This window comes from Lissotriton vulgaris, chromosome 1_1, assembly GCF_964263255.1.
Source record: "Lissotriton vulgaris chromosome 1_1, aLisVul1.2, whole genome shotgun sequence".
Taxonomy (NCBI): Eukaryota; Metazoa; Chordata; class Amphibia; order Caudata; family Salamandridae; genus Lissotriton; species Lissotriton vulgaris.
In genome coordinates, this window is record NC_141685.1 from 56,125,310 (window position 1) to 56,196,992 (window position 71,683).

Consider the following 71,683-nt stretch of genomic DNA (forward strand, 5'->3'; position numbering starts at 1 on the left):
TTCCCTAGGGATAGGGAATGGAGGCAGGGATGGAGCTGGACCAGCAGACCCCAAGTGTGGGGGTCTGCTAAGTCATACATTTTTATTTATTTTTTATTTATTTATTTATTTAAGCTTGTATCGCGCACAGCTACCCACAATGGGTTTCCCGGCGCAAGGGATAGACTAGAGAAGAAAGGAGGCAGCTTCACCTGAAATGAGTCAAACAGACTATATGACACGTTGTGAAAAAAGTAATGTCATCTTAGGAATTCGGCAGGGAGATACGGTGGGTCATTGAAGCACAGGCGTCGGGCACAGGGCCCTCTTTCTCCTCGGAGTTGTACCAGAGAGGAGAGATGCTGTTACTGCATCCTGTGAGGAGAGGAGGGGGTGGGGAGGGCTGCAGGAGCCCTGGGGCTTGGGTGGGACTGGGATGAAGTGCCGGGGGACAGGGTGAAAGGGTGACAGAGACGTGGACGGCTTGCAGGGGGTGCTGTGGAAAATTGCAGAAAAAAGCGCCTGCCACAAACTACTTTCATATCACGAAAATGACGTTTGGTTGTCAATCTTGAGGACTAAACTTTATCTATGTTTGTATAATTAACAATTGAACTTTGTGAGGACATCTTCCTGTGGGAATTAAGTCGCCGCTTGCCCAAAAATCAGGACAAGAAGCACAGTAATTTTAATTTCCTCCAAGATCTTGAGGTATTGTCAAATAAAAGCATTATTGGGAAATAATAACTGTGTAACATGGTTGTCACATGAAGACTGCAATTGGGAGCATAGCCTTGCAAGCAGGGGCTGTTGTCATGAAGTGAACAATGGCCAAGCTCAGTGTTAGACGGACCGGGAGGGTCGGCCGAGTTTACGGGGAGAGGTCTCCAGGGAGAGCCGTCTCCAACGACTGTACAGATGAGTAACTTCCCCCCCACAGACGGACACCACACAAGATTGAAGGTTAACGAGACTTTATATGCAATTCTCAGGTTACGTTGATATAATACAAGGAGGTCTGGACTCAGAGGTCCCCTCGGTTCTGATCTCTGGTTGAGGAAAAGGGTAGCGGGACAGTCTTAGTTACCAATGAGTTCAATAGCTCTCAATCCTCGAGCTCGGCGTGTTTGCTGATCGGGCCGTGGAGGAGCCAAGCAGGTCCCGAGATGGATGGAAGATGGTCGACGGGCCGTGGAGAAGCCAAGCAGGTCCCGATATGGATGAAGGATGGTCGACGGGCCGTGGAGAAGCCAAGCAGGTCCCGATGCAGATGACGGTTACAACGGTCCGCGGCCTCGCCAGCAGATCCGGACGACGGTGAAGGATGAAGGTTACGACGGCTGTGGCAGCGCCAACAGGCAGGAGGATGGTGCACAGGACAGAGCTACGGCAGCGCCAGTAGTCCGTCCAGGATGAGTTCTTCTTTCGTCTCTCGACTCCAAGATACAACTGCCTTCCTGTTCTGGAGCTGCCCCAGTTATAGGGCTGGCGTGCTTTGATGTCCGGACCCTCGCACTTGGAGGCGGGAGGTCCGGGATGAGGGAGTCCAGACACCCAGCAGGGGGGTGGAGCCAGCGCCCGGGGAGGCGATGGGCGAGCGGCACTGGCCGGGGGAGAACCATCGACACCTCTTTCTCCCATTGACTGGCCAAGTAGCTCGCTCACCTCCTGGGTGGAGGGTGGTGCCGGAATGTCTGAGGCCGGGCTAGGCCCAGGGTTGAGGTCGATCGGGGGCCAGGCGGCCTCGTGGCGAAGTGTCCAAGATGGCGGCCCTGGCTGGGCGCATGGGTCGGCAGTGGATCGGACCCACGAGGTTATCATGCTCGAGGGCAGGTGTCCCTGAGGGGACGTAGGACGTGCAATGGTGGTGTGTGGTGCTTGTGTGACTGGCTCGGGCTTGGTCGAGCCGGGGGAGAGCGGCCCGTCATGTGGCCTGTCCAACATGCGTCCCCCCCAGCTGAAGGCGGGGAGAGTTACCCATCCTCTTGGGGACTCTCTTCGTCGAGGCGGAAAAACCGGGACAGGCCATCCGCGTTGGCGTGGTCGGACCCAGGCCGGTGTTCAACGGTAAAGTCCATACCTTGCAAGGAGATGGACCAGCGTAGCAGTTTTGGGTTTTCCCCCCGCATATGCATCAACCACTGCAGGGGTCGGTGGTCAGTCTGCACCCGAAAGTGGGTGCCAAAAAGGTAGGGTCGGAGCTTCTTGAGGGCCCATACCACAGCGAAGGCTTCCCTCTCTATGGTGCCCCAGCGTTGTTCCCGTGGTAGGAGTCTCCGGCTGATGAAGGCCACCGGTTGATCAAGGCCTTCGGTGTTCACCTGGGACAGGACCGCCCCAATGCCCTGGTCGGAGGCGTCCGTCTGGACGACGAACTCCCGGCTGTAGTCTGGGGCCTGGAGCACAGGAGCGGAACACATGGCGGCCTTTAGCTGTTCGAAGGCCGCTTGACACTCTGGGGTCCAGTTCACCTTCTTGGGCTGATTTTTTGACGTGAGTTCGGTGAGAGGCCCCACGATGGTACCATAGTCTTTCACGAACCTTCGGTAGTAGCCCGTGAGGCCCAGGAAGGCTCGCACCTCAGTTTGAGTGATAGGGGGTTGCCAGTTCTGGATGGCGGCAATTTTCAGTTGTAGAGGGGCCACTAGACCGCTTCCCACCTGGTGTCCGAGGTAGGTCACTGACCCTTGTCCAATTTGACATTTGCTGGCCTTGATCGTGAGGCCAGCTCGCTGAAGGGCTTGCAACACTGCTTGGAGGTGGTGGAGGTGCTCGGTCCAGTGGTGGCTGTACACAGCGATGTCGTCCAGGTAGGCGGCGCTGAACTCTTCGAGCCCCGCCAGGACCTGATTGACGAGCCGTTGGAAAGTCGCTGGGGCATTTTTCATGCCGAATGGCATGACCGTGAAATGATAGTGGCCATCGGGGGTGGAGAAGGCAGAACGTTCTTGTGCTCGGGGTGTGAGGCCGATCTGCCAATAGCCTGCCGTTAGATCGAAGATGCTGAGGTAGCGGGCAGCGCCCATTCGGTCGACCAATTCATCTGCCCGGGGGATGGGGTGTGCGTCCGTTCTGGTGACTTCATTCAGGCCCCGGTAGTCGACACAGAACCGGAGTTCGGGTGTGGTTCCGGGGGCGGCTGCTTTGGGGACCAGTACGACCGGGCTGGCCCATGGACTGTCGGAGGGCTCGATGACCCCGAGCGGGAGCATCTTAGTTACTTCCGCCTGGATGCAGGCCCGTACCCGATCAGGTACGCGGTAGGCCCGGTGGCGGATAGGAGGGCTGTCTCCGGTGTCCACATCGTGCACACACCAGGAAGTGACACCTGGGGTGAGGGAGAACAGGCTGGCAAATCGTGATAGGAGGGCTTGGCACTCTTGGCGTTGTTCCTGGGTGAGGGTCTCCGAGAGTCGGACCCCATCCACGGAGCCGTCTTGCTCCTGGGTCCGCAAGAGGTCAGGGAGAGGCTCGGAGTCGTCTTCAACCCCGTTGTCTGTGGCCATCAAGAGGCTGAGTTCTGTTCGTGCAAAGTGGGGTTTCAGTCTGTTGGTGTGGAGGACTCGGAGCGGATTCCGGGCGGACTCCATATCGATCAGATAGGTGGCAGGACCCTTGCGCTCGATTACCTTGAAGGGTCCCGTCCATTTGTCTTGGAGAGCGCACGGTTCTGTGGGGGACATTACCCAGACCTGTTGCCCCGGCTCGAATTCAATAGATGAGGCGTTCTGGTCATACCATTTCTTCATGTCCTCTTGACTGGCCTCTAGGTTGGCTTTTGCTAGGTCTCTGAACCGCTGGGACTGGTTGCGGAGGGTGAGGAGGTACCGGAAGACATCTGGAGGACTCTTGGCCGGAGGCATCTCCCAGCCTTCTTTGATCAGGCTGAGTGGCCCCCGTACTGGGTGCCCATAGAGCAGCTCGAATGGGCTGAAGCCTAGGGACTTCTGTGGGACCTCCCGGTAGGCGAAGAGGAGGCACGGCAGCAGCACGTCCCACTGGCGACGGAGGGGTTCTTCCAATCCCCCGATCATCCCTTTTAGTGTGCGATTGAACCGCTCAACAAGTCCGTTTCCTTGGGGGTGATAGGGGGTCGTGAAGCGGTAGGTGACCCCACACTGTTGCCAGAGGGACTTCATATATTTGGAAATAAAGTTCGTGCCTCTGTCACTGACGACTTCTCGGGGGAACCCCACACGGGAGAAGATCCCCATCAGAGCCCTGCCGACCACTGGGGCTGTGACGGTCCGGAGAGGAATAGCCTCAGGGTAGCGGGTGGCGTGGTCCACTAGTACTAGGATGAAGCGATGGCCTTGTTTTGTACGTGGGTCTAGGGGTCCCACAATGTCTATTCCGACCCTCTCAAATGGGGTCGTGACTACGGGAAAAGGTTGCAGGGGGGCCTTTAATTTGCGGCCGCTCTTCCCACTGGCTTGGCACGTGGGGCAAGATCGGCAATGCTGGTGCACATCGTTTCTCATTTTTGGCCAGAAGAAGTGGGTCACTAGGCGGCTGTAGGTTTTATCTTGTCCCAGGTGCCCTGCCAGGGGGACATCGTGGGCCAGATGTAGCAGGAAGTCTCTAAAGCGGAGTGGCACCACTAGTACTCGGTTGGCCCCCAGCTCGGCGATTCGTTGCTCGCTGTACAATAGGTCATTGTCCCAGTAGACCCAATGAGTTCCGGAGGTATCCCCTGCGCTTTGGGCGAGCGCTTGTTGTCGGAGTCCCTCAAGGGAGGGACAGGTCTTCTGCTCCTGACGAAATTGTTCTTGTGTGGGCCCCCCTTCTTGAGCCCACTGGTCAAGATTAGCAAGGTCGGAAGGTTGAGCAGGTTCGAGGGGGATGCCCTGGTCGGGGGTCTCGGCGGGGGCGACCGGAGGCGGAGGCGCCGGCCATTCTGGTTCTTCCGGGGGATGGTTGGCACGGGCGGCCATGGACCGGGTGGTGACGCACGCCCAGTCTGGGACGCCCAACATCCCCAAGTGTTCTTTTCGCTCCACGGCTGCCCACGGGGAGCTTTCCAGGTCATTTCCGAGGAGGCAGTCCACGGGGGCATCGTCTCGGACCGTTACTTTCAACATGCCGGAGACCCCTCCCCATTCAAAGGGGACGCAGGCCATCCGACACAGACTCTCCGAGTTGTCGGCTGATCGCACAGGGCAGAGAATGTTCGGTAGATATTGTTCTGGGGTCACCAGATGACAGCGGACGGCTGTCACACTGGCCCCGGTGTCTCGAAGGGCTTCGGCCCGTTGTCCATTGATGCTCACCCATTGGCTGTACTTCTGGGTGTTAGCGGGTAGGGGGACCCGCGGGACCATGTCTCTTCCCCCTAAGCACGCGAGAGTCATGGCGGCTGGCTCCCACTCTTGATACTCTTGCTCGTCTGTTTCTTGTTCCTCGGATATCTGTTCTTCCCCGAGTGCCGCGGCGGCCACCTGGCGGGGTCTTGGACTCTGATACTGCGGGCAGCTTGGGTCGTTTGCATAGTGGCCGACTCGTTGGCATCGGTGACATGTAACATTGGCTCTGTATCCCGGTCGCGCCGGGGTGCTGCCCCGGTTGGCCGGGGGGGTGGTGCTGGTAGTGGGGGCGGCCGGAGTGTTGTCTCTTCCTCGTCCTTGGCCCCCTCCTCCTCCTCTGGGTCGGGGGTGACCATTGTTGTTCCTGTTCTGCTCGTAGGACCCATTCCGGCCCACTCGGGTGATCTCCCACCGGTCAGCTTCAGCTGCGAGCTGCCGGGGATCGGTTAACTTGCTGTCGAGGAGGTGTTGGCGTAGTTCAATGAAGCAATTGTTGGACAGATGCTCCCATACCATCAGATTGAACAACTGCTCGTAGGTCGTGACGTTGTTCCCTCTGATCCAGCCTTCGAAGGCTCGGCTAAAGTACGTTACATAGTCCACCCAAGTTGTACCTGGAATGCGTGTGCAGTCTCGGAACCTCTGACGGTACATCTCGGGCGTGAGGCCATAGCGAGTGAGGAGGGCCGCTTTCATATGGTCGTAGGAGGTCATCTGGTGGTCTGGGAGCTGTAACAGAGTATCGCGGCCCTCATTGAGGAATTTGCCCCATAGGCCGGCTCCCCAGTCGGCTCTATCGATCCGGTGCGCAGTCATCGCGATTTCATATGCCTTAAACCATTGCTGGATGTCGTCTTCTCGAAAATATTCTCGGACCACATCTTTGGGGATGTGCACTTTTTTGTCCGTGGTCCCTGGGGTGGACGGTCTGTCGGGCACCCCTAACTCTTTATTCTGTTTGCGCAGGTTGATCTCGGCTAGGTTCCGCTCGTGCTCGTACGTTAGTCTTTTTTCCTCGAGCTCCCTTTGCCTCTGTTTCTCCTCTCTTTCTTCTCGGAGGCGAAGGTGCTCTAAGTTTATTTTTTGCTCGGCCAATTTGAGTTCTATGTCCATCTTGAGTCGGGCCATTTCAAGTTCGTGTAGTCGGGCTTTTTCTCTTTCTTGGATCTCGTCTTGCGAGAGACCCGTTCTTTGCTCTTCAGGGGCCGTGTTGGTCTTTTTCGCGGTGCTTTGCTCAGGGGCTTCGACATCCCCGGTCTCTGCCCACGATTCTAGGGCATGCTTAAAATCGTCCTTGGTACTTAGTCCGGTGGTAGCGATACCTAGTTCGATGCAGAACTGCTTTAGTTCACGATGGCTGTATTCCTCTAGTTTTTCCATTTGGAACTTCTCAGTTGATCCGCTCTCTTTAGTCGACATTGTTGTTCGTTGTGGGGTGAGCTACTCTCTGTACGTTATGCGGTGATTCGGATCGCGCCGCTGGCCACCAATGTTAGACGGACCGGGAGGGTCGGCCGAGTTTACGGGGAGAGGTCTCCAGGGAGAGCCGTCTCCAACGACTGTACAGATGAGTAACTTCCCCCCCACAGACGGACACCACACAAGATTGAAGGTTAACGAGACTTTATATGCAATTCTCAGGTTACGTTGATATAATACAAGGAGGTCTGGACTCAGGGGTCCCCTCGGTTCTGATCTCTGGTTGAGGAAAAGGGTAGCGGGACAGTCTTAGTTACCAATGAGTTCAATAGCTCTCAATCCTCGAGCTCGGCGTGTTTGCTGATCGGGCCGTGGAGGAGCCAAGCAGGTCCCGAGATGGATGGAAGATGGTCGACGGGCCGTGGAGAAGCCAAGCAGGTCCCGATATGGATGAAGGATGGTCGACGGGCCGTGGAGAAGCCAAGCAGGTCCCGATGCAGATGACGGTTACAACGGTCCGCGGCCTCGCCAGCAGATCCGGACGACGGTGAAGGATGAAGGTTACGACGGCTGTGGCAGCGCCAACAGGCAGGAGGATGGTGCACAGGACAGAGCTACGGCAGCGCCAGTAGTCCGTCCAGGATGAGTTCTTCTTTCGTCTCTCGACTCCAAGATACAACTGCCTTCCTGTTCTGGAGCTGCCCCAGTTATAGGGCTGGCGTGCTTTGATGTCCGGACCCTCGCACTTGGAGGTCGGGAGGTCCGGGATGAGGGAGTCCAGACACCCAGCAGGGGGGTGGAGCCAGCGCCCGGGGAGGCGATGGGCGAGCGGCACTGGCCGGGGGAGAACCATCGACACCTCTTTCTCCCATTGACTGGCCAAGTAGCTCGCTCACCTCCTGGGTGGAGGGTGGTGCCGGAATGTCTGAGGCCGGGCTAGGCCCAGGGTTGAGGTCGATCGGGGGCCAGGCGGCCTCGTGGCGAAGTGTCCAAGATGGCGGCCCTGGCTGGGCGCATGGGTCGGCAGTGGATCGGACCCACGAGGTTATCATGCTCGAGGGCAGGTGTCCCTGAGGGGACGTAGGACGTGCAATGGTGGTGTGTGGTGCTTGTGTGACTGGCTCGGGCTTGGTCGAGCCGGGGGAGAGCGGCCCGTCATGTGGCCTGTCCAACACTCAGCAGAGGTGAACTGCAGCTCAGCAGAGGTGACCGCAGCTCAGCAGAGGTGACCCGCAGCTCAGCAGAGGTGACCCGTAGCTCAGCAGAGGTGACCCGCAGCTCAGCAGAGGTGACCCGCAGCTCAGCAGAGGTGACCGCAGCTCAGCAAAGGTGACCCGCAGCTCAGCAGAGGTGATCGCAGCTCAGCAGAGGTGACCCGCAGCTCAGCAGAGGTGACCCGCAGCTCAGCAGAGGTGACCGCAGCTCAGCAGAGGTGACCCTCAGCTCAGCAGAGGTGACCCGTAGCTCAGCAGAGGTGACCACAGCTCAGCAGAGGTAACCCGCAGCTCAGCAGAGGTGACCCGCAGCTCAGCAGAGGTGACCCGCAGTTCAGCAGAGGTGACCGCAGCTCAGCAGAGGTGACCCTCAGCTCAGCAGAGGTGACCCGTAGCTCAGCAGAGGTGACCGCAGCTCAGCAGAGGTAACCCGCAGCTCAGCAGAGGTAACCCGCAGCTCAGCAGAGGTGACCCGCAGCTCAGCAGAGGTGACCCGCAGTTCAGCAGAGGTGACCGCAGCTCAGCAGAGGTGACCGCAGCTCAGCAGAGGTGACCCTCAGCTCAGCAGAGGTGACCCGCAGCTCAGCAGAGGTGACCCGCAGCTCAGCAGAGGTGACCGCAGCTCAGCAGAGGTGACCCTCAGCTCAGCAGAGGTGACCCGTAGCTCAGCAGAGGTGACCGCAGCTCAGCAGAGGTAACCCGCAGCTCAGCAGAGGTGACCCGCAGCTCAGCAGAGGTGACCCGTAGCTCAGCAGAGGTGACCCGCAGCTCAGCAGAGGTGACCTACAGCTCAGCAGAGGTGACCTGCAGCTCAGCAGAGGTGACCGCAGCTCAGCAGAGGTGACCCGCAGCTCAGCAGAGGTGACTCGCAGCTCAGCAGGGGTGACCGCAGCTCAGCAGAGGTGACCCTCAGCTCAGCAGAGGTGACCCGTAGCTCAGCAGAGGTGACCGCAGATCAGCAAAGGTAATCTGCAGCTCAGCAGAGGTGACCCGCAGCTCAGCAGAGGTGACCCGCAGTTCAGCAGAGGTGACCGCAGCTCAGCAGAGGTGACCGCAGCTCAGCAGAGGTGACCGCAGCTCAGCAGAGGTGACCCGTAGCTCAGCAGAGGTGACCCGCAGCTCAGTAGAGGTGACCCGCAGCTCAGCAGAGGTGACCCGCAGCTCAGCAGAGGTGACCGCAGCTCAGCAGAGGTGACCCGCAGCTCAGCATAGGTGACCGCAGCTCAGCAGAGGTGACCCTCAGCTCAGCAGAGGTGACCCGTAGCTCAGCAGAGGTGACCGCAGCTCAGCAGAGGTAACCCGCAGCTCAGCAGAGGTGACCCGCAGCTCAGCAGAGGTGACCCGCAGTTCAGCAGAGGTGACCGCAGCTCAGCAGAGGCGACCGCAGCTCAGCAGAGGTGACCCGTAGCTCAGCAGAGGTGACCGCAGCTCAGCAGAGGTAACCCGCAGCTCAGCAGAGGTAACCCACAGCTCAGCAGAGGTGACCCGCAGCTCAGCAGAGGTGACCCGTAGCTCAGCAGAGGTGACCCGCAGCTCAGCAGAGGTGACCCGCAGCTCAGCAGAGGTGACCCGCAGCTCAGCAGAGGTGACCCGCAGCTCAGCAGAGGTGACCGCAGCTCAGCAGAGGTGACCCGCAGCTCAGCAGAGGTGACCCGCAGCTCACCTCTGCTGACCGCAGCTCAGCAGAGGTGACACTCAGCTCAGCAGAGGTGACCCGTAGCTCAGCAGAGGTGACCGCAGCTCAGCAGAGGTAACCCGCAGCTCAGCAGAGGTGACCCGCAGCTCAGCAGAGGTGACCCGCAGTTCAGCAGAGGTGACCGCAGCTCAGCAGAGGTGACCGCAGCTCAGCAGAGGTGACCCTCAGCTCAGCAGAGGTGACCCGCAGCTCAGCAGAGGTGACCGCAGCTCAGCAGAGGTGACCCGCAGCTCAGCAGAGGTGACCCGCAGCTCAGCAGAGGTGACCGCAGCTCAGCAGAGGTGACCCGTAGCTCAGCAGAGGTGACCGCAGCTCAGCAGGGGTAACCCGCAGCTCAGCAGAGGTGACCCGCAGCTCAGCAGAGGTGACCCGCAGTTCAGCAGAGGTGACCGCAGCTCAGCAGAGGTGACCGCAGCTCAGCAGAGGTGACCCGCAGCTCAGCAGAGGTGACTCGCAGCTCAGCAGAGGTGACCCGCAGCTCAGCAGAGGTGACCCGCAGCTCAGCAGAGGTGACCGCAGCTCAGCAGAGGTGACCGCAGCTCAGCAGAGGTGACCCGCAGTTCGAGTGCAAAGCAAGTAACATAAAGAGATGGCTGAAGGTGGCACCTACGAGGCTGCTCTCTTGTTTCAATAAACCAGGATGTCTATTACTATGGGGGGGGGGGAGCTGGAGGACTCTTTCCTGCATTGCCCTTTTACATTTATGGTCATGACAGGATTCAGCGGAAGCGTCTGATCCTCACATGCGGTCGGTCTAACACTGCTTACACATCGAGTTTGTCCAGAAAAGGGCAGCGTGTGCAGTATTTTTATTTCTACGTCTCGTTGCTATGATGAAGTCTATTTTCGAAGGGGAAAGTGAGCTGCTGTCCACATCAGACAGGACCCCTCCTAAGCCCAGAGGCCGCCGTGCCTTCGATAGTACAGATTCCTAGGTGATGACAGGTCCCAGGATGGGACTTCTTGCAGCCACAGGTGTAGTGACGTTTGGACACCACTCTCTCTTCTCAAATGTCTTATACGTGATAACGCGCCCGAGTCGGGCGGGAGACTCCAGATTTTTACAGCAGGAAATAAGAAACATTTTGTTGATTCACACCTGAAATTGCCTTCACTACAATGGAAGTCAGTGGAAAAAATAAACGCCCCGTATTTTCTACAAAACTTTCCTCTTCTCAAATGTTGGCAGATATGTCAGGTGCACGATTTTCTGGTTGCAGGAGAAATCTAGTGTTTGGTTTGGTGGCGCCTCAGGCAGCTGCCCCTATTGCATAGAAAGGGGCATGTATGTGGCTGCAGGTGAATTTAACTGGTTTTCGCCTAATGTGGGATTATGAAATGCGGAGGGTGGTCGACATAGGGGTTAAACCCTCTGCAGACATCTGTGTGCTACTTGGAGGTCACCGGCTCCACATATCTGGTGGTCCTCAGTCTGAGGTGATCGCGTGCCACTGGGGGTGTAAAGGCAACACCTGTTATTTACAGCATTACAAAAACGCAGCATCCATGATGACAAGCATCTTATGCCGAATCAAACATTTAGTTATTCGTCACAGGAGGTCATGTTGAGTTTTTTAGTGTAGGAGTATGTAAGAATATTCAGAATCTGTAACTACTACTTGAGGTACACTGGCTATTTTACTCAGCTGAACATACTCTTAACCCCATTGCGTCCAAAAGGTGGACCCCATTTTATTCTGAAATTGATACAGCTAACATTTAACAAGCATTGGAAATGCAATAGGTCTCGGATTTATTTGAGTTAGAGCTAATGGCATTGTAAATGGCAATGTCTTTTCGCCATGTGTTATGGAGTGTATGCATGTGGTGTGTAGTGGAATTATGTGAGTTGGATTGGAATTGTAGCAATGGTGGCATGCTGCGCTTTAGATGAATATGTTTAAAAGTAAAGTGCCCCACACTGCGATTGCTACAATAGTTAATTGTGGATGCGTTAACAATTGATGTGTGCAATGATGGCTGGTGCTGTGTGCCTGTAGAAATTGTGCACTGACGGCTTGTGGTGTGTGTGCCTGGTGGAAGCGTGCACTGACAGCTGGTGGTGTGTGTGTGTGGTTGTGTGTGTGGTGGTGAGTGTGAGGTGGTGAGAATGTGGTGTCCGAGTGTGTGTGTGGTGGTGTCTGTGTGTGTGGTGTATGTGGTCTTATGTGTGTGGCCTTATGTGTGTGTGGTGGACTTAGTTCCAGTTTTTGTACCCTGCACACTCACACACTGCCCCTACACACTCACACACTGCTCACCCTACACACTCCAACAATGTTCACCCTGCACGCTCACACAATGTTAACCCTGCATACTCACACACTGCTCACCCTGCACACTCACACACTGCTCACCCTGCACACTCACACACTGCTCACCCTACACACTCACACAGTGCTCACCCTACATAATCCGAAAAGACCTAGCTCTGCCCTTTGGCCTGTGTTGTAATCGTACAGTACGTTGTGAGTAGTTGGACTTTATAAGTTGGGGCATTCCCTCCTTGCTGCTCCCCTCACAGAGGGCCGGCTGCTTTTATGAAGCTCCCAAGACACGTGTTCCCCTGTTCTTTGTTTTAGCTCCTGTGTGTCAGTGCAACGTGTAAGCGCACGCGCATACCCTGCTCTCTCTGGAACACTCACTCTGCAGAGTCACTCTCACTCTGCAGTCACTTTCCCTCTGCAGTCACTTTCACTCTGCAGTCACTCTCACTCTGCCGTCACTCTCACTCTGCTGTCACTCTCACTCTGCTGTCACTCTCACGTCACTCTCACTCTGCAGTCACTCTCACTCTGCAGTCACTCTCACTCACACACAGCTGGTGGTGTGTGTGCCTGGTGAAAGCGTGCAATGAAGGCCGATGTTGTATGTGCTTGGTGAAAGCATGCACTGACGGCTGGTGGTGTGTGTGTGTTCCTGGTGAAAGCGTGCAGTGACGGCTGATGTTGTGTCTGCCTGTTGAAAGTGTACACCGATGGCTGGTGGTGTGTGTGTGCCTGGTGAGTGTGTGGTGGTGAGTGTGTGGTAATGAGTGTGTGTGTGGTGTTGTGTGTGTATGATGTTTGTGTGTGTGTGGTGTTGTGTTGCGTGTGTGGTGTGTGTGTGGTGTGTGTCTGTGTGGTGTTGTGTGATCCTCTGTGAGACACCGGGGTCTGTCGTCTGGAATGGAAGCTTTGGTCAGATGGGGGAGCATGGAAATGTTGCGCTCCTGTGAAAGAGCTGGCAGGTGATTGGGGTCCCCCTTAGAAGGCAAAGACTCTGAAAGCAGTGCCCCTGTCTTTAACACCACCACACCAGTGTGCCTCAAGTAACATGTGCCAGGTCTTCTACAACGCAGGGGCAGAGAGGAGAGGAGAGGCAGGACAACGCAGGGGCAGAGAGAAGAGGCAGGACAACGCAGGGGCAGAGAGGAGAGGCAGGACACAACACAGCGGCTGAGAGGAGAGGCAGGACACAACGCAGGGGCAGAGAGGAGAGGCAGGTGACAACGCAGGGGCAGAGAGGAGAGGCAGGACACAATTCAGGGGCAGAGAGGAGAGGCAGGACACAACGCAGGGGCAGAGAGGAGATGCAGGTGCAGAGAGGAGATGCAGGTGCATAGAGGAGAGGCAGGACAACGCAGGGGCAGAGAGGAGAGGCAGGACAACGCAGGGGCAGAGAGGAGAGGCAAGACACAATGCAGAGGCAGAGTGGAGAGGCAGGACAACGCAGGCGCAGAGAGGAGAGGCAGGACACAACGCAGGGGCAGAGAGGAGAGGCAAGAAACAACGCAGGGGCAGAGAGGAGAGGCAAGACACAACACAGGGGCAGACAGGAGAGGCAAGACAATGCAGGGGCAGAGAGGAAAGGCATCTGGAGGGGAGAGTTAACTAGGGGAAAGGGCAGGGACACAAGCGGCTTTGAAATGGGGCTGGGGCCAATGGGGACATTAGCAACATAAAAGGGAATTAAGAAGGTAGAAAAAAAATGAAGTGAAATTAGAGAAAAGGTGGTGAAAGGAAACATACCAGAAAGATAGAGGTGTGCTATTGGAATGAGAGGGGGTGCTTGAGGCGTGGAAAGGGAACGAAGAACATGGAAACTGGAAAACGAGAAGAAGAGCATTGGCAGGTGGAGAGGCAGTGACTCAGAAAGGTGGGTGCCTTTTACAGAGCAGGAGAGGGCAAGGAAAACTAGAAGGGAGAGCGGCACGCGGGGAAAGAACCCGATAGAGCTGAAATTGTGCATTCAGGAGAGCAGAGAAGGCCAAATAGGGAAGTGAGGGGCGGGGACAGGGAGGAACAGGACGGGACTGGTCAGAGCAGGCCTATAATAGGGAGAAAAACATGCGCAGAAATATAAAAGGGCGGGGGAGAGACAGACAGGAAGAATAAAAAAGAAAAGGTGGTGCGAGGCGGAAAATGTGCAATAGGGTAGATGGCCTCATGTATCCTGGAGAAGATAGGGGAAGAAAAAGTGGAATAAGATACGGCTTATGGTGAAGAGCAGGGCAGGCGGGAGACAGGGACGTGGAACTGGTGAGAGGAAAGGGGCAGTGTAGATCGCACAGAAGGCGAGGGGAGGGAGGATAAGCGAAATCAGTGGTGAGGGAACGGGTTGCAGAGAAGGTGCTGAAGAGAGATAGAGGGAGAAGGGTGGTGGTGACCGGTGCGGGGGCTGGGGTTGGACAGGCGGTTAGGGAGGGGTAGGATTGAAGCAAGAGAAGCAGAGGGGTGGAAGGGGGCGAGAGGGAAGGAGGGCTGCAGCCCTGGAAGATACAGCTTTTTGTTTTACCCTCAACATGTTCATTTTTAGAAATGTCAAGTATAGAACTCTCAAAAGGTAAACTTGGATTTGAGGTTATACACTAGGGCTTCATGAAAAGAAATACTCACAGGTAGACAAAAACAACACAGATACTTTTGGGTGGCAAGCACTTTTCAAAACGGTATGCTGAGCTCCGTGCACATGCTCTCACTTTCAGAGATGCCCTGCATTTTGCTAAAGGAGCTTTCAGCTGGTGTCAATCAAAAGGTACCCTACAGTAAAAAAAGCTGGTCGCTGTTGAATACCATAGATTGACTAGAAACCATACAACATGCATAGACCTTCGTGTTGAATGCAAATTTTTTAAAAAAATGGTCAGGTCACAGACTGCCAGAAACAGGAGGTGTCGTTTCTCAAAGGAAAAATCAACTCCAAGTCACCCAAAAATATAACTCACATGTAGACAAAAACAACACGGATACTTTGGGTGGCGATTACTTTTCAAAACGGTAGGCTGAGTTCCGTGAACATGCTCGCGCTTTCAGAGATGCTCTGCATTTTGCTAGAGGAGCTTTCAGCTGGTCTCAATCAAAAGGTACCCTACAGGAAAAAATGGAGTATGTATATTCCCAACAGAGACATGTACGTATATGGCTTTCGGGGCCGCCTATCAGCACTTAGAACGTATATCGCCATAGATACTGTGTTTATTTATAACAATGTCCATTATCGGGGGTGTATATTCACACTGGGGAGTGTGCATTATCACGGATAACGCCCATAATTAGGGGAACTGTAGGAGGGTGGATACCTGACTATGGTTACCCCAGATTTTTTGACTTGTGTTTAGCTAGTTTCCTGCTAATCAGGGCCCCAGGCTATCTGCTCTCTATTTAAAATGGACTCCATGTACCCTAGGTGCATAACTAATTGGATATTGGGTCACCTTATCAGCCCCTGTACAGTGCACTATAGGTACCCACGGCATAGGTACATCCAAGGCCTACCAGGGGCGGCAGCAAATCTTATGCCACCCCTGGCTGGCCATCCAAACTGACACAACTGCCTGATCACTCAGCTGGGGCAAGGTCGTGTAATCACCCCTTGATTAGATATAGTATACCTATATCTAAACCTATATCTGGACACATACATACCTATAAGTCACTCCTATGGCAGGCCTTAACAATCCTGGAGTCAGAGTGCTTGGTTTTATGTGAGATGGTGCTCTAGCAGGAGTTGAGCCTGTCTGCAGCTTTCGGAGCACAGTGTTTTGCCGCCCGAGTATATATGTATACGTCTACACACCTGGCCCTCTCCAAGGCATTATGTGGGCATCGTAGCAACAACATAAAAATAAACAAGCATTGGCATAGCCAATAGTTCTCACATTTGGGACCTTATAATCTGGCCTCCGGGGGCCGTGCTTCACCAATGGTGCCCCCAAGGTGGTCCCCAGGCCCAGGACGCTGGCCAGTGTGGTAGCAAAGTACGACTCAGGACCCCACTGCAAACGGGCCCCAATGCGATGCAGCTGTCCACGGTGCCACCCTAGGATCACCTCACCCCGCTCACTTCCTGGTTCCGGCAAAGTCCTGCCGGCCAACGCGGTCGCCGGGGGGAAGGACTGGGGCACCGGTCACCTCTCAGAGTCAGTCTCCTCTGTTCCGACCACCGGGCGCGGGAACAGTAATGGTCGTTGTGAGAAGTTGGCCTGGCATATGCTGTTCACTAGTTATAGTGAACAACTTGCAACAGTCCAATTCGACCCTTATAGTGTTAGGTTAAAGACAACCTTTAAAGAAAGCTATCCTAGTGGTAGCTGTGTAGAGCATCCTTTAGGGTAAGTCTTGATGGAGTGTTAAGCTTATTGTTTTACCATAGATAACCTCTTGAATAGCCAAATGAAAGAGTAGTCCACACAGGTATATATTCAAAATATATGTATTTATTCTAGGAACAACCCTACTAGTCTATTTATGAGACTAGAGGCAAAAGATACATTTTCAAACAAGCATTAATAGTTACAATAAATAGCACTGGAATCACAGGGCCCCAGGGGGGGACCAAACCATATATCAAAAAAGTGGTATAAGTACCACGACAGTTCGACAGACAGTGCCTAGGGCACTTAGGATCGCTGGCCCCTTACGAAACCGCCCAAGGTAGTGAGGAAGGGGACCCACTGGGGACGTGTGCAGTACTTAAACTAGGACAGGTATCCCTGTGAAACCCTATGGGAATGTCGTGGTTGGAAATAACAGGAATCTAGACACTTCAAGCAAGAGTTCGAGTTCAGGCGTTTAAAGTTAAGCTCAAGGTGGACCCACACCCACGATAGTACCTAGATAACTACTGTTACCTGCCCCTGGGAAGCCGGGTGCATAGGTCGTTTTCGGTGTCGGGTCAAAGTCTCGTTTTCAACGGGAAAACAGGAAGAACTGCTGCTGGAAAGGAGAGTCGCTGATGTCGTGCAGGTTGAAGATGAAGATCTTGAAGAAGAGGACCTGAAAGCAGAGGGGACAGAGTCTGGGTCACTAGCCAGTGACCGGGAGCCTCAGGAGGTTACACCTCCCTGTGACAGGATACCTATTGTCCAGCTGCCTGGGCTGGAGTTTCGTCCAGAACCAGGAGGCCAGACTCTTATCTGTGGCTAGTGGACTCCATTTTGTGATACGTGTGCCCTTTTAAAATGGTTACCGGCAGTTGCAGCTTGTGCCATGTCACCCCCTGAGTAGGGTGGAATCATACTCCCCCTCCAGTACTGGAGTGGGGGTATGATTCCAAGATGTTTGACACCAAACACGACATGGTTTGGTGCAGCCATTCTCAAGATAGCATTTGACCGCGAGCTATATAATGCACTTAAGAGTATATGGTATAGCTGCACTATAAACAACCTCAAAATCGATATAACGAAAGTTGCAGAGGGGCTCTGCTCATGCTGAGGGTCCCCCTCACACATAACAATGCACCCTGCCCTGTAGGATTAACAGGGCCCTCCCCCCCCAGGGCGATGCTGGGCTCAGCGCCACCCACTGCTCGGCCCAGCTGCAGTTCCACACCACGCTGCAGACCCTGTGCTGAACCAGGGGCCGCTCCGCCGTCTCATCTCACAACGTCTTCCACCGGGGCAGCGTTCACGGCCGGGCGAGGGATCCGACTCCGAGCACCTCAGCCTTCACACTGCCACTCTGGAGCACTGATACGCTGCACGCCAGGCCATAAAATTATTCATAATCTGTCCGGTGGGTGGCATGGCAGTTTAGTGGTCCTAGGCCAGTTGCATGGCATCCGTTTAGCGGCCGCCAAATTTGAAAACATCCTCCTAGTCTTTTTCAATGTTGCAAAGCACATGGTTTGAACTGAAATCAAGAAAGGTATGTCCAGTTATGACCAATGTGAGTACGGAAACTTGGGAACTTATATCTATGATGTTCGATTGACTTTTGTCACACTTTTTCATTATTTTCAACAGAAATGGATGCCACAAAGTATCAAGAGCTTCTGGATTATGTAAGCCGTAATGTGTATCCTGAAGGTTTCAGTAAAATGAAGAAGAATGGATTACGTAGACTGGCTAAAAAATTCACCATTGACTGTACTCTAATTTTCCAACTATTGTTTTTTTTATTACAATTTAATTATAGACATTTTAAATCGAATTGGGTACTTGCTTGAAATGATCAATATGAATTGTAAATCATGTAGCTGATACATAAAAATCACAACTTTGGTGCTAACAACTATTGCATAGTACATTTAGTTTATTTATATACAATATTATGGGCCTCATTTTGATGTTGGTGCGGCATAGGGACTCCCCATCCTAAAATGTTGTCTGTATGGATTATCATGTTCCCTCCACTCCCTGCCACAAGGGTGGCAGGGAGGAACATTAGTGGCTCTTAGAGGGCCCCCCTTCATCACTGGCCCTTTTGCTTGGGTTGGGCACCTATGGTGCCCCCCCCAACATATCCCTGTACCAAGTGACAGTCACAGCATGGTGCCTGTCATGTAGTACATGGAGATGTTTCGCATCCCTGTTTTCCATTGCGGCGTGTGCATCATGGTAGCTTGTGTTACGGCCGGTTGAGAAAAGGGAGGTTCAGACATGCATAGTTACTTAAAAATCTTTTGCATTGTCCCTTTGGTTTTTACAATAGATGGTAACTTGTTCTACACTGGTAAAGAAAAGAAGTCAAAAGTTGTCATTGGTGGAGAAGCTGCCCAAAATCTTTTTTGTGAATTTCATTCATCTCTCATTGGTGGCCATTCAGGAATCAACAAAACCAAAAAAAGTATTAGCACGCGATTTTATTGGCCAAAGATGACAATTGATATTGATCAATGGGTGAGTTAGAAATGTCCTAGCCTTTGAAAACAATTTGTTGTCAACTAAAAATGTCACTTGTTATTATGTCATATAAGCCATTCTTAATAGCCTATTTATTTTTGTTTTTACTATCTCAAATTTTAAATCTCTCATTCTCTTGCTCATGGGTCTGTTGTCCCATCCATTGGTGTTTATTACATTTACAGTATTTCTTTAACCTATCCATTATGCCATTGTGTGCACCAATATAATGACGCTGTTTTGTAAAGATCTGTTCTTTAAAAATCTATTTATTTTGCAGGTGAACTTTAAATAATGTAATTTACCACAAGGAAGTGTGTCAGGCACTACTTTGGAGGGTATGCTATTTTTATGCACACTGTCTACATTAGAGTTATGAAGTCAAAACGTAAATGTGAATTTATTCTTTTTGTGACTCCATTTAACATTTTTTTGAGAGATCTTTATTTCTTCATTTTCAGATCAAAGAGTGTGATATTTGCCAAAAGGAACAACCTGCACTCCAGATTTGTCTGAATTGAAACCAATCAAAGTATGTTGTATATGTGTTATGTTTTGCTTTATGAAATTACAGCTCGTTTTGGCATGATTTTAAATATTTAATATAAATGTTTGAGACCTGAAATAAATGCAACATTTGTGAAGAATAATTGAATTGGGAAATTTTGAGATTGGATTACATTTATTTTTCATTTGTATATGAACAGGTGGAAGACGTTTGGGAACTTGTAGGAGTGGATTTGATGGGACCTTTACCGACTACTCCTACAGGATACAAATATATTCTGACAGCAACAGACTATTTTTCGAAATGGGTTGAGGCATTTCCACTAAAATCAAAGACTGCAGCCGAGGTTGCTTCCAGACTGTTGCAAATGTACTTACGCCATGGAAGTCCGAAAAGGGTTCTATCAGACCAAGGCCGGGAGTTTGTCAATGAAGTCAGTTTCCAATTTAGGCCTTACATTTCGATAATGCAATTAGGAGAATAACACTTTGGTTTGTTAAATATATATATAGCACAATAAAACATTAAGCAGTAAACTCCGTGGTCCGTACCCGCTTTGTCGCAATCCATTACAGATACTGAGTGGCAACTTGGTGATATATTTTTTTTTTCCCAACCAATTTTATTGAGCAAGTAAGCAATAAAATCGTGGCACCCCACAGGCCGGAGATCACCACAACAATACAGGTACAGTAAATCAAATGAGTAGCAAATGTTCAAGCAGGCATCAAGAATAGGCTCAGTATGAATAAACCCCCAACCCACCCTACCCCCCGACCCCCGTCCCCCCAACACCCAGAAACTGACCTCCACCCTCCCCCCGCACGTGTACATATAGCAGCAGATAAAGGGTGTAGGTGTAGTACGACAGGAGTGTCGCAGATTCGGGCCAACAATGTCCGTACAATCAAATGTCCTCTTCTCGCTCCGCTGGGGGATCAAGTGACAGACCCCGGTAGTCGGCCCACCGCTTCCAAATTTTGTAGTGTTTGCATGGGCAGCCCCTCGCCTCAAAGATCGGCCTCTCAAGGCCCATGAAGTAGTCCAGCCCAGCTTTCCACGCAGACAGGGGAGGGGCCCTCACAGCCTTCCACGCTCGGGCTAGGTCCCGTTTGGCAACAACAAGCCCCAAAAGCAGCAGATGACGCTTATAGATGTTCCCACCAATGCCCTCCATAACGTGCAACAACCCTAGCCGATGGGTGCGGGGAAGGTCCCAGCCTAGGACCTCAGACAGAAAATTCCATACACCTCTCCAAAAACCAGACAGCCGACCACACAACCACACAGTGTGTATCAGGGATCCAGGCACCGTCCCACAGCGCAGACATTCCGAGGATGCAATCAACCCAGCTCTCCACAACCGTTCACGGGTGTAGTAGGCCCGGTGCAGGTATTTAAATTGGATGAGTCGGAGCCGTACAGCAATGGCGGTCCCACGCGGGGATTCTAGCGCCTCCCTCCAATCGTCCTCATCCAGGGGGCCGACGTCCACCTCCCAAGCCGCCCGAAGAGAATGCAGGGTAGAGGAGCAATGGATGACCAGCGTCTGGTATATCCGGGATACCTTCCTATCCCCCAGGTCTCCCATAAAAACCTTTGCCTCGACTGGGCTGAACTCTGGTAGGGAGTCCAGGTTAGCAATGCTCGGGGTGAGGGCATGGCGCAGCTGCAAATAGCGGAAAAACTGGGACTGAGGCATTTGGAATTCCGTGCGGAGTTCCTCGAATGATTTAAGAGTAGTGCCGGACCTGACCTGGCCCAGCAGCGAGATACCTATCGCTTCCCAGCCCTCAAACCCGGCCAGGGCCGCCAGCTCCGGGAGCAGGCCGTTGTGCCAGAGCGGTGTCTCAGCCGTCAACTTGCCCCACCAGCCCATGCGGCGTAGGGCCTGTCTCCACACGGCGAAGACCACTCTGGTGACCGACGGTAGTGCACGACGCAGACGGGCTGAGTATAGAATGGTGTGTAGTGTATTATCGCCCATAAGCGACCGTTCCAATGCATACGCCGGGTCCCCCCTGTCGCTGTACCACTACTCATTAAGAACAAGCAGCTGGGAAGCCTGGTAGTAAGATAGGAGATCAGAGGTGGCTAGGCCCCCGCAATAGGTAGACAGGAAGCATGTTTTCAACGCCACTCTGGCCGTGCCACCAGCCCACAGGAAACGACCCAGTGTCGAGTTGACCTGGCGAAACCACTGCGGGCCAATAGGGTAAGGGAAGTTCTGAAGTTGATATAACAGGTGCGGAAGCGCCACCATTTTGAAGATGGCCGATCTTCCAAATATAGTGAGGGGCATTCTGGACCAAGTCTTGACATCCGCTTGGACCCGTTCCCACACCGGCAGGATGTTACGATCCCAAGCCACGGCGCGCGACTCCGAAAGAAATACGCCAAGGTACTTCAGCCCATCTGTCGCTACTCGCAGTCCTGCAGCCCAGGGGTCAATCACGGCCCGCCACCCAGCACCCATAGGGTCGACTTGTGAAGGTTGAGTCGAAGGCCGGAGATCTCGCCAAACACGCGCATGACCTCCAGAACCCGGGGACCCGAGCGTTGTAGGTCGGTGAGAAAGAAGAGGATATCATCCGCATAGAGTGCGATTCTATCTACCAATTCACCACTCCACTCAAATCCGCGTATCTGGGCATCAGCATGCACCCGAGACGCTAGGGGCTCCATCGCAAGGGCGAACAGGTATGGGGATAGTGGGCAGCCCTGCCGGGTGCCCCGACCAATCCGAAAGCGCCCGGACGTGGCCCCGGCCACCCGGACCGAGGCCGTGACGTTGGTGTACAGTAGTTTTAGATACGATAGGAACACCGGACCAAGGTTAAGGCGGGGCAGGAGTGTAAACAAGTATGCCCAACTCACAGAGTCAAAGGCCTTGTCCATATCCGCTAGTAGGAGTGCCGCCTGCTCATCCCGAGCCCCCATGGCATCAACCGCCGCCTGTGCCCGCCGGATATTGTGGCGAGTTGCCCTACGGGGCATGAACCCGGCCTGGTCAGGGTGGACCAGGTCCGTAATATAGGGCAGCAGGCGGTTCGCCAAGGCCTTTGCCAGGATTTTGGCCTCAATGTTTAAAAGTTGAAATGGGCCGGTACGAGTCGTGCCTGTCCGGCGCCCTGCCTGGCTTCAGAAAAACCACGATCTCGGCGTGGCGCCAATCGGGCGGTAACTCCCCCCGGGCCCGTGCTGCCTCAAGCGCGCGCCTGTACTGAGGCCCCAGCTGGAGGTGGAACCTTTTGTAGAATTCGCACGGGTAGCCCCTCGGACCCGGCGCCTTCCCTGTATTGAGCTGTCCCAGTGCCTCCCCAAGTTCCTCAGCCGTGAGCGGGGCGTCCAGCGCAGTTCTGGTGTCATCAGAGACGGCCTGCGGCAGCAGGTCATCGAGATATGTGGATATCTCCTCCGTCTCCAGGGAGTCCTGGGGGGCATATTGTGCTTCATAGTAATGGGCAAAGCTAGCCGCGAGGCGGGTCGGGCCCGTCACCACCGAACCATCCTCCGCCGTGAGACCTGGCAACGTGAGAGGCTGGAAGGTAGCCTGGCACAATCTATGAAGCATTTTACAGGACTTGTCGCCCCATTGATAAACCCTGCTACGCGTGGCGAGCCACGCCTGTCTGGCCTCATCATGCAGGACCGAGGCATAGGATTGCTGCGCCTGCAAGAGCTGCCGTACCGCGGCCTCGTCACCCCCATCTCGGCCACGCTGTTCCAATATCGCCACACGAGCGGCGGCGGCCGTGATGGCCTCCCGATGCTTCCGCCGTGCGGCTGCACACCAAGCAATGTCAACTCCCCGTATCGTGGGCTTCAGCGCTTCCCATACCATTACTGCGTCCATGTCCCCCACAAGGTTATCGCGCCAATAGTTATCAACCGCTTCACGCAAGTGATGCACATATTCAGGTTGCTGTAGGTGCCACGAAGACATCCGCCAACGGAACGGTTGTCGTTTTGTGGGGAGGTCTATGGTAGCCACAATGGGGGAGTGATCAGACAGACCTCTGGGTAGGATAGCAGCGTCACTCACACGGCTCAAATAGGCACCAGGCATAAAGATATAGTCGAGTCTCGAGAAGGAACCATGCACCGCCGACACATACGTGAACTCACGCGCAGCAGGATGAAAATGGCGCCACACATCGACCCAGCCCAAGCTATCTGCCGTCGCACGCAGTCTAGTATGCGCGGTAGTGGGGGGGGGATCTACAGCCACAGGCAAGCGTCTCTGGCGGTCCGAGCCCACATCCATAACCTCATTCCAATCGCCCCCAACCACCGTCAACACATCTGGAATTTCATCCCACAACGCAAACAGTCTCTCTGACAGGGCCCACTGCATGGGAGGGGGGGGCATAGACACTACCAAAGACCACTGGTTCGGCACCCATCTGTCCCTTAATAAAAACATAGCGGCCCTGAGGGTCGATCCACTGCTTTTCATGAACGTATGCCACTCTGCGATGAACCAAAATAGCCACCCCCCTTGATCCCCTCGCAAAACCGGCATGGTAAACTTGCTGGAAGCCGAATGTCTGGAGACTAAGAACCTTGGAGCCCAGCATATGAGTTTCTTGGAGCAACAGCACATCCACCGCTTCCCTCTTCCCCCAGCGCAATACCGCTCCATGTTTGATTTTATTTAGCATTCCCCTCACATTCCACGTTACAACACGAATGGCCTTATTAGGGAGCATAGCAGTTCGATCAGCCATCATCTAGGCAGTCCCCCCCACCAGGCCCCCCGCACCACCCCAGCGCACCCCACCATCCACTCGATCCAATATCAATATACACGTGCGGTCCCACCCCCCCAACCCCAACCCACCCCACCCCACTCCAGTCCTGAACCCTCCCCAACAACAACAAACCAACTCGCCCTCTGACCCCGCTCCCCCACCCCAATACCTCATAGAACACTGAAGTATCTGTCGCGGCATGGAGAGTCCCGGGTCCAAAACAGAGGACCCAGGGCCTGCCATACCAAGGGATCCCAACACCCCAGTCATCACACACTCACCCCCCCCGACAACACCCACACCTAGTGAGGGTCTAAGGCCCTTAGAAGTCGCCTCCCGAGCCCCACAGCATTCCCACAGGTAGCCTCAAAATGTCTCGAATGTATACAGTCTGGCATTAACGAAGCCCCCATACAACAGCCCCACCAGCCAATCCATCACAAAGTAGGGCAACACATTACCGGACAGAACCAGGGTCCAGGCCCCACCAGAGCTCAACTGCCAGCATCAACTGTGTCGCACTAGCGGAGGCTGACCGTTTGCGTGATCTGGACCTCCAATGTCGTCCTTTTCGGTTTTGGCGGTTCGCCCGCTCCTGCGATGATCCCCGTGACCCGCCCGGGTCTAGCCCCGGCTGGGCATGCGGCCTGATCCTCACTGCCTCGTCAGTCCACCGGAAGACCTCCTCGGGCGAATCAAAGAAATGTGTCTGGGACTGGTATACCACCCGCAGGCGGGCCGGGTACAGAAGAGAATACTGGAGCTTCAGGCCCCGCAACTTGGCTTTGGCGGCCACGAACGACTGTCTCTGCTGCTGCACCAGTTTGGTATAATCAGGGAAGATCATAATGGTGTGATTTTCATAGGATAGCGAGCCCTTGTTCCTCGCCTCTCGCAGAATGACATCGCGGTCGTGGTAATTCAAGAGTCTAGCAATAACAGGCTGAGGACGCTCACCCTCCGGCGGCCGCTGTGTCAAGGCCCTGTGTGCCCGCTCGATCACGAAACTAGTGGACAGTGCCCTCTCCGGGAGCCAGCCCTCCAGCCATCGGGTCAAGAACTGCTCCATATCATCCTTCTCACACCCCTCCGGAAAACCTATAAAGCGTAGGTTGTTCCTCCATGCGCGCCCTTCGGCATCCTCCACCCAGGCAGCGAGAGTCTTTTGGGTGCGCTCCATCTCCGCCATTCTCTGCTTCAGCGCACCAATGTCTGTTTCTGCCACCGAGATTCGGGATTCGGTCTCAGTGATCCGCTCCACCGCATTGCGAAGATCTTGGCGCAGCAGTGTAACGTCCGCTCCCACAGCCCCGATCTTGGCATCGAGCATGTCCCGGGACTTGGTGATGGCAGCCAGGATCGTTGCATTGTCCTGCCCTGTCCCGCCGCTGCCGCTGGGCGCCCCCGATCCGCCACTGGGCCCCGTAAATTTGTCGATAGGGCCTTGCTTAGGTGGGCCTCCTCCACCGCCCCTGGTCATGGCCGCTTGTAGGCTCAGAGGGGCCACTCCTCGGGCAGTCGCCTGTGGCCCCGTCACCGGAGACCCTGAGACCAGGGCGGACACCCTCCGCGACACGCTCAGCAGATCCCCCAGGAGCAGACCCACAGCGGTGGGCGCAGGAAGCCTCAGGCCCCAGGCCGGGACGCCGCCACCGGTGTCTTCAGAATGAGGAGCGACGAGCACCGCTCCCAGGCCAGGCCAGTCCCAGTGTCGCGAAACTCGAGGCCCCGGCCTCACAAGGGCGGTGTAGGCCTCTACCATGCCGTGTCGCCTGTAAATGTTCTCCCAAGGCACAGGACTAGAGCACAGGACACCTCTGCGACCCGTGGGCAACTGGGACTGCAAAGTCGGGCCGGAATCCGCACAGTCGATGCGACCTCCAGCAGCCCGCCAGCAACCGCCACCCGGCGTCCTGAAAATCGAGGTCCCAGGTCCACTGCCAGTCACTAGGCTGCACGTCGCCGTCGGCGCCTCCGGTCCCCGGGAGAGATGGAACCGCTGATCAGCACACCGGAGAAGTCAGAACACTCCCTGGAACTGATGCCACTCACGTAGTACCAACTGCGGGCTCGGGGGCCAGGATAAATGAGCAAATTGTGTCCGGGCCGGCGGGAGCTCTACAAGGCTGCGACCGCCATCTTCGCCCGCCAAGCCACGCCCCGTGATATATTTTTAGATATGAATTTAATACATACATTTTGTAAAAAATTATTCTTTTTTATGGTTTGAAAATGCAAATAAAGCACGGTAAACGTAAATGTAAATTCTGGACATAGTCATAGATATCTATATAGAAATGCCATGATTAATTATGTAATGTAAATGTAAATGTACATGTATTTATATAGCGCAAATCGCCCACATCGCAGGCATCTATGCGCTTGCTTAGGGAACCCGTCCTGGTATTCCCCTGTGAGATATCCCGGCAGGGTATCCACAAGGTGAAAGCCAGGCATCCCGCCGCGAGGGGCCGTTGTGGAGATTAAGCAAGCTATTGCCCAGAGTCGCAGAGTGTGAACCCGTGAGTCGAGTAGGCACCGGAGTGAGAATTATCGCGTCCGTGGAATTATTGAGCCCAAGACCCGCCGAGGCGGGGAATTGAACCCTGGTCCAGGGCCGATCTCAGCTTCCGGGTCTGCCGCCTCTAACCCCTGAGCCACACTTCTCCACACTCCAGGACCAATTAGCCATCTGTCATATTTAATGACAGTGCTAATTGTTAAATTGCTCGGCACCCTTTTTATTCAGTGGATGAATGCACCATTGGGGTTACAATCCTTTGTTACTGTTTTAGAGAGCTGGTCCACACTATTTGGTACTCACTTATTAGTGTTATGCAAATTTCTTCACAAGTGAAGCAAGTCACGTACCATTTTTATAACCCATTCTTTGAAACCGTTTATATTTGACACTTAGGGGCCGATTAGGATGGCGGTGAATCCGCATCCTCCGGCTCGGCGGAAGCCACCACCGGCCTGGAGGATGCAGATTCACCGCTGCGGCCACAGAAAACACCCACCACCAGATTAGGATGGCGGTAGGATTGCGGTGGGACCAGCGGCGGATGGCAGGTCCGTCCGCCGCTGATCCGCGGTGTGTGTACGGCCATTTGGTGACGGTGTCTGCAAGACACCGTCCGCCAAATTAGGATGTGTGGTGTAACATGCTTTTCCACGGCGGCTTTCCCGCTGTCGAAAAGCATGTGGTCTTTGGTGTTTGGGGGCCCGTTGCGGGCCCCCAGGGTGTCAGGGGTGGGGGGTGCACATGGGGGGTACCTACGGTACCCCCCAGCATTTACATGCACAAAGCGGCAGGCACCGCGCGGTGCCTGCCGCTTTGTGCATGTAAATGTAAAACATGCGTTTTTAACCTTGCAGCGGGTGCTGCTTCAAGCAGCACCCGCCGCAAGGTTAAAGATACAGGATTTGACCGCCAGGGTGGCGGTCACATCCTAATTGCACCGGAGGGACCGCCGCTGCCCCTGCAGACGGTCCCTCCACCTCGGGGTGGCGGACGGACGCAGGTCCGTCCGCCATCCTGATAGGCCCCCTAGTTAGGCCGTTTTTTATATTTATCACACAGATTATACTTAAAATTCATTAAAGGCCAAAACGCACGGTTATCTAATACTGTAGGTGTCTGTTTGCTTTTGTCTGGCCCTGTTAGTCAGATATTGCTTTTTAAGGTACTGTTAAACATCTGTGTACTAAATAATTACATTTTGCTTACATTGCAGCAATAACATATAAATATTTATTTTTCAGGTTAATTCTGAGCTATCAAGGCTCTTAGAAATCGAACGTTCTGTAAGTGCAGCATATCATCCACAGACAAATGGTTTAGATGAGCGCACTAATGCTAGCATTAAAAGGTAAAGCTAATTCTGATTCTTTTTTGTATGCACATGTTGATATGCAATTTATTTATAAAATATTTCTCTTCAATATTGATAAATTTTCAAGTAATATACTGCCATTAACTATTATGCCACATGCTAATCTTTTGTTATTTTACAGCACGTTTTCTAAATACATGAATGAGCACCAAAACGACTGGGATTTGTTTTTGGATCATGCATTGTTTGCTCTACGATCAAAGCCACATACCACAACAAAAGTTTCCCCTTTCCAACTTATGTACGGCCGAGAAGCACGATTTCCAAGTGAGATTTCCGAGGATCTGGTATGGAATTTTTATTGTGTTTTTAATGTAAAGAATTTTTACAATGTTGTTTTTTGTTTCTCAGTGATTACTCCAAAGTCTGTTTTAATATGCATATTGTTATTTTGTAATTATGCATACATTCACTTGCTGGATACTTTTTAACTTTAGACAATGTGGCCCTGCTTTTATAAAACTACAACTGTTAGCAGATAGATCACAGACTGTGCAAATTGCGAAATTTCTGAAATTGATGGTCAAAACTAGGAAAACAATGGATGGTTTTTAAATAGCCTGTAATTATTTAAAATTTTATACTGCTAAATTTTATGCTGTCACTTATGTGCTTTTATGGTTAATTGATTTTATACCGAATAAAGCGTATTCTGATCCTGATTCTGACATATGAAATCTAATTTCTCTGTGTGTATAGTTTATTTTCTTTAGCGTAACTTTTATTTACAATAAAGCAAGTTATTTTACTTTGTTTTAATTTTTATATAATAATTCAGTTTTATATAACGAAAATGAGTGATTGCGTTTTATGTTTCCTTTAATAGCTTGAGTGTATACTCCCAACTGAAAGTGAATATGCCGGCATTATCGTTGAAAACAAAATTAAAAAAGCAGAGTTGCAGAGGCAGACAAAACAGAATATTGAGGTTGCCCAGGAAAAGCAAAAAGAAAAATTTAAAAAGAGAGTTTCCCAAAAATATAAGCTGTGCACCTTCAGAGAAGGACAGTTAGTGCTTCTGAAAAATTGCAGGAAAGCTACAAGAAAAGGAGGCATTTTGGAACATAAATTTACTGGACCATACACTATTGCTGAAATGCAAGGAAAGCGTGTTAAATTGCTTAATGATCGCAATATCCTTTTACGTACAACACACAATCTCGACATGTTGAGGCCTTATAAGTCGAGCGTCAAAGGTAAACAATCTAAAGTAATGTTTTTGGTTATGCAATGTGAGATAATTGGATGTGTTTCGGAATAATATACTATCAACATATGTAAATGTCTCCTAAATTTGGTGAAAAGGTATTAGGTTGAGCAGGAGAACGTGACGCTGACTTTCTCCAAAAGATATGTTTTTTAAAGTACAGTATTTTAAACAAGGTATTATTGAATAATAATTTTTCTTTGTGTAGGGTTTTGTGTTTGGATGGTTGAGTAGTCTGTTTTTCCCAACTGAGTTTTTGTCAACCTCAAAACCAATATTTTTCAGGAAGCATGACCAATCATGAATCGCCAGCATCTCTTCCACTTGAAACACTTTCAGAGGAGAATGATGATTTTGCAGAAAACCAAGCTTGCGTGCTGTTGGGGGGTGAGGTTGCTACTTATTTTATTAATACTTCTGTTTTAAAATTGTTTAACAAATATTGACACTGAAGATGTAGGGTGTTCTCACAAGAAGCTTGATTTTACTATCTCTGTTTTGGTAATTATACATCTTAGTACTTTGTGTCCGGCTGGTTTACTATATGGTGCTCACTTCGAAAAAAGTATATTACCTTACACTAATCCAAACAACCCTTTATTGGGGTTTCAGTGGTTTTATACAACATTAGAAAGCTCTCTAAGTGGTAGCTGTTGATAGCAGCCTTCATGCTTAGGGCTCCAATTACGATGCCCTTGGAAATGGCTACGAGCCAATCAATCAATCAATCAATCAATCAATCAGTGACACTTATATAGCGCGCTAACTACCCGTAGGGTCTCAAGGCGCTGGGGGGGGGGGGGGTGTTGGGGGGGGGGGGGGCGCTACTGCTCGAACAGCCAGGTCTTCAGCTTCTTCCTGAAGGCGAGGTGGTCTTGGGTCAGGCGCAGGTCGGTCGGGAGGGAGTTCCAGGTCTTGGCGGCCAGGTAGGAGAAGGACCTTCCTCCCGTAGTCGCTCTTCGGATGCGGGGGACGGCGGCGAGGGCGTGGTTGGCTGATCGGAGGTGGCGATTGGGAGCGTAGAAGTTGATTCGGCTGTTGAGGTAGCTCGGACCCTGGTCGTATAGGGCTTTGTGTGCGTGGGTGAGGAGGCGGAAGGTGATTCTTTTGTTGACGGGGAGCCAGTGGAGGTCTCTCAGATGTCCGGTGATGTGGCTGGTTCGTGGGATGTCGAGGATGAGTCTGGCTGAGGCGTTCTGGATCCGCTGGAGTCTCTTCTGGAGCTTGGCGGTGGTACCGGCGTAGAGGGCGTTGCCGTAGTCCAGTCGGCTGGTGACGAGGGCCTGGGTGACGGTCTTCCTGGTCTCGGAGGGGATCCACCAGAAGATCTTTCGTAGCATGCGTAGGATGTTGAAGCACGCCGAGGAGACGTTGTTGACTTGCCTGGTCATGGAGAGGGAGGAGTCCAGGATGAAGCCCAGGTTGCGTGCATGGTCTGTCGGTTTGGGTGCGGTGCCCAGGGCGGGAGGCCACCAGGAGTCGTCCCAGGCGGAGGGTGAAGAGCCCAGGATGAGGACCTCCGTCTTGTCAGAGTTCAGTTTCAGGCGGCTGGTCGTCATCCACTCGGCTACCTCTTTCATCCCTTCGTGCAGGTTGGCTCTGGCGGAGGCGGGGTCGTTGGTCAGGGAGAGGATCAGCTGGGTGTCGTCGGCGTAGGAGATTATGCTGAGGTTGTGTTTGCGTACGATGGCCGCGAGGGGGCTCATGTAGACGTTGAAGAGGGTGGGGCTCAGAGATGACCCTTGAGGGACGCCGCAGATGACTTCGGAGGCCTCTGACTTGTACGGTGGTAGGCGGACTCTCTGTGTTCTTCCGTCGAGGAAGGAGATGATCCATTCCAGCGCCTTGTCCTGGATTCCGACGTTGCTGAGGCGCTGTACTAGGGTGCGGTGGCAGACAGTGTCGAATGCCGCGGAGAGGTCTAGGAGGATGAGGGCCGCTGTTTCTCCATTGTCCATCAGGGCTCGTATGTCATCGGTGGCGGCCTATGAGGGCGGTCTCGGTGCTGTGATTGGCTCGGAAGCCTGACTGTGAGGGGTCGAGGGATCCGTTCGTCTCGAGGAAGGTGGCCATCTGCTTGTTGACGGTCTTCTCGATGACTTTGGCTGGAAACGGGAGGAGCGAGATGGGGCGGTAGTTCTTGAGTTCAGTGGGGTCCGCTGTTGGTTTCTTGAGGAGAGCGCTGAGTTCGGCGTGTTTCCAGCTCTCAGGGAAGGTGGCGGTGTCGAAGGAGGTGTTGATGATGTCCCGCAGGTGGGGTGCGATGACAGCGTCGGCCTTGTTGAAGACGTGGTGAGGGCAGGGGTCGGTCGGTGATCCGGAGTGGATGGAGTTCATTGTGCGTATGGTGTCTTCGGTGCTGATCGGGGTCCAGGCGTGGAGGGTGGTGGTGGGGGGTGGTTGTTCGGCCATGGTGTGCGTTGGTTGGTTGTTGAAGCTGTTGTGTATGTCCGCGATCTTGTTGTGGAAGTATGAAGCGAGGGAGTTGCAGAGGTCTTGCGATGGGGTGATGTCGTTGTTTCCTGCGCTGGGGTTGGAGAGCTCTTTCACGATGTTGAAGAGCTCCTTGCAGTTGTGTGCGTTGTTGTCCAACCGGTCCTTGAGTGCTGTTTTCTTGGCGGCGCGGATCAGCTGGTGGTGCTTCCGGGTGGCAAGCTTGAGGGAGGTCCTGTTGTCCGGTGTAGGTTCCCTTCTCCAGACTTTCTCGAGGGCTCGGCAGTTCTTCTTGGAGCTCTTGAGTTCGTCGGTGAACCACGGGGCTTTCTTGCTGCCGGGTCTGCTGGGCGGGGTCCTCAGCGGGGCGAGCTCGTCCGCGCAGTTGCTGATCCACTTCGTGAGGTTGTCGGCGGCCTGGCTGGGGTTCGCTGAGCTGGCAGGAGGGTGCTGGCTCAGGGAGGTGGCGAGCTGGTCTGCTGTGATCTTGTTCCAGCTTCTGCGGGCGGCCTGTTGCTGGTGGCGGTGGGTCGTCGTTCTCTTGAAGGTGAAGTGGACGCAGCTGTGGTCCGTCCATTGAAGCTCTGTGGCGTGGCTGAAGTCGATGTCTGGGCTGGAGGAGAAGACTGCGTCCAGTGTGTGTCCGGCGAGGTGGGTGGGGGTGGACACCAGTTGCTTGAGTCCAAGATTGGCGAGGTTGTCGAGCAGAGTGCTGGTGTTGCGGTCGTTGTTGTTCTCCAGATGGAAGTTGAGGTCGCCTAGGAGGATGTAGTCAGCGGAGGGGAGGGCATGCGGGCTGACGAAGTCGGCGATGTCCTCGCTGAATTGTGTGCGTGGTCCCGGGGGTCGGTAGATCAGGGTGCCTCTGAGGGTGGTGTTCGGGCTGGTGTGGATCTGGAAATGCAGGTGTTCGGCGGTGGTCAGGGTGTTGTCGGTGCTGGTCGTGAGACGGATGGTGTTCCTGTGGATGATGGCAATGCCTCCTCCCATCTGGTTGGCGTTGCGGTCCCTCCGGACGATCTTGTAGCCCTCTGGGATAGCGATGGCGATGTCGGGAGCTGAAGAGGCGTTCATCCAGGTCTCCGTGAGGAAGGCGACGTCAGGGGCTGTGGCGTCTAGAAGGTTCCAGAGTTCGATGGCGTGTCTGTGGACGGAGCGGGTGTTGAGCAGGATGCACTTGAGGTGGGTGCTGCTGGCGTTCGACTTGGTGGGTGCTGGTGCGAGGCAGGTCCGGATGCAGGTGAAGGGTCCGTGGGTGCGCCGTGGAGTGGCTTGATGGCATTCTGGGAGTCGGCCGGTGTTGAGTGCGATGAGGGTGGCGGCGGAGTACGTCAGGCGGGTCGGCCGGGGTCTTCGGGGGCCAGGGGTCCTGGCGCTGGTCGCGATCCGGTCGCGGACGGGCGCAGACGGGCTTACCTTTGGCGCGCCTTCGGCGCACAATCGGCGCGCCCGCTGCGCGTGACCGCTGCGCGTTCGCACGGTCGCCATTTAAGGCGAAGTGCGCGGGTGGGCGGAGCAGCTGGGAGGCGGGAGCGGGGAGGGAACAGAAGAGAAAAGGGGCGGGGCCAATGGCGGTGGCGGGAAGCGAGAGCGGGGGGCGGCGATGTAGGCGGTCAATCAGGAAGGAAACTGGACACGGCACAGAGGATACAATGAAATTAACAGGCACAAATTACGGGCAAAACAAAGAAAAGCAGCTAAATACACGAACAGACGGCAAAAACAAACAAGCACAAATTACGGGCAAAACAAAGAAAAACAGCTAAATACACGAACAGACGGCAGAAACAAACAAGCACAAATTTAGGGCAAAACAACTGGAAAACCAGAGGGGAGCGACCACGGCGTCAGCGAGGCCGGCGGCGAGGCAGAAGGCAGGCAGAGGGAAACACACGCAGCAGCTGGTGGCCGTGCGGCGCGGGGGTGTCCCACAAGTGGGTCACACTCACCTGCGTCGCACGGTCGCCATTTAAGGCCAAGTGCGCGGGTGGGCGGAGCAGCTGGGAGGCGGGAGCGGGGAGGGAACAGAAGAGAAAAGGGGCGGGGCCAATGGTGGTGGCGGGAAGCGAGAGCGGGGGGCGGCGATGTGGACGGTCAATCAGGAAGGAAACTGGACACGGCACAGAGGATACAATGAAATTAACAGGCACAAATTACGGGCAAAACAAAGAAAAGCAGCTAAATACACGAACAGACGGCAAAAACAAACAAGCACAAATTACGGGCAAAACAAAGAAAAACAGCTAAATACACGAACAGACGGCAGAAACAAACAAGCACAAATTTAGGGCAAAACAACTGGAAAACCAGAGGGGAGCGACCACGGCGTCAGCGAGGCCGGCGGCGAGGCAGAAGGCAGGCAGAGGGAAACACACGCAGCAGCTGGTGGCCGTGCGGCGCGGGGGTGTCCCACAAGTGGGTCACACTCACCTGCGTCGCACGGTCGCCATTTAAGGACAAGTGCGCGGGTGGGCGGAGCAGCTGGGAGGCGGGAGCGGGGAGGGAACAGAAGAGAAAAGGGGCGGGGCCAATGGCGGTGGAGGGAAGCGAGAGCGGGGGCGGCGATGTAGGCGGTCAATCAGGAAGGAAACTGGACACGGCACAGAGGATACAATGAAATTAACAGGCACAAATTACGGGCAAAACAAAGAAAAGCAGCTAAATACACGAACAGACGGCAAAAACAAACAAGCACAAATTACGTTCGTTCGCCAGGGTTCGTTGGGAAGGAATCCTACCTGTGTTTCGGAAAAGGGCCTGTAATCCCAAATCCGGCTATATCCGCCCGAGGGATTATGATGGCATATTCCCACTGCCTTTCTGTGCCGGCCTTTTCGACACAGAAAGACTGTGGGAATCTGTTTTGGGGGGGCCCCAGCAGGGCCCACATGGGTGCAAGGCCTCCGGATGGCAGTCTAGTAGGCACCTATGGTGCCCCCCGTTGAGCCCTGCACCCCGGCGAAAGTAATTTCTTTGGTGTGACTGTCAGTTTTGAAGTTTATGTAGGTGTCTTTAAAACTTGTTTTAACTTATGTTTCTCACTTATGTATCCACAGACTTAAAAGATTCTGGATCTAAGACCAGGCAAACACTTTTGGATGTGTGGAAGAAACCAGTGACGGGACGCTTGGAAGCAATAGAGTCCGACATAAAACTGTATGATTCTTCCTTTTGTTCACTCAAAATGCACCAATGGATTGTTGATGAGGTTGGTTTCTATAACATCGATAGTCAGTATAGTATGTCTCGCCACCGCCGCGCTCACGCCTGTCTGTTGGTCCTTGCTCCAGCAGATTTGTAATCATGCACTACTTAACTAAGTGTAATTTTTTTTTAGGTAATCGATGCGTACCTTAGCACATTATGTATGTCACGATACAATGTACGTATATTTTCATAAATAACACACACAGACCTACCCCAAGATAACAATTGTTTTACAATGTGTTTAATGATGTCCTTTTATTTTAACCTTAGTGTTTAGCACTTTCTGCAACAGTGTCATCCTCTATATTCCTGGGCAAATACCGGTCGCCTGTTTTCCGGGTACATATTTGAATCTCTTATTTGACTTTTCACAGTCTCAGGTTGTAATGATTTGTTAATGTAACTGATGGATTTAGTGTTGAAGTGTACAAGACACTTACAATAACGTATTGAACAATTGGCAACATTTCACATGTTGGTATACTGTGAATCTGTGTACTTGTCATCCAAGTAAATATTTTAGATTTAGAATTCTGAATAACAATCCATTGATACCTTTGAACGTATGGAGTCAGGATTTTTTATTTTTTTTTAATTTGTTTTTATTGCAGAATTAGAAACCATTGCATACAATAAATCAACCAGCACACTCATGGTGTCCCCCGCATAGTTCGAATAACATAATGTATACACAGCCATTCAGCCCGTATCCCGGGGGCCGGGCGGCATAATCTTCCAGATTGCCAGCAAGACATCACAGTGAGCATCCCTAAGGGACAATGGTCGAAATCTTTTCATGTATCTGCATTTTACCCCACCAACCCTTAACCCAACCCCAACACCGTCCATCATAAGCTAACAGCCCGGTCTCATGGCGATACTGCAATCCCGCCCCCCAGACCCTGTGAGGGCCCTGTCACGACAGTGCCACGTGCCCCTGCCCCTGCTCCGCTATCTGTTCATGCTCTACAAACCGTAAAGGCAGTCACAGGCCCGGTAGTGCCTCGGCTCCCAACCTGGATCCCGGTGTCCAACCCACCCCTCAACAGCCCTAGAACAACACCCGTGCCCTCCCCCCCAGCAACCGCTAATGATGTGTGCCGTGCCCCTGACTCCGGTATGGGTCCCGCTACAGATCTACTTATACCTCCACACTCGTAAGCCTCGCAGTGTCCTCATGCCCCATCCATTCAATCCTCATCGTCCACCAGGGAGTCACGCAGAGCCTGCACTATCAACTCCCACGCCCGCGCTGATTCCAGGCTCATTTCGTTGTCAAGCTTGACTGCTTGTCTCATACGGAGCACACTCTCGCATTCAGACCACCTCAGCAATTCATTCGTCCAGCTTCTCACCGACGGCCCCTCCCTGGACTTCCAGTGCCAGGTGATCTCCCTCTGCGCCAGTATCAGCCCCAGGTCAATAAATTTGCTTGTCACCTTAGTGTTTTTGTGTGTGGGAACCAGAGCAACAAGCACGCCGCCATATCAAACTCCACCTCCCTGTCGGTCACTGCATTGAGGAGTCCCCCAACCTCCTCCCAGTAGTCCTCCAGTTTCGGGCAGCCCCATAACAGATGATCCAGATCCGCCTCCAACGCCATGCACCTCGGACACCGCGCCTCCTGTACCTGAAAGTATCGTTTGATCCTCCCTGGCGTCAAGTAGGCCCTATGCATGACATAAAAGTGCACCTGCTGAAAGCGCGCGTTCCTCGTGCCCTTCCACGTACGCTTAAGGATGTGACCCCACACCGTGTCCGGAATGGGCCTGCCTATGCTCACCTCCCATTTCGCTTTCAGGCCCAGGAGCGGCTCCAACCCCTCATGCAACATCCTATTATGGAGGCAGGTCACCGCTTTAAAGGTGCCGGCGGCCATCACTACATACTGGCAAGCCATAGTCGTGCCCGGTTCAATGAGCCCCTCTCTCCAATGCTTTTGCATGGCCGCCACCACAGCCGCATGGAAGAGGAAGCTCCCCTCCGGCAGCCCAAACTGTTCTTGTAGCGTTTGGAAGGGCACCAACGTTCCATCAATGTACAAGTCTCCCACTACTTGCAGTCCCAGCTCCTCCCACTCCAATAATGGGGACCAGTCGCCCCCATGCGGCAGCGCAGTCAGCATGCCTATCGGTATCTCTGGGGCATACGGCCGGGCCGCCTTCGCCCTCCTCAGACTCCTCTGCCAGCATAACCTGAGCGTCCGCTCCTCCATAGTAAGGCCTCGCAACTCCAGTTTCTGCTGCATAACGATATAGGCCAAGACATGGCGCTGTATCCCCTGCTCTCGGTCGCGTTCCGGCCCTCTAAACACCCTAGCCACATGCTGTGTGAGAACCTGAAGCTGCGCGGCCAAATAATACAACTCAAAGTCCGGGACGGCCATCCCCCCCTCAAGCTTGGGATGGAGCAACGTGTTCAGTGCAACTCTACGGCGGCCGTGCCCCCAAAGGAAGTCAAGGACCATCGTCCGCAGATCCCTGAAGACCCTCTGGGGAATCCAAATGGGCAGCGTGCGAAAATAGTACAAGAGCCGCGGAAGTGCCACCATCTTCAGCAGAGCCACCCTACCCAACACCGACAGGGGGAGGGACGCCCAGGAAGACATGCAACCTCTCAGCGCCCGTACGCACCGCCCAATATTGCCCTCTAATAAGTCCGCGACCTCGTGGTAGATACGGACTCCCAGATAAGTGAAACAAGATGGCTCCCAGACCACCCCTATATCACGGGCAGGGCAGGGCGCGGTCTCTCTAAGCGGGAAGACACACGTCTTCGTCCAGTTAACCCTGAGGCCCGACAACCGACCAAACTCAGACAACATCTCCATCGCCCCTTCCAGAGCCCGTTCCGTATCCTCCATGTACAGTAGCAGATCGTCCGCGTACAATGATATGTAGTGCAACTACCCACCTCTTGCAATCCCTACGTACATGTCTCCCGACCTGGCTCGTACCGCCAGTGGTTCCATCGCCAGTGCAAACAGAAGAGGGGAAAGGGAGCACCCCTGTCTCGTCCCCCTACCAACAGAATAAGCCGCTGACACCAGATTGCCCAGTCGTACTCGCGCCGTCGCCGAGGAATACAACACCTTCGTCCATCTGCAAAACCCTTCACCAATGCCGAACCTCACTAGGACTTCATCCAGATAGACCCATTCCAAACTATCAAAAGCTTTCACAATGTCCACAGACAACACCGCCTGGGTACCGTCCGTATCTGCTGTGCCATCCAGTATCCCTATCAGACGGCGAATATTTAATGCCGTACTCCTCGTGGGGATAAACCCCGCTTGGTCCCTGTGCACCAGGCTGGTCATATGTGGGGCCAACCTGGTGGCCAAGATCCGGCTTAGTATCTTATAGTCCACCGTCAGCATGGACAATGGCCTGTAAGACCTCACATCAGTCGCTTCCCTGCCGGGCTTTAGCAACGGTACTATCAATGCCTCTCTCATTGATCCGGGCAGACCCCCCAACCTATGAGCCTCCTCATATACCACCAGTAGTCTGGGTGCCACGCTATCAGCATACTTCTGGTAAAATTCTATCGGCAGGCCATCCACCCCGGGTGTTTTATTCCTCGCCATATGTTTAATGGCCGCCCTAATCTCGGCCAGCGTGACAGGTCCACCTAAGTCCTTTGCATCGTCGTCATCAAGCACCGGAAGCTGCACTGACTCCAGATATTCCGCTATTTCGCACGCCTCCACTCCTAACTGACTCTCGTACAACTCAGCATAGTAGGCCCTGAAGCACTCCAGTACCGCCGTTTGGGAGTAGACCGTCTCCCCCAGATCATTTTTGATGCTCAAGACCGGGCAGCCTCTGAGTTCAGGATTAGCGAGTCTAGCCAGTAACGTGCCCACCTTATCCCTCTCAGCATGCGCTCTAATGGCATATTATCTGTAGTCATAGCTCCGTAGCCGTTCCGTTTCGGTGGCCACCACCTCCTTAGCTTCCAGCAGCCGGGTCTGTAGATCCGGTCGGTCCGGCCTACGCCGCTCCAAATCCCTCAATTTCTCCTCCGCACTAGCAAGCGCATTCAACACCGACATTCGAGCATTCGAGAACCTCCCCAAGCATACTCCTCTCACCACCACTTTCATCGCGTCCCATTCAGTGGACCTACAAGAAGCTGTCCCCTCATTCTCACCAAAATACTGATCTATGCCCTGTTGGACTGCGTCACTGAACACCGAGTCCTCCAGGGTGTCGGGCCGGAGCCGCCATGTTGGAATCGCGGAGCGCGCTCTCTGCCATTGGACATGCACCAACAGAGGATTATGATCCGATATGGTCCTGGCCAGATACTCCGTATGGGAGACCAATGGGGCTAAGGACCCGCTGCATAGTACCGAGTCAATCCTAACATGCAAGGCGTGGAGGGCTGAAAAAAAGGAATAGTCCCTACCATCCCGGTGCTGTTCCCGCCACACATCCAGCAATCCCCATCTCTCCTGCCAATCCTTCCTGTGTGCGGCTAACTTACGTACAGGGGAATCAACGAGTGGTGGGTGGGATCTATCTAAGGCCACATCTGTGATCGAATTGAAGTCCCCCCCCAGTATCAGAGGCCCCGCTAAGAAAGAGGCCAAGGAGCCGGATAGACCATCAAAGAAGCGGGCCTGATCAACATTTGGAGCGTATATGCAGCTGAAAACCACATCCCGGCCATACAACCTCCCCTCCACCGCCACATATCTGCCCTCAGGATCCACCAATTGATTCAACACCTGGAACGGTATCCCCGCCCGCACCCATATCAGTACCCCTCTAGCAAACGCTGAGTAAGTAGTGCCAAAGACCTGACCCCGCCACCTCTTCTGTAGTGCGATGCATTCCGTTTCGTTAAATGAGTCTCCTGCAGCATGGCAACCTGAACCCCCCGCCGCACCAAATAAGCATGCACTTTGTGGCGTTTGACCATAGTTCGCAGTCCTCGGACATTCCACGTTAGGCATTTCAAGTTAGGTAACGTCCCCATACCAACATTGAGCAATCCAGTTCAGGTATAGCCATTCAATGCCCACATCACAGCGGTTGCCCTCCCCAAAACAAACCATAAGAAAAACTCCCCAAACCCCACTCCCCAGGACAGAGCCTACAAACCCAGTGTGAGCCCCAATCCAAATCTCAAACAACACACACATCCGACTAACCTGTGGTCGCCACCACAAAAGGCCTTATGGGCCCTGAGGGGGTGAGTTACCGCCGACCCCGGGTAGGCGGAGCCCGCACCCCGCGCCTTCCATCCCGCAATGCTGATGCTGCACCCTACCAGGCGACCCACCCAGCGCCAACAGGATACCACCCTACCAGAAACAGTGTCCCAAGTCCCATAGAAGAATCAGCCATGAAAAATCTCATCAGACGTTTGGGGGGTGACCACCGGCCCCTTCAAGCTCTCCGCCTCCGAAAATTCCTCCCCAGTCCTGCCACCGTCTTCTCCAGAGTCCGTAGCTGCCAAGTCACTCTCCTGCTGTGATCTCGTAATGGCCGCCGTCGCCGCCAGCGCCCCTCTTTTGTCCGCAGCCATTTGAGCCTCTCGTTTCTCTCGCTGAAGCTTAGTGCGGGAGCGAATCCTCTGAGATTTCCGGACCTGGGGCGGTTTAGGCTTCGCACGCTGACTTTTGCTATTCCTGTCCATACCAGCTCGGTATGATTCCAGCCACAACCACACTTCATCCGGAGTTTGAAAGAAATGAGTGGTCCCATCCAGGATTATCCGCAGCTTGGCCGGGAAGAGCAAGGAATACTGGATGCCCTCCTCCCGCAGCTCCTTTTTCACCGCTAAGAAGGATGCCCTATTCTTCTGGACCGCCTGAGTATAGTCCGGGAGATCGTGACTCGGCTGTTTTCCACCTCATACGGGCCCGAGGCCCGAGCTTTCTGGATGAGGAGGTCCCGGTCTTTGTAATGAAGGAGCTTCACCACCATCGGTCTGGGGGGGGCGGCCAAGCACTGGTGGGCAAGCCGGCACCCTGTGTGCCCGCTCCAACGTAAAGAAGGGAGTGAGTCCCTCCGGTGCCACCACTGTCCGGAACCAGTCCTCCATGTAGGCCACCGCATCCTCCCCTTCAATTCTTTCCGGCAGGCCTACGACCCGCACGTTGTTCCGCCTATTGCGGCTTTCAGCATCCTCCGCTCGCCGCTCCAGCGAGTCCAGCCGGGCCAGAATGTCCGTTATCTTATGTTCCGCGGTCACCACCGCCGGTTTCAGGTCCAATAACAGCTGCTCATGGTCCTTAACCTTATCCGCCAACTTGGCATGATCCGCTCTTAGGAGCCCCAGCCCCGTAGCGACCTGCGCAATGTCCTGCTGCAATGCCTCCTTGGTCGAGGTGATGGCATCCAGAATAGCATCCAGGCGCCGATTCAGTCTCTGCTCCTGGTCCATCATTGGCGGGGGGCCTCGCCAACCTGGGATAGCGCGGCCCAATCCTCCCGGCTCTGCTCCGTGATGGCCGCTCCACCCTCAGCCGCCATCTTAGGTGTCCCTGTCGCAGCTACACGGGCAGGCCCGGACCACACCAGGTCCCGATAATCTCTACTCAGGGGACGTGCGCCTCAGCAACGAACGTGATAGAGAGCCTCTGCAGTGCCCGTAATGCCAGGGACCAAAAGTTCTAGCGCCGTCCGTCCCACTGTCGCCAGAACCGGGGTGGAGGGGGAGGGGGGGAAGTAGAGACGAGTGCGTGCCCCCAGTACTCCAATCCAATGGTGACCATCAATCTCCCCCGCTCCTCAGGTCCGTGCCAGCAGATCCTGCAACTCCGATCTTGCGCAGGCGGGCCACCCCGCCAGCCGATGCCAATTCCGCTCAGTTTCGGTTCAGAGACCATCGACCCTTGCCGCCGCCATTTTCTTCGCACTCCGGGCAACACCTCGGACGTCGTCTGACTAGGTCTCCGTGGGACTAGCGGACCCCAAAGAGGTCTCCTCCGCTCACCAGTGGTTCCCCAACACTTCGCAGACAAGTTGCGCCGACCAGGGGTCGCCCTAGGCGCAGTTTTCAGGAGAAATAGCGGGACCCTGCGCGGAGCTGCAAGCTCACGCCGCCATCCCGATCGGCGTCCAAACCACGCCCCAACGTATGGAGTCAGGATGACAGTTAAAGTTATTAATGAGCACATTCTATTCTATGCAGGTACCTTATGAAACTGTGGAAACTGTTCTTTGTCCTACAAATATTGGCAATCATTGGATTCTTTTAGTAAGTGCCACTTTTTTATTTTTTATTTATCGTTCAGAGGTTTGAAAGTTATTGATGAAAAATATGAGTGGTTGTAATAGTTGGAGAGGCCTACCTTTTTTTTTGTAATATATACATTGGCTATTACTGAAACTATTTTGTTTTGGAATGTATCAAGAGCGGCCCTCTCTATCAACACATTTTAAAACTCAATACTAAAAATCTCAGTAAGTTTACAATCTGATATAACGAAGTAGCAATGTAAGCTTTATGATTAGAAATCAATAAAATGTGTAAATAAAAAAAAGGTAAAGCAACATCACTTAATAATTGAAGGATGATTCCAAAGGGATTTTCTAAAGCTGTGTAAGGGTAATTGCGTATTATGCTCATTTACTTTGTTTACTAATTTTTAAGTTGGGTATAATCCAAAAGACATTATTTACAAAGAACTATAACAATCGAAAAAGTGGTATTAAAGTACAACAAACCTTACCTTACTCCCTTTCTCTTGCTGATGTTGTTTTTCAAACAGCTTTTATATCATTTCCAAAGATATTGAAACCTTTTACAAAGAAAATTTTAGTCTACGATTCACTGCTGGCAAATCTTCATACCTACAAAGTCTTCTTGAGAAATTGGAGGTGCCCTTTCCCAAATACAGTTTCCATTATCTATTTAGTACTTTTAAGATTGCAAAATAATAAAATTCACAAACTTTACTAATTGATCACTATTTGTGACAACAATGTAATATCTTTATTGTTTTATTCTGATTGACAAACTCTAATATTTTACATAACCTTTCATATGTCTCTAAAGGGATTTCCTACAGGCACTGGAGCATCCTGACTATGAGCTTTGGGAATTAGTGGTTGATTCTAACATAAAGCAACAGGACAACTACAATTGTGGTGTTTTTTGCATGCTGGTAATAATAAATTCCTATTAATACTATAAACTTTAATTTGTTTTTATCAAAGTGATTAATTGATCATATTCTCGAATGAGACATTATTGAAGTTAATTATGGTTTTTGTTATTGGAGTACTTATAAATAGTAAAGAGGGCTTTGACCATAAACAATTACAGGTGAGGGGAAATTCACTAATGAAATAGTTTAAACAGTCTGCCACATGATGCATGGATTTTAGGGGTGCACCACATGCGGCCTATTAGGGATTTCACTTCAGAAATCCGGCCGGATGAGGCCGTAGAGCCTGTCGGAAGCAGAGCAGTATTCCCTCCAGATTATCTCTCTAACCACTAGTATGGTCCTAATGCGGTTGTCCAGAGACCTCTGATGATGGCTTTCCAACCGATATCATATTGAGACCAATTGTTTTTACGTCCATTTCACTTTAACTTGCTCATTTGGATAACATATACATTTTACTCTACTTTTAATTGATGAAAGTAAAACTTTCAACTGTGTTCTCAGTTTGCAGATTTTTACATCAGTCAACAGCCAGTTCCAGAGATTTTAATAAATTCTACATTTATGGAGGATTTTAGATTCAAAATTGCAATGGATCTAATGGAGTCATCAGGTTTGAGTTTAACATTTCATGTCTCAATTTTATAAATGTGTCATGCCTTTGGGTCAACAGAATGTTTTGATGATTTTGGTAGCTATTTTTGTTTCTTCAACGTTTTTAAAAGTACACAGCATAAATTTTGTACATAGTATTACATATAGTACGGTATAGCAATTATGTTTTTGAGTATGTTAAAAGGTCATTTTTCTTGCCAATAGAAAGAGTTTTTAACAGTTGTGACTGTGTCACAGCAATATCAAGTCTTAGGAATAAACTTAGAAACATGTACCAGATGCCCCGAGATAAGTTTATGTTTTTTACTTTTCCTGCTAAGATGTGCTGATCTACCTCCATATTACATTTAGATTCTGTCGAAGATTTCTGCGGTGTCTGCAACGAAATAACTTTCTGGCGGAGGTCAGGAAAACATTATGGTAAATACACACAATTATTTTTAATAGGAACAATTGTAGAGGTCTGGCTAAAGATACTTTCAAATTTTCTTTTATATTTAAATGTATTTATTAGTTTTCCTAAAAACAAAGAACCCCACAGGGGCAATTGTATCATCGTAATACAGTGACTCATACATTGCAAAGACAGCCTCTTAGCAAGGCTAGGCATAGCGGTAACGGAAAGTCCAAAAAGAAGAAAGCACTAGGAGATCCCAAACAGAGTCCATCGTGCTATTTGCTGCCCCTGTTGAGAACCAAAACTCCACAACCCCCTCTCCATCCGGCATCCCCTGAACGGTCTTCATTGAGTACCTTTACAATGGTCCCGGAGCCCTCAACCATTTCCTTAGGCTGTGGGCAGGTCCTTTCATAGGTCCGGCAGACGCAGCATCCTCAGATATTGAGGCAGGGTAATCTCGTGAAATTGAGCTGAGAGAAGGTGTAGGAATGGGCTCCAAATTTTCTGGAAGGCGTCAGTGGAGTTGTTCAAGGTAGCAGTGATGCGCTCCATTCCCAGTATGTACCTGAGCCTATGAAGCCAACCCATGTCTATGGGGGGGAGGGGAGCCTGAATGCGTGAGGACATTTTCTAGTGCCGCACCCATGTCCATGTCGTTCCCCAGGCAGAGATGGCCCTTGCTGCCTCCTACCCCCCACTGCTTTTGGTGCCCCTTGCTCCTCTAAGGTGCTATCACCGCGTCATGGGGTGCCCTTGCCACTCCACTTGTTGCTCTCGTAAGCTCTAGCCAGTCTCTGCTTGCATCGCTGCACCTTTGAATGGCCCAATGCATCCGGGCACGGGATCGGCAGTTACTTGTGGCTGGGCGTCTCTCTCCGCTGTGTTGCTCTGCTGGGCCCTGGGCTCGGCACTGCTCCTTGCAGCTACAGGGCCACCTCTGCGGGTGGCCCCAGCTTCACTGTGCCTAGCCCTTGTCTCCAGCCTGACACCGCGCCTACACCAGACCCCGGCCACCTCAGCCCCTCACTCTCGCAGTACCCAGGACGAGCCTTCTCCGGAGGTCCTCAGGGCCGACAATCTCTTCACTCGCCCCAACGCAAATCAGCACACACCCGTGGTGGCTGCCCTGTGTCCTGGGGGTGATAGGGCCTCTTTGAGCTTGTGTGCTCTGTCCCCCTAACTGTGGCTCTCCGGCTTAGTGCTGTGCCAGGCGACCTTCGAGGGTCTTTCTGAAGGTGTTCAAAGAGGGGGCGTGTCTGAGATCTTGTGGTAGGTTGTTCCATGTCTTGGCTGCGATGTGGGAGAAGGATCTTGCTCCTGCTCTGGCTCTGTGGACGCGCGTGGTTTTGGCTAGTGCGAGGTTGGAGGAACGTAGAGGGATCTGATTTTCTGGTGGAAGTAGGTTCCGAGCTTGTTGCCACTGACTGGGGACTGTGTGAAATGTGGAACAAGTATGCATTTACCATGCTAGGAAAGAGCACTGGCACTGGGGACCTTGTACGCATGAACCAAGTGACTTTATGTGAAAATTGCTTTAGATATCAGTCACAAACTATGGTTGACCATTTCAAATCAGTGCAGTTTACTACAGATTTTTTTCACAAACTCTGAAAACTAATTTCAGTTTACAAATGAAATAAAAACATATTTACCTGTTTACAATGCAAAGTGAATACATATTTTTTTTACTATCTTTCCAACAGGCACTATGTAAACAATGCTTAAGATGGATACATATCGAATGCATTCAAAAAGATGCAACATCCTTGTTACATCAAGATGTTTTCAAATGTAGCAAATGTATTTAATGAACAAGTTACTTACCTTGGGTAAAGATGTGTTCGCATGTGAGCTGTAGATCAAATGCTTTGCATAATTGTGCCATCTAGTTTTGGTTACGGATGTTCAAAAGTAGTTTTTCTTTGAAGAAGTCTTTCCAGTCACGAGGTTAGGTGACTCCTTCTTTTGTTGATAGTGCGCATGGGCATCAATTCCATTGTTAGACTGTTTTCCCGCAAGAGGTTGAGAATGCAGTATATAAGTGTAGTACACAGTTGTCAATGCGTAAGTTACGTAAATAATAACAACTGCAACAACCACAGGTGTCGGGGGAGGTGGGAGGGCACATGTGAATCCACAGCTCTACATTCCAAGAACAGATGCTTACACTGATAATGACCCAGATCTCAACTGTGTTCTCAGTTTGCAGTACTGCAAGAATTTTAAAACTATCCTATTCAAAAATGAAATCTAACTCCATCCCTCAGTATGTCTGCTAATTTACCGGTCAAAAGCGCAGAGATACTCCTGGCGGAGTGATTCTAGCGCTATACAAAACCACAAATAAATAAATAAATAAAGTAAAGAAACCTTCTCAGTGAAGTGAAATGAGTTATTCTGATACATTGAAACTATTTTCACAACTTGTTTACTGTAAAATCGTTTGTGGTGCTCATTTTATTTTTTCTGATACATTGGAAATATTTTAACAACTTCTTTACTGTAATATCGGTGTTTGTGGTGCTCACATTTATTATTTTTTGATACATTCAAACTATTTTTACAACTTGTTTACTGTAATATCAGAGTTTGTGGTGATTATTCTAAATTATATTTTTTGATATCCAGAACACAATATTGTACTTCAGTGAAAATTATTTTGAAAACATTTGAAAAACAAATTATTATAGTGTGATTATGTATTCTGTTTAGTGCTTTATTAAAAATATGCAGGGGCATGGTCACTTTCATTGTCATGCCGGACACCGCCAGCAAACAAACTGCCTGTATAAGCTCCACAGCGGCCCCTCGCCAGGCACACCAGAAGCGGGGAGTGGTCAGATACATACCACGCCAGATAGGAAACCTCCCTAACCTGCCGTGCCAGCTCAGGGGTAATGAGGCAATAACCCAACAGAGTATACGTTTCCGTCACCGAGGTGTAGCAGGAGAAGAGTCTGGATCCCGAGTGTCTTTACCTACATACTCCAGGGTAGAAATGTTGGATCCATTCTCAACAAGGGGAGAAGGAGTGCTTTGGTAAAGGGCACATGGTTACAATAGTTAGAGTTGCAAAAGTCCAAGACAGAAGAAACCAGTCCCCAGGAGAGGAAAGGGGAAAGAGGAAAGAGGGGGGGGGGGACAGGGAGCTGGGAAGCGGGTCAGATCTGGCAGATCAGCAGTGGGAGTGAAAAAACCTTGTGCGGGCCCAAGACGGTAGAGTAAACGGTCTCCAAGCTTAGATGGGGTCTTATAGTCATAAATTGAAGTCTGGGCGCCATTTTAGAGTCAGGCAAGTCCCAGGTACCTAGGCGCAATGAACCCTGGGCCCAATGGCCGCCATCTTAGGGTCAGGCAGCTAGGTTCAGGTCGGCCCGTGCTGAATCCCCCTGAGTCAGGGTATATTCCGAGGCACACACTCTAAATATCAGGGGGGCCTTCAGCATCCGTGGGAGACCCCAACCACCAACATCAGAGGGCTCCTACTGGTGCGCCCTGCAGGGGCTATGTATTGACCGCTACAGGCACGCAGTTGCGCTGATTGTTATCACGCTGCAATAGCCACTGGGTAGATGGGAGTCTTTGTCGCTTTTTTTTTCAGAGTGCTGGGTTGGAGTTAATTGGATGCTGGGTTGGAGATGGATGGATGCTGGGTTGGGGATGGATGGATGCTGGGTTGGGGATGGATGGATACTGGGTTAGAGATGGATAGATGCTGGGTTGGAGATGGATGGATGCTGGGTTGGGGATGGATGGATGCTGGGTTGGGGATGGATGGATGCTGGGTTGGGGATGGATGGATGCTGGGTTAGAGATGGATAGATGCTGGGTTGGAGATGGATGGATTCTGGGTTGGGGATGGATGGATGCTGGGTTGGAGATGGGTGGATGCTGGGTTGTGGATGGATGGTTGCTGGGTTAGGGAGGGATGGATGATGGATTGGGTATGGATTGATGCTTGGTTAGTGATGATAGATGCTGGGTTGGAGATGGATGGATGCTGGGTTGGAGTTGGTTGGATGCTGGTTTGGAGTTGGGTGGATGCTGCGTTGGAGATGAATGGAGTGGGGTGGATGGATGTGTGAGAGGTGGATGAATGGATGCTGGGTTGGGGATGGATGAATGCTGGAGTGGGGATGGATGGATGGATGCAGGGTTGGAGATGGATGGATGTGTGAGGGGTGGATGGATGTGTGATTTGTGGGTGGATGGATGCTGGATTGGAGATGGATAGATGTGTGAGGGGTGGATGGATGAATGCATGGATGGATGGTTGACTGTGGGTGCTTGGAGCATGAATTGATGGATGAATTTGTGGGGAGGCGTGTTTGTGCACTGCTGGATGGGTAACTGAAGAAACTGTGAGGCCAGAGGCCTAACGGCCCCCAAGGCCTGAAGTGCGGCGTATTCGCCATTCACGCTGGCTTGTGGCCTCTGTGTGTTTGCAACAAGGTGACCCATTGCCAGCGAAGGTGCTGTATTTTCTGTATTTGGCATTTAGTCGGTTTATTGCCTCAGAATGTATTTATTGTTGTAGTGAATGCTTACAAATTAAATCCTCGTTTCCCTGTGACTTAGGAATATAAGGTCACCTCCCTGGGCACCATAGAGATGTATGAGTGGAAGTCCCACAGGTGAGGATCAGTCTCTCCCCTGAAAGTGTAGTTATCCTCCTCTCCACCGGATGTGATTTCACGCTATAGATTAGTGATGTCAATGATATTTAACAACCCTGAACGCCAGATCTCTGCAACCCGCCCTTTCACCGCCTGCCTCTCCATTCAGATCCTCCTAGTTATCAAGCCAGATAGACATCCACCCATTCATCCACCACCACTTCACTCATCCTTTCATCCACACAACCACCTTTCCATCCACCACGCATAGAATCACATACATCCACCTATTCAGCTCCCCGCCCACCTGCCCAGGTATCTCATCCCCTACCCAGGCGTCCTTAAACGAGAGAAAAGCTCCAAGTGTCAGACATTTGGTTGTAGAAGTTACTCGTGGGGGGGGGGCTGAAGCACTTTGAGCCCAATGGGCGCTGCACAGCGTGTGGTTGTGTTTAGTGCACGACCAGCACGTGCCGTGTGCACGTGGCTTGTGTTTTGGGAGGTCTGGCTGTGGATGGGGAGGGGGTGGCCCCCGGCTGTTCCTGGGACTTCAACCGCTGCCGTGGGGAGTTTCAAATCAAAAAACATATTATATAGTGCGCATGCGTGCAAGGACACGCATGCGCACTAAAACGGCAGAACACCGGGGAGCTTAAAAATACCTGTATGAAGCCAAAAGTACATTGTGCGGTTGCGTAGGATACTGCGCATGCGCACACACGAGGGGGGAGCGCATACAGACGGGGAGCAGGGAACCACGGAACACCGGCACGTTTGTGAGACAAACGCATGCGTGGCTACTGTCACGTGGATCCCAATAACCGCTTTAGCCTTGTTGTGAAGGACGCAATACTCTAGCCCTTACGTTGTGCAAGAGCAGAGACTACTTTTTTTTTTTTTTAATTTGTTTTTATTGTTGCATCATAATTCCTGGGTACATAGAGAATCAACTGCCGGTGTGGCTTCAACATTCAGCCACGGTCAGCCGTGCGCGCAACTTTTCTGTGTACAAACTTGTGGAATTTGACATTTCTTCCATGAAACAGTACAGATCAGTCATATATGTTCTCAGGCTGGGATCCTATAATCGTGCTCCGTAAGGGAGAAGGGAGGATACTAGTGGGTACATGAATGCCCGCCTTGGTGGCGTAGGATCGGGGTCTGTACAGGTCTTATAACTGTATTACCAATAACTGGGGAAACACAACTGTGGAGGGGAGCACATAGGCGTAGCAGGTGCACGGTAGAAGAAAAGCAGATGTCGGATGTCGGGAGACAAGGGGTTCCCTCAAAGTGCGCCCATATCAAGGTGGCGTAGTCAGAGAGCGGGGGCATTCCATGTTAGTGCTTAGTGAGATGGTCAGTGTGGGGTCAGGGTCTTGACCAGGAGCTATGTGTTCACTCGGGAGAGGGAGGGGGTGGGGGGGGGGCGTAGGTGGGTCTTCTGTGCACAGGGACTGCCGGAAGCTGTGTAGGGGCATGGCCCATTCCATGGAGATGGGATGTTTACGCGCGCCCCTGGCTTCTTCCTCCCTGAGGGCATCCTCCTCCGCCGCCGCCCACTTACAAACTGCTCCCGTCCAGGCTGCTATAGGGGGACCCTCCGGGGATCGCCAATGCATAGCTATGCATCTGTTTGCCAGCAGCAGCGCCAAGGACACGAACCGCCTGTGTACAGGTTCTTGTTTAGGGATATGTAGGATGCATAGTGCGCTGGATTCCCAGGAGGCTAGTGTTGTGAGGCCTGTGAGGTCTGCCAGTGTGTCGTGCACCGTTTTCCATAGGGAGTGGAGGTCGGGGCAGTCCCAAAACATGTGACGGAAATCTGCATCGGGGGATCGACACCTGGGGCATAGGAATTGTGTGGATGGGTAAAACCGTTGTAGGCGCGCCGGTGTGAGGTATGCCCTGTGTGGTATATAGTATTGGATGTTTTTTAATCGAGCATTCCTGGAGACGCGTTTTGGGGCCTCGAGCGCCTTGGTCCACTCTGAGTCGTGTAGTGCGCGACCGATGTCCTCCTCCCATGTGGCCCGTAGGGCCGTCAGGGGGGTGTGCGAGAGTTCCTGGATTGATTTATACAACCAGATGACCAAGTGGCGTCCCACTCCCATGAGTAGGATAGTGTGTATTACTGGGTGCGTGTCTGGTTCCCCTGCCCTGAGATTATGGTAGGGGCGGAATCCCTCGAGTAGCTGTCGATGGCTGAGGAATTGACCTGGGGGAAGGTCATATTCTGCGGCCAGCTGAGTGATTGGTTTCAGCTGTCGTTCCTCGAAGAGCGACTCCATATCCATGATGGCGCAATGTGTTCACTCAGCCAACATTGGCGCCGAGAAATAGGAGTCCTGTCTGGGGCAGCCTGCCAGCGGTAGTAACGGGGAGTATGGGGTCCTACTTGGGGCCATCCGGTGGATCCGCATCATACATTGGCGCGCTATCGTGACTTGGTGGGGGTATGTTCGTCTGGGTTTGGTGCCCGGGAGAAGGAGACGGATGAGCTCCGGGGTCGGAACTCTACCTGTCGGGGTGAAAGTCTCCTGGGTGTAGCGGTCCGCTGTCCAATACAATAGCCATTGAAGCTGTGCCGCCAGGAAGTAGGACTCGTAGAAAGGAGCTCCGAGTCCGCCTTGTGTTGTGGGGAGTTGGAGGGTTTTCAAGGCCACTCTGTGTCGGTTCGCGCCCCAAATAAGGGTACCTAGGAGAGAGTTGAGGTCCCGAAAGAAAGATCTGGGCGGCACCACCGGCAGGTTTGTGAAGGGATAGAGAAGTCGGGGGAGCATCACCATTTTCGCCAGGGCTATCCGTCCTATCGGGGCCAGCGGGAGCTTGTTCCAGAAGGCTACAGTCGGGCGTAGGTTAGCGAGCACCTTCCGGTGATTGCCATCGAAGATGTCCGCCAGAGAGTGGTACAGGCGGACACCGAGGTACCGAGGAGCTTCCGCGGACCACGAGAGTTTGTGGGTTCCCAGCCCGACGTACCGGGGAGGTAAGCGCGGGTGGAAGGGGTAGACTGTGGACTTGTCCCAGTTCACCTGGAGTCCCGAGGCGTCTGCAAACTCTGTCAGCGCCACTCCTATGGGAGTTAGATCCGCCTCTATATCTCGGACATATATTAGGAGGTCATCTGCGTACAGAGAGACGCAATGCGTATCGTCCGCGAGCGGGATGCCCCAATGGATTCCCTCCTGACGCAGTCTGACCGCCAGCGGTTCGACGGCCAGGGCAAATAAAAGGGGTGATAGGGGGCACCCCTGTCTCGTGCCTCAGCGAACCTCGAATGCAGAGGAGATGTGTTTCCCAATCCGCACTCGCGTTGTTAGGTCGGTGTACAGGAGGTGAGTGTATGCCATGAGTGTCGGGCCAACGTTGAGACGACTCAGGATCGCGAATAGGTTCGGCCAGGTGAGGGTGTCAAACGCCTTTTCCAAATCCATAATCAGGCAAGCGGCGCGTGGGAATCTGTCCCGAACCTGATCCTGAACATGGAAGACGCGGCGGATGTTCTGTGAGGTGTTCCTGCCCGGCACAAACCCACATTGGTCAGGGTGGACCAGTGGGCATATGACCTGGGTGTACCTGTCAGCCAAGATCTTCCCGAGGACCTTGCAGTCCGCCGATAGGAGCGTGATAGGATGATACGATCCCAGTTGGAGAGGGTCCCTGTGGGGTTTGGGGAAGGTCACAATCACGGATTCCTGCAGTGACTGGGGAAGCACTCCCAGATGGAGAGCTGCCGCGAACATCCGAGCCAGTCGGGGAGCCAACAGGGCAGAGAACGTCGAGTAGTACTCCAGTGGGAAGCCGTCGAGCCCCGGGGCTTTATTCCGGGACAGGGCGAGTAGTGCCTGAGTGATATCCGAGGGTGTTATTTTAGTGTCAAGCGTGCGCTTGTCGGCGTCCGATATCGTGGGCAGCGTCAGTGAATCGAGGAAGCGATCCACGCATGATGGAGTGTAGCGGGTTGGGGCCTCGTATACCTGTGCGAAGTGGTGTCGGAACGCCAGGAGGATCTCGGCCTGGGATCGCACTAGTATGCCTTCCGGATTGATAATATCCGTAATTGGCTTGGTCTCGGTGTCCTGCCTTGCCATCCAGGCAAGCATTGCCTCCGTTTTGTCCTGTTCTTTGTGTACTCTGGAGGCATAGGCCCGAAAATTATACTTCCGGAGATCGGCGCAGGCAGCTTGGTATACCGACTTCGCCTCGGCCGTGAGCGCGACGTTCTCTTCCGAGTCATCGGTTCGTTTCGTAAGCGTAGCCAGGCGCTGTTCCGACGTGAGGAGTGTCTGTTCTAGTGTGCGGTGAACCCCTGCGATTTGTTGTATGCATTCCCCCCGTGCCACCACTTTGAATGCATCCCATTCCATTAACGTCGATGATGCCAAACCCGCATTGTGTAGAAAGTATTCCTGTATGCTGGTTTTGTGCGTATCTCTGAAGACCTGGTCTGATAAGCAGTCTTTAGGGAGGCGCCAGGTGGGGACTGGCGGGTGTGGGGGGCGCCAGATCAGGCGTAAAATGTGAGCATCGTGATCCGAGAGGATCCGACCCAGGTAGTCCAAGGATGTTACCTTTGGGAGGATAGGTGCAGAGCATAAGAATTTGTCCAGACAGACCCGAAGGTTGTGTGGAATCGAGTGGAACGAGTAGACACGGGCCAGCGGGTGTAAGTGTCGCCACGCATCAGTGAGTGCCCAGTGTGTGGTCCAGGCTCTAAAGAGTTCCGCCTGTCGGGTGGGTTGGGGAGCCTGCGGGGGGGGGGGGGGGTGTGATCTGTCCAAAGCGGGGTTCAGAGTGCAATTGTAATCACCTCCCAAAATCCATGGAATTGTAGTGAATTGGGCCAGGACGACTGTGAGGTGATCCCAGAATTTATCTTGTTCAGTGTTAGGGGCGTAAATGCTGCCCAGGAGGACCCCTTGCCCGTCTAAGATTCCTTCTAATAGTGCGTATCTGCCCTCCCTGTCAACCACCCGTCTAAGTGTTCGAAAAGGGGTGCCTGGCCTAACCCACACTAAGGCGCCACAAGCGAATGCTGAGTAGGTCGAGGCGCAAAAGGTCCCTCGCCATTTGGCCTGTAATCGGCCCAGATCGGCAGCGTTGGTATGTGTCTCTTGTAACAGTGCTACACAAGCTGACATGCGCTTAATGTAGGAGTAGACGGAGTAGCGTTTGCTAGGTGTGTGGAGGCCCCGTACATTCAGCGTGAGGACATTAAGGTCCGACCGTGAAGTCGCCATTGCTGTGATTTCGTGCTTGTGAGTGGGGCACCCTTGTACCTCCCAAGGACCGTGAGGTCCTGTGTTTCGTATGTGCTCCTGCGCGCCCTGCTTCCGTATGTGTGGGGGAGGGTCTAACGGGGGCTACAACAGGTAGAACCAGAGGTGGGGAACAGTCCCAATGCCAGGGATATATCACCGGGGGTGGCATATCCAAACTAGTGTCCCACTAGGAGAGAAATATAACAAAATTCTGTGGGGGTGGCAGCGTGTGTTACTGCCGGGCTTATTCGCGGATCGGGCTGTTGTAGGAGAGATGACATTCGCGTGTGTGCATATACAGCCAACTAACTAAGCCTCTTTGGCGCGCAAACTTCACACAGCGCGATCAACAACCAAAAAGAAAGAGGATACAGCAATCGTCCAATTGTTCATCCTGCAGAGGTGCCAGGTTGGCCTGCTTGGGTAGTGTCCGTTGTATGCACCGCAAGGAGGGGAGATGAGATCGGACCAAATCCTGACATTGTGCCGTCACTGTCCCGGTCTTTCTCAGGGATGAACAGGTGTGGTTGGCTCTCCAGGTCCGAGGCTTGGGGAGAAGTGTGCAGTTCGGTCACCGCCCGTAGGGCGTCCCGCCGCTCCTGCATAATTTGCGTGAGATCGGACGAGCCCGAGGGTGAGGATGCTTGACTCTTGGAGGTGTCTGTCCGGGTGCGATTCATGCCTCGTCTTCTGGATCGTCGTGAGTCGTTGTTTTGTCTCCGCTGGGGACCGGGCTTAGGGATCAACGGACAGTGGAACTCCGCCCAGTCCTGTGCTTCCTCCGCCATGGTGAAGAATATGGATTTCCCGTTATGAAGCACCTTAAGGCGGGCCGGGAACAGTAGGGAGTACTGGAGATTATTTTCGCGGAGACGCCTTTTAACCTTCAGATAGGTCGAGCGTTGCTGTTGTACCTCGCGGGCATAATCCGGGAACACCATGACCTGTTGGTCTTCCACTTGCAAGGGGCCTGCCACCAGGCCGCGCGAAGCACCGCATCACGGTCTCGGAAATGTAGGAACTTAGCCAGCATAGGGTGTGGAGGTAGGCCCGGCTTGGGCTTCCGGGCGGGGACCCTGTGTGCCCTTTCGATTGAGAAGAACGCTGACCGCTCCGACTCGGGGGTAAACCAACTGGTCCATGATTCCATATAGGTCAGCGGGTCCGAGTTTTCAATCCCCTCCGGCAGTCCCAGGACGCAGATGTTGCATCGTCTTGAGCGTCCCTCCAAATCGATTGTGCGCTCCTCGAGGGCCGCCACTCGGCGCATGACTTCCTTCATGTCTGCTTCTTGCATTTTCACTGTGGGCTGAAGCGCTGCCACGTTTCGCTCTCCCTCCTTCACTCTATCCACCAGTTTGCGGTGATCATCACGGATTAGGTTGATGTCCGTTGTCAGGGCACCCAGACGTTCCTCCATAGAGAGCCGGGACATTTCGATAGCCGCCAGTACCTGATCCAGTTTCGCCGATAGCGTGGGATCCGCGTTTGGCGTGTTTGCCTGAGTCCATGTCCTTGTGTGCGGCATTTTCTCGATGGCCGTTTCAGGGACGGCAGTCATCTGCGTGCCCCTTGGTTTCCCCATTGGGCTGTGGGAGAGGGCGCCGTGGCGTCGTGGAGTCCTGAAGCCACGGATAGTTGGGGCAAGGGCCAATCCTGTGGGGGTCAAGTAAGCAGTCTTTGTGGCTGTCGAGGTACCCCTGGGCTCGGTTCGGGGCCCCTCCGGTTCGGTGGTGGGGCCTGCGTTGGTGTCTGCAGGCTCACGGCAGCAGGCTATTGGCGTGGTATGGGGCCAGCTGCACCCCTCTCCCCTCGAGACTGTGAATAGTCTATGGCGGGAGTCGAGGTAGGGTGGGCTGAGTGGAGGGTTCCTGTGGGTCCGTGGTGGTGAGGAGCTGGTCTTATTGTGGTGTGCCTCCGCTGTATCCTGGGGGGGGTTGCCGCCGCCATCGTTATGGGAGGCCCGGACCAGGCCCGGTATCTGAGCCCTTCCGGGCGCCATGTTAAGGTCAGGCAGCCCGATCAGCGGGGCTGTCCGCTGTGCCAGGAATGTCTATGCTGCTTCGTTCCCCCGTCCAGGAAGTGCGGTGTTGGGTGACCGCTGGAGGTCTCAGGGGGGGTCGGAGGCCACTGGGGAGGTAGCGATGAGGGCCCCCAGGGGGGGCGGGGAAGGGGGGAGCTGGCACTCACCACCCATCGAGAGCTTCTCCGTCGCAGGAGGGTCCGAGCGCCACGTTGGTGGTGTGCTCGCTGGCATCCCTCAGTGCACGGTGGTCGGGCCGGCATCCTGCCAGGTAGGAGTGCTGGTGGGGTGAGGCTCCGGTCCGGTGACCGCCATCTTGCGCGCCGATGCGCGCTCGCCGCGGCGAGCCCAGTTCCGAACACACCTCCGGGAGTCAGTTGCGCCGACCTGCCAGGAGCTCCGCAGCCCTGGTCCGTGCGCGTGTTCCCCGGGGTCTCCGGTCCGGCAACGAGGGTGCAGACACCTCGGGTCTAGATGGCCGGGGACGCGGCCGCCATCTTGCGGTCCGGCTCCCCGCTCCGGCAGATGAAATTTCCTCCTCTAATGCCGCACTTCAGCAGCGGCCACAGCTCTCTCGAGTGAAGCCCCTGGTGCTGCCGCTTCCGCCGGTCACTGTTTCGTTGGCTGAGGCTCACGGCGATCCCTGGAAACGGGCAGGATGCAAGCCCGATCGCGGAGCCTCAGCAAAACACCGCCACCATCGTGACTTGCTAAGCCACGCCCCCGAGCAGAGACTACTTTGGCATCCATCTTTGTGAGGGATGCGGCCTGTTATTTCGGTGAGAAGACCAATGTTTCGGCGGCCATCTTTTTGTGTGACGCCTGCCTCCCCAGCCGTCTTAGCGTGGGGAGCGCGGCCGCTCGTCTACCACCCAAGAAGCCATGTTTATGTGGGGCGTGCGACGCTGCGACCGGTTACCGTTAGACAGAAATGAAGGAGGTAGACATCATATTAGATAAATGCGCCGGTTATGGGGGCTCCTGGAAACGCATGCACGTGAGTGTGGACTATCTGTGGATCAGGCTTCACAGGGGTATAAATGGGGGAGGGGGTGATAAAGATAAGAGATGAAAAGTGAATCCCGGTTCTCTTCTCCTATGACTATCTGCTGTTCTCTTCCACCCGCCTACTTCTTTAACTCCCTGTTCTCTTCTCATGTGCTGATCTGCTGCTCTCATCCACCCACCTCCTTCTTTAACTCCCTGTTCTCTTCTCTCGTGCTGATCTGCTGTTCTCTTCCACCCCACCTCCTTCTCTACCTCCCTGTTCTCTTCTCCCGTGCTGTTCTGCTGCTCTCTTCCACCCCACCTTCTTCTTTAACTCCCTGTTCTCTTCTGCTGTGCTAATCTGCTGCTCTCTTCCACCTCACCTCCTTCTCTAACTCCCTGTTCTCTTCTCTTCTCCTGTGCTGATCTGTTGCTCTCTTCCACCCCGCCTCCTTCTTTAACTCCCTGTTAACTTCTGCTGATCTACTGCTCTCTTCGACCCCACCTCCTTCTTTAAATCCATGTTCTCTTCTGCTGTGCTGTTATGCTGCTCTCTTCCACCCACCTACTTCTCCAACTCCCTGTTCACTTCTCTTCTCCAGAGCTGATCTGCTGCTCTCTTCAACCCGCCTCCTTCTCTACCTCCGTTCTCTTCTCCTGTGCTATTCTGCTGCTCTCTTCCACCCCACCTCCTTCTTCAACTCCCTCTTCTCTTCTCATGTGCTGATCTGCTGCTCTCATCCACCCACCTCCTTCTTTAACTACCTGTTCTCTTCTCTCTTGCTGATCTGCTGTTCTCTTCCACCCCACCTCCTTCTCTACCTCCCTGTTCTCTTCTCCCGTGCTGATCTGCTGTTCCTTTCCACCGCCTCCTTCTCTAACTCCCTGTTTTCTTCTCCTGTGTTGATCTGCTGCTCTCTTCCAACCGCCTCCTTCTTTAACTCCCTCTTCTCTTCTGCTGTGCTGATCTGCTGCTCTCTTCCACATCCATCCTTCTCTAACCGCGCACACACACATACAACTACACACACACAACCGCACGAACACACACAACCACACCACACACACAATCGCACACACAACCACACACACAATCACACCCAACCACACACACAACCACACACACACAACCACACATACAACCACACACACATACAACTACATGCACAAACACACAACACACACACACACACAACCACACACATCTATCTATCGCGCTAACTCTATCTGTCGCCCGCACTCTATCTGTCGCACTCACTCTGTCTGTTGCCCTCACTCTATCTGTCGCCCTCACTCTATCTATCTATCGCCCTCACTCTATCTATCTGTCGCCCTCACTCTATCTATCTGTCGCCCTCACTCTATCTATCTATCGCCCTCACTTTATCTATCGCCCTCACTCTATCTATCGCCCTCACTCTCTATCTATCTAACTATCTAACTATCTATCTATCTATCTATCTATCTATCTATCTATCTATCTATCTATCTATCTATCTATCTATCTATCTATCGCCCTCACTCTATCTAGCTATCTAACTATCTATCTATCTATTGCCCTCACTTTATCTATCGATCTATCACCCTCACTCTATCTATCTATCTATCTATCTATCTATCTATCTATCTATCTATCTATCTATCTATCTATCTATCTATCTATCTATCTATCTATCTATCTATCTATCTATCTATCTATCTATCTATCTATCTCTCTATCGCCCTCACTCTATCGCTCTCACTCTATCTATCTATCGCCATCTATCTATCTATCTCCATCTATCTATCTATCTATCTATCTATCTATCTATCTATCTATCTATCTATCTATCTATCTATCTATCTATCTATCTATCTATCTATCTATCTATCTATCTATCGATCTATCCCCTCACTCTATCTATCGCTCTGACTCTATCTATCGCTATCTATCTATCTATCTATCTATCTATCTATCTATCTATCTATCTATCTATCTATCTATCTATCTATCTATCTATCTATCTATCTATCTATCTATCTATCTATCTATCTATCTATCGCCCTCACTCTATCTATCTCATTCTGTACTCCACCACCTGGTCTTCTAAAAGTACAGCCCTGCCACCTTACATGCCTTCTCCAAAGGTGCCAGGATACAGGAATCCTGCAATGATCTATCATCTCCAATGTTGCCTTCAGAGGTTTCTGGGAAAGGGGATCTTTTAAGTGGATGCAATTTGTTTTTATACCTGACCCACTCCACAGTGTCAGAAATGAGGCCAAATTAAATGCAGGGGTGCAGGGTGTCAGCTGGTTGCCATGCCTGCTTCCAGCAGGCAGGTCATAGCTGCTGAGTCCGCCAGTGGTGCCAGTCAGCAGTTATTATAGACTGCATGGCCATGCGATGGGGGTTTCAGGCCAGTGGTGGATTGGATATTTGTATAGCCGTGCTGTCCTTGTGGTCCTGTCTTTTGTTGTGCTCTGCCTGTTTAGCAGAACACAGCACCACTGTCTGTAGATGGAAATTTCTGAGAGTTTTCATTTCTATTACCTACAAACATAGCACCTACATTAGTAGACTGCAAGTACAACCCCTAAAGTTTAGTTGTGCTATTGAATGGTCAAGGATCCTCTGTTCAATGGTACTCATTTTATCGACCTTAGAAGGATGAAAAGCTATGTAAACTCATGTGGAATCAAAGAAGTGAACATGTGAGTATAGGAGAGCAAACACAGATCCTTGGAGTAGGCACATTAGCTCCTTGGGCCACCAATGTAATACATAACTGTTACCATACCACATGTCCCAGTAAGATAGCGGTGTTCGGACAGTGTAGTGACACACACAGTAGAGTGTTTTGCTGCCACTGCCTGTCTTCAGAGCAGCCTGTGACTGAAAAGGGGGCTCTCTGTAAGCTCACTGGCTCCTAGCAGTCACTGCAAGCCATCCTGAGTGCTCGGGTGGCAGCTATATAAGCTATATAAATATTCCATTGAGGTCCTAATGGAAGCAGATCCTTTGAAAGTCAGCAGTATAGTATTATATTGATATAGCTCTCCCTACCAAGTGCACCTCCCTGAACCCGAGGCGCCGGTATATAGTAGTGCAGCTGACTTGCTGTGGCTGCTAATAATAAATACAATGAATGCTTCAATCGTTCTGAGCTGCCTGTGCCTGTGCCTTTAGTTTACTGTGTCGGAGAGCTGTGCAGCCGCTGCCTGGCTCCCTTCTGCTCCGTTTTCAGTTGCCTGCCTTGGCTGGCAGTTATGTGGTTAATGCTGCTCAAGCAGGAGTAGTGTTCGGAACACCGGAAGTGAAGATGGGATCTGCTGATGCTGACTCTGCCGTTGCTGTCCCCTGGGTCCTTCTTCACACAATGTAACTTCACCCAGCGCGGTCAGACACATTCCTCCGCACATGCGCAGACTGCCGAGACCGAGGCTGGACACAGCTCTTCCGCACATGCGCAGACTGCCGACCGAGGCTGGACACTGCTCCTCCGCACATGCGCAGACTGCCGAGACCGAGGCAGTGCCTTGAAACGGCTCCCCCGCACATGCGCACACTGCCGAGACCGAGGCAGTGGGTGGACACCGCTCCTCCGCACATGCGCAGACTGCTGAGACACCGGAAGTGGCTGGACACCGCTCCTCCGCACATGCGCAGACTGCCCTGGTCACCGGACGATAACAGAGTATTTTCACATAAATGAGCCTAAAACACTCAAAAGGTAAATAGACTTTCTCAATTAGGAATGTTGTTATTCTCCAGAAATCCACATCCTGCACTTCACGTGTGAGAGACAGAAACTCAAAACGATGTGGCGCAGCGGCAAGAGCTGCCGTCTTTGGGTCGAGTCCTGACATGGGACTGGGCAAATCACTCCATCGCCCGGGTCTACAAAAACTGAAGGTGACCGTGTATAAAGTGACTGGGCCTCATGTAAAGCGCCCCAATACATTCTGCAACAACCAGAGCGCCCCTCCCCCCCAGGAAACAAGGCAAACTGATCCAAACAGAAGGAAGCAAAGCAAGGAGGAGGAGGAGGAGGGCCCAGAATCAAGGGAGCAGATCACCCCAGAGGAGACCAGGGCCCTGCCCACTGCACTAAGACTTACTCACTCCCTGCACTGACACTCACTCCCTGCACTGACTGCACTGACACTCACTCCCTGCACTGACATTCACTCCCTGCACTGACACTCACTCCCTGCAGTGTCACTCACTCCCTGCATAGTAATGTGCTTACTTCTGGGCTTCACTCCATCTGCAGCAATAACGCTCTGAAAGGAGAAATTACTGCTGTGAGTCTCAGAGTCTTCGGTATTACTGGTCTCAGTCCCGAAGACTGCGGTGTCAGTAGATAACGTTCTCTTATTTGGCTTTATAGTTCCACCAGTCACGCCATCGCTTTTAGCAGACACGCTATTGTCAGCAGCATCATAACTTCAGGCAGGCCAGCAATAAGGAATCCACACTCACACGGGGCAAATACTTAACAAGTACGGTCTCGGCTTACCAAGTAAAACAAAATAATCTGGTCTCATAACCATACCCAGAGCCACAGCTAGCTCTGCCGCCACTCAGCACACCCAAACACCTCAGCACTTAAGCACCAGTCCCAGGAGAGACCATCTGTGAAGTCCTTGTTAACTTGCACCACTCCTGGGTCTGCAGAAGCAACATCATGGACAGCGTCTAACACCGCTACCACAAACATTCATGAACATCCAAATCCTCATCACCCAAACTACCCAAAAGTGGCTTTCTAGATAAGCAGCCATCCATTCGCAGATTATTTTTTCTCTTACCAACTCAAAGCCTTCATCCCCCTCTGCGCTGAAATTAGGCCTTCACGAAGTCTTCAGCTGGATGTCAATGAACCAGCTGAAGCTCAATGGGGAGAAGACGGAGATCCTTCTCCTAGGTAAAAAGAGAGATCTGTGGCAGGATACCCATTGGCTGCCATCCTTGGGTGTTTTTCCCAGCCTGGCTACCCAGGTCAGAAACCTAGGGGTATGCATCGATGATTCTTTATCAATGAAACAGCAGGTCAATAAAGTGGCTGGTACGTGCTTCACTATCCTCAAATGGCTGCGGAAGATCATCTGGATGCTGCCTGTGGATACCCAGAAGACCGTAGTCAATGCACTGATTACATCTAGGCTTGACTACGGTAACATCTTATATCTGGGTTCCAATTTAGCTGTGATTAGGCGGCTTCAACTTGTCCAGAACTCCGCAGCCAGGCTGCTGTGTAAGATCCCTAGGACAGCAAGGATCTCGAAGCACCTTAAGGACCTGCACTGGCTCAGAGTTGGGAACCGGGTCCGGTTCAAAGCATTGACCTACATGTTTAAGATCAAGGCAGGGACCACACCAAAGTACCTGCAAAAACTGGTTAGGCCCTACGTTCCTGCACACAACCTCCGTTCTTTAAATGGAGCAAACTTTGTGGTTCCTAGATTTAAACTGGCCCGAGTGGGGGGAAAGTCCTTTTCCCATCTGGGACCAGTCCTTTGGAACTCCCTTCCCTTAGCCTTACGTAAGGAGGAAAACCTCGCCAGTTTTAAGAAAAACGTTAAAACTTGGCTCTTTAATAAATAATTGTGGTCTTTGACCGGGTTGCTTTCTGTGTTTTCGGCCTCTCAGTCCTGGCGCCGGGAAACCCTTTGTGGGTATCTGCGCGCATTATAAGTGCAAAATAAATAAATAAATAAATAAAATAAATACCCCCAATAAGTCCAGACACACATGTCTGATAGGACAAAAGCAGGTGCCTTTTGAGGTTTCAAGGTTGGGGGGGGGGGGTCATGGGGTTGGCTGAACAGCTCCAATCCCCATTTTCAACAATTTTGGCCGCTCGGATTGGGTTTCCAGAGGCCTCTGATGGTTTGGAGGGTCGACAGGGCTTATAGTAAATAAATGCGACACAGCCTCCATTTGTTTTTAAAAAACCTTTTATTAAACAAAAGCTCAGAACAAATCTTGCACACATAGGACAATGATTATACATATTCCAATACTGAAATCTCTTACTTCTCAGGTAGATTTCCTTCTCATACATCCCGGAGATCCCAGAGCTGCCGGGATCCAATGCTACTCATAATCCACTAACCTACCCCGCCTTCCCACACCCCTTTCAGTAACACCTATATGTCTTCCAGCAACCCCAGATTTTGTGTGGACATCCTCTGGCATTATATTTCACATTCTCGGCCCCAGAGCACCAGTCAAAGTTATTTTCTCATTCCAATAAATCCGGTGTTTGTCTCACTCCCCACTTCCTGGCTATTTTCCGTTTTGCCACCATCGCAGCTACTTTCAACCGTATAGCTGCATATTTGGGCCATGTTTCCGCCCCAGTAACACATAATAGCAACCATCTTGACTCAGTTGGAATTTCAATCCCAGTGACGTCAGACATAACTCTCGTCACCGCCCTCCAAAAGTCATTGATGCATTTACATTTCCAAAAGATATGAAAGAAGGAGCCAATTTCACCACATTCCCTAGCACAATATTTGGACATACCCTGCCCCAGTCGATGCAGTAGTGTTCTAGAGGCATATGACCTGTGGAATATACGTAGTTGAATCAAACTGAATCTGGCCATTATGGCTACCTCCCGTGGGCTCTGTACAGCCTCTTCCCAGTCATCTCTAATAGGCCTACTTCTCCTTCAGAGGCCGACCTCAAGGGGTCTACCGGGTTAGGAGAGTTGTACATTATTTTCTTGTATGTCAATGATGTGGTCTTTACCACAATTGGGTCCATCAATAGTCTATCTCCCGGGGGCGAGTAATCAGGTAGGGTTCACCCCCTCTCTAAGATATTGGCGTAGAGCGTGACTTAGTTGCATATGTTTATATCTTTTAGTGACCACTATTTCATATTCACTTTTTAGCTCTTCGAAAGTAAGCGGTTTCTGTCCTCTCCATATGTCTTCCAACCGTCCGATTCCCAGCAATTCCCATTTTTTGAAGGTCCCTCTCAGGTCCCTCACCTCTGCCAACTGATCGACATCCCACAGTGGAGATCTTCCTGTCAATTTCCTTTCCCAACCAGTGTGTTTTGACACTTCCCTCAAAACTCGAACCACCGTCTGTATATGTGGGGGAAGCTGTTTCCCAACTTCTGCAGTACAGCGCCGCTAGATATCCCCTTTCCCCCACAGCCCAGTTGTCTGCCCTGAAGGCCAGGTCTGCACGATCAGTAAATGCCCAGTCATTCACCACCGTCAACTGTGAGGCCCAGTAGTATTTGCACATATCTGGAACAGCAAGCCCTCCTTCATAAACTCTCCTTTGGAGCTTAAAGAGAGCTATTCTAGAACTGCCTCCATCCCAGAGGAGTTTTTGTAGCTCACTATTTATATCTTGCAACAACTTCTTGGGTATCTTGTATGGGGTATTCTGTAAAACATATAGTAACCTGGGCAGTGACATCATTTTGAAAATGACCGCCCTACCCTTCAGGAACACCTGTAGTTTCCTCCAGTGTTCCACGTCATTGCCCAGCCGCTGTATCTGGGGATATAAATTGTCTGATAGGAAATCTTCCTCTGTGGATATCTGAATACCCAAGTATGTGAAGCTTGTTTCAACTATTAGTGGGGTGGTGTCTAGCAATATTTGAGGGACCGTACCCGCCAATTTAAAGATGAGTGACTTAGTCCAATTTATTGTGAATCCCGAATAACTACAGAATAATTGGAATATATGGAGCACCCTAAGCACTGACCTATATGGGTGGACCAGGTAGAGGAGTACGTCATCAGCGTATAAGGATATTCTGTCCTCCCAGTCTCCCCCTCCTGGAACTCCTTGTATTATTGGGTCATTACGGACCCATGTGGCTAAGGGCTCCAATGCCAGGGCAAAGATCATCGGCGAGGGCAGTAATCCCTGACGCGTACCCTTGCTAAGCAGGAAGGAGCGAGACACCTCTCCGTTAACCCTCACCCTTGCCTGGGGGTCTTGTTAAAGGAGTTTCACAGAAGTTGGGTCCAAAGCCTAGCCTTTCAAGGGTGGCAAATATGAATTGCCAATCAATACTATTGAATGCCATTTGGGCATCCAATGAAAGGAGTACCGCCTCCTCATCTTGTGTCTTTTTGGTCCAGTATAGCCTTCGAAGGTTGAGCCGTGTGTCCCTATGAGGCATAAACCCTGACTGATCCAGATGGACCACTGTGGAATTGACTGCCCGTAGTCTGGTTGCTAGTATCTTCACCAGCACCTATGCCTCTGTGTTTAGCAAGGATATCGGCCTATACGACCCACACTTGACCGGCGATTTACCTTTTTTGGGGATCGCCACTATCGTGGCTGTGCGTTGGTCCAGGGGGAGTTTACGTTTTTCCCTTAACTCAAGGTACATATTTAAAAGATGGGGAGCAACCTTACTTGCTAGACTCTTGTACAGTTCAAGTTTTTCAGCTTCTCTATTTTGTTCTTTTCTATGACTGCCTATTTGTACCTGAGTGTATCCTCTGATCACTGCCTTGTAAGCCTCCCACAAAGTGGAGGCCAATTCCACCGAGTCCTCGTTGTCTTGAAAGTATTGTGTAGTATGTATTTGTACCTTTTGCACGAACTGCTTGTTTCTGACGTGCCATGGCAGTGTAGTGTTTCTCGTTGGTCTCTTTAATTGCACTGTGACTGTGGGAGTGGTCGGATATAGCAAGCGCTTTGTGTGTGGTCTCCCAAAACTGTCCCACCTGTGATTTGAATGTGAAGATGTAGTCTAGTCTGGAGTGGCTTTTATGTGCCGTGGAGGTATGTGTGTACTTCGACTCGATGGATTATGAGCCCGCCACAGGTCAATCATGCCCATCGCTGCTATCAATCCCTGTAGTGGTTCTCTTCCGAGTGTCCCCATTGCCTCTGTCAGTCTATCTAACTGCGGGTCCATGACTGCATACATATCACCCTCAAGAATGGGCATGCCTAGGGGCAACTCAAGTATGGTGTTTCCCAGCAGTGTAAGGATATCACTATGCAGACTCGGAGGAATGTATACAGAGTAAAGGTTCAGAGTTTTCCCTTCCCAAGTGCTGGTGATTGCTACATACTGTCCTAGCTTGTCGAGCCAACACCTATTCACTATCAGTGAAACGGATGCCTTAATTAGAATCCCCGCTCCCCTTGAGTCTGAGGTATACCCTGCGTGCATGTGCAACTTGTACCCATATCTATCCATTGCATTTCAGGGATTGCCTCTTAGGTGGGTCTCCTGGAGCAGCACCATGCCAGGACCATGCCCACGAAGGTAGTCGAGCACCAGAATTCGCTTCACCTTCCCACCCAAACCATTGACATTCCACGTCAAAATTGTAAGTGCCATCATGGAGAGTTGGTCATGTTATGGTGGGTGAAAACTCTCAACCCCTCGCGCCCCCAGCTGATTTAAAAAAATAGTAATTACATTTTATTGAGGAACAGAAACATGAGACACAAAACTCAATGCAGAATCACAATACACAGCAGTAAGGTACAGTCCAAAACAGGCAAAGAATTATAATGAGGTACTTTACAGCAGCTTGAGGATCCAGAAGTGGTACGGGCAATTTATGAGAAAAAAACCATTAACATCACACATTCCTTCTCTGCTGCTTTTATTCTCAGTCCACTTTACTTTCTCTCCTTTCATGACTCTCATGCAAGTTGTCCCTCTTCTATCTTTTTCAGCCTCTCATTCCCTCACTCTAGTGGTCCTTCATGGTCTTAATGTATCTCTTACTTTCTCTTTCTAGCTTCTCAGTTTCTTTCTCCCCTATTATCTCACTATTTTCTTTTAGCTCTCTTCTTCTTTTTCAACAGCCTTTTTTTTCTTTCAATCTTGTTTTTTTTCTCACTCTTTTTAATCTTGCTTTTACTTTTTATGTCTCACTGTCTGTTGTATTTTCGCTCTCTTGATCTTTTCTCTTCTGCTAGCTCTGCTGCTCTTTTTATCCCTCTGTTCTTCTCTCATCCTCATCTTTGTCTCTTTTTATCTCTCTCTTTATTTTTGCCTTATTTGCTCTTCTTCTCATCCATTGTCAGCATCACGCTCTTTCTTTCCTCTTTTTCACTCTGTTCTGATACCTTTGGGTTTCCTCTTGCTCTCCATTCTCATCTTTCTCTCTCCACCCTACTTGCAGAGTGTGCACCTTTAAGCACTCTGAATAAGGGGGACATCATATCTGACAATCTCTGGCTGATATCCATCATCTCACAAATTCTAAATGCTAACCTTTGACCTTTTCACTCTATTCTATAATTCCCTTGATTTTGAGGTCACTTTCATGTTAATTTGTTTATCTTTTGCTCTGGTTCTTACCCTATTTCATTCTCTCATGCTATTTCTCACTTAGTTTTCAGATTCTCTTAGTCTATCTTTCTATCTCTTTTGCTATTTTGGTCACACATAAGACTACCAGAATTTGAAAACAACAAAAAAACTGTACATTTCAAAAACTAGAAGAAGGACGACTATCTTACATCAACTGAGGGGTTTGGGATGACAGTGCTTATCAACATCGAAACGCCAAGGAAAAAAATAAAATGCCATTTTAAACACCGTTTATACCTGCTAATTAAATTGCTTTCTGATAACAGAAAGTAGGCAGCCCTTCTTAGTAATACATAAAAATGTGCCTCTTTCAGTTAGCCCTCTATGAAAACAGGGACACAAGACACATGTCTTGAAATTTGAAAAACCGGGGTTGTCCTGGTAAATCCGGGGCACCTGGTCACCCTAATCACACACGCACTTCATAACCTTTGTTTCTCCTTTGCTGTTTCTCATTTTGTTTTTCTACAACATTCACTCTTTTTATATCCCCATCTTCTCTCTTGCTTTGGTTTCTTATATCTATTCTCTGCATATCAGGTTTCAGAGAGGCCCTTCCGGATCGCAGAGTTGAAAGGGTCTTATCTAATGTATGGTTCATGAGGGGTGCAGTCCAGCAGATGGAGTCACATCAGGGCACATAAATGTAAACAGCCCAGTGCAACCAACTCCCAGGGCACCGAATGTTAGGGGTCAAAGTGCAAAATGCTCCTAGGACAGAGCACATGGGCACATCTATTGTTAGTGTAGCAGGCACAGTAGCACCAGGGCTTAAGATGGGGTAAGAGCTCACTGAAGCCTACCCTACGCCCACACAGGAGCAGCAATCATTAGTGAAGCAGGTGCAGGGAAGCTCACCAAGGTGCTATTTCCGTAATCCGATGTAGGATAGATATATAGGCAATCACCGTTGCATGCAAGGCCGTCTGTCTATCAGATCCGATAGTCAGCCTTGCATACCCCGACGAGGCTACACGCTAGCACAAAGGCAATAATCCTTTCAAGATTTTATCTGACTGGATGCGATGGTGATTACCAGCTTTTTGATATTGCATCTCTTAATAAGAATAAGCGACTTGGTGTTCTTCAATAAGACTATTTCAATAGGGATCGAAGGCATTAAATCAATCATGAATGTACCAAACTGATGCTACGTTGATTGCCAATATATCAATACTACATCTGATTACATGCTTAGGCGAAAGAACGTGGACAGTGGCCCTCTACTTCAGAGGCACTCATCAGTTCTATGCCCCTTTGAGCTCAGTTGGATACCTCTATCTACACTCTCCTGAGACACTGAACTGACCCACGGGAAACTCTTCTCCTCATCTGTGCAGCACCTAACCGTAACTTGTTCACAGATACACCCCAGTTGGCAGACAGTACCATCATGGCAAACAAAAGTGATCTGGCTCAGTACACCCTTTGGATCAAACTTTTGTCCCCAACCCAAGAAAAACTCTTTCAATTAAGACAGTAACCAACGGAGGCCCCTGACAGCTGTCAGCTGACAAAAACATCAAAGACAAACGGGTACGTGCCAATACACAGGTGAATAGACCAAAGGTTTCCATACAGACCATGCTAGCACTACCTGCCATGAAAACCGATGTGGAAATTGCATCTCACGCTCGAGTGCCAGTGAAGGAGATACATTTGAATACAGAGGCAAAAGTATCATCCATGAAGAATTCACCAATTGCAATAGTACCAACGTAATATATTGCGTAATATGCCCATGCCAGCTTGCATACGTAGGTAAAACAACTCAGGCAGTAAAAAAGAGGATCCCTCAACACAGATCAAGAATTAAATGCAAAGTCCAGAATGCACCCATGGTACAACATTACGAAGAAAAAAAGACATGGGGCACAAGACATAAAATGGACAGTCCTAAAACACGTAAAAGGATGTTGCACTGATTACTATCACGCTTCGAAGCAAGAACGATTCTACGTCTGGGCACAACCGACAATGGACTCAACGAGAAGAGCGAAATAATGCATTGCTTATGAGGATCCAACTACATAACACACAGCACAATATGCATATAACAATGGAACTGATAGTTTTTCACTAGGTCCTGATGAATCGCCACTGATCCTCCAGACTATGAGGCATCAAACATGTCGACCCCTCAAGAGTAGAGTACTGTTATCCTGAACCATTAATTCAGATAGTCGCCACTCTTCCTTTTAACCAGGTGGGGAGCCAACCTGAATCAAAGTCATTCTTTGGACTACCCAACCTGTTTTAATCACTTTCCATTACACCACATCTACACTTTTTAGGTCCCTTCCCTCCACTGCACCAAACGGCAAGGAACAAAAGATCTCTGCCAAAGAGCCCCGCTTTGGGTGCACGTCAGGTCCTGCAGCGCCAACCCGATGAGGAGCAGGCCCAAATGATGAAGCATGGAAATATTGATGATTGACTCACGGATGCCATTAACACCTGTCTCCCCCTGTCACAGAAAAAATGGAAAGACCATAGAATTCCAGCCCCCTGGTTCGATGAACCGCTATAAACTGTAAAATACAAATGTAAGCGTTTTGAAAGGAATTGGAGGAAAGACTACTCCCCTGAATCTAGGGATGTCTACAAAAAAGAATTAAAGCAATATCACAAATTATGCATCACTGCTAGGGCCAGCTATGTCGCTAGAACCATCTCTGAGGCCACAAACCAATCCAAAACTCTTTTTGGGCTGGTCAAAGAGCTAGCGGGCTCCGAAATTGCAGCTAAATCACCCCCCTGAATAGCAACCAGTGTGAAGAGCTAGCTCAATTTTTAACAAAAAAATTGAATCTATTTACCAGGACATAGCTAAACATCACTCTAAGATGCCCCAGAATGTAGTCACCCTCGGCGAATTCCACTAGTTGCCCTGCAACGCCTCACTTGTCCAGCCCTCATCAATACCTGGATTCATGGCCATTTCTCAACCAGGATACCCTGTTCGAGATTTTAGGCAAATTAAAATCTGGCTCACCCAATGACCCACTTCCCATCCCAATATTAAAACAACTGGACAACTCCCACCCATCTATGATTTGTAAAACCCTCAATCTTTCCCTGCGAGACTCAATTGTCCCGGCTAGTTGGAAGCATGCCATGGTGACACCTTTTTTAAAAAAGCCCACTGCAGACCCAAGTGTCCTATCCAACTTTCGCCCCATTTCTCTTCTGCCAGCCTTCTCTAAGATTCTTGAGAGGCACATCCATTCCCATCTGTCCCAGTTCATCGAAGTTAACCACTTTGTTCATCCCTCGAAATCGGGCTTCTGACCTGGTTTCTCCACAGAAACTACACTGTTGGGAGTTACGGAGAACCTGAGCCATCATCTTGACAGAGGAGACACAGTTGCGCGGATAATACTCGACCTCAGCGCAGCATTCAATACTATATACCATACTCATAAAGACTCTTACTTCACTGGGCATTGGCGGCCCTGCACTGAGCTGGCTTTCCTCTTTTCTTACACACCGCACGTTTCAAATTTTCTCTAACACGGCAACCTCCAAAATTAATGCGTCTCCCTATGGCGTTCCCCAGGGCTCTGTGCTCAGCCCCCTACTTTTTAATCTGCATGTTAAACCATTGGCCCATATCGCGGAACAAGCAGGTCTCACTCTATTCACTTATGCCAATGACTCCCAGATTTCATTCACCCTCTCAAACCCTGGCCCTGGATCCACATCCCTCCTGCAGTCAGGTTTAGGGAAAATTGCCACCTGGATGAACAACAATCTACTTAAATTGAACGGTGGTAAGACCGAAGTCTTAATTCTGGATCGAAAACACGACCTATAGATTTCCAAACACTGGCCCACTGAGATGGGCACCCTCCCTTGTGGAAATGTAAAATGATAACATGAACATTGCCAGCGCCGTCTTGCTTAACGTAGGCCTTTGCGAGCGCGTAAGCGGCAACCATTTTAGATACCGTGGCCATTTCATACACTACTGGTCACCTGTGCGTCACCCTGACCTTGCCATCATCCCTGCGCTCTGACTAAGCCTGAACACATGTACTGGGGTCGTAAAACCTTGTCAGCATGACAATGCCCCGGAGTACCTTCCCGCGTCAAACCCACTTGTCCTTTCATCCTCTGCGCACGGACAGCCCCCCCCTTTTGATAACCTCCTTCCCTGCACCTGGCCACTCAATCTGGTCCCAGGCACTGACCGACCCCTGTGGACATAGTTTATTACCCACATACGACAGAACTTGCTTCACCAACAAAGGGGCCGGAATTAATCAGTGACACGACCCCTTAGATCTGACCAATCCCACATGTTTTAGATCCTGTCGGAATGTCCAGCTGCGAGATAGCGATCATCTTTTAGATCTGGGTGGGGGTTAATTGCTGCAAGGTCTGTGTGGGAACTACCTTAAGGCGGGGATTCCAAGGATGTTTGAATATGCAATAAACTGACGCCAGGAATGTTTGACCATGTAATAAAATGACATGCCACAGAGATGCAGTTAGAGCACCTCCTGACGATAGCCCTGGTGTCTGATGCGGTGTGTTCTACTCTGGAGTAATAAACGTGTTCTTCGCCTTCCAATTCCAGCGCCTGCCTCGTTATTTTGATCGCT

General features: G+C 51.6%; 1 protein-coding gene across 1 annotated transcript; it reads left to right on the plus strand.

The window, feature by feature from the left end:
- The first annotated feature begins 22,868 nt into the window (after nt 1-22,868).
- On the plus strand, nt 22,869-43,501 carry LOC147737236 (uncharacterized). Its single transcript, XM_086923294.1, has 12 exons — nt 22,869-23,129; nt 27,745-27,851; nt 27,997-28,162; nt 28,702-29,071; nt 29,368-29,469; nt 34,572-34,723; nt 34,853-34,897; nt 34,993-35,061; nt 41,872-41,937; nt 42,472-42,560; nt 42,739-42,847; nt 43,358-43,501. Exons 1-12 carry the CDS (start codon nt 22,869-22,871, stop codon nt 43,499-43,501), a joined length of 1,680 nt encoding a protein of 559 aa, XP_086779420.1.
- Nucleotides 43,502-71,683: the final 28,182 nt, after the last annotated feature.

Bases quoted from the DNA above. Each gene is read 5' to 3' on its own strand.
- LOC147737236 (XM_086923294.1), top strand. From the start codon at position 22,869: ATGCAGGACCGAGGCATAGGATTGCTGCGCCTGCAAGAGCTGCCGTAC. The intron at 29,470-34,571 runs GTGAGGTTGCTA...ATGTATCCACAG, and splicing joins AGCTTGCGTGCTGTTGGGGG to ACTTAAAAGATTCTGGATCT. The intron at 34,724-34,852 runs GTTGGTTTCTAT...ATTTTTTTTTAG, and splicing joins ACCAATGGATTGTTGATGAG to GTAATCGATGCGTACCTTAG.